The sequence below is a fragment of the Triticum aestivum genome, chromosome 1A (genome assembly GCF_018294505.1).
Source record: "Triticum aestivum cultivar Chinese Spring chromosome 1A, IWGSC CS RefSeq v2.1, whole genome shotgun sequence".
Taxonomy (NCBI): domain Eukaryota; kingdom Viridiplantae; phylum Streptophyta; class Magnoliopsida; order Poales; family Poaceae; genus Triticum; species Triticum aestivum.
Window position 1 is genome coordinate 80,652,510 of NC_057794.1, and position 72,089 is coordinate 80,724,598.

At 45.4% G+C, this 72,089-nt stretch overlaps 2 protein-coding genes and 1 long non-coding RNA gene across 5 annotated transcripts; all 3 read left to right on the forward strand.

Moving 5' to 3' along the window:
• Nucleotides 1-16,007: 16,007 nt before the first annotated feature.
• LOC123191144 (proline-rich protein 12) lies at nucleotides 16,008-24,053 on the forward strand. Of its 2 annotated transcripts, XM_044603937.1 has the most exons (3): nucleotides 16,009-16,854; nucleotides 21,419-22,056; nucleotides 22,171-24,053. In XM_044603937.1, the coding sequence occupies exons 1-3, from the start codon at nucleotides 16,134-16,136 to the stop codon at nucleotides 23,797-23,799; spliced, it is 2,988 nt and encodes a 995-aa protein (XP_044459872.1). In that variant the 5' UTR covers nucleotides 16,009-16,133; the 3' UTR covers nucleotides 23,800-24,053. The 2 variants fall into 2 exon arrangements, with proteins under 2 accessions (XP_044459864.1, XP_044459872.1); XM_044603929.1 differs by having other exon boundaries at nucleotides 16,008-16,854; nucleotides 21,419-24,053.
• Nucleotides 24,054-26,797: 2,744 nt separating this feature from the next.
• Nucleotides 26,798-30,997, forward strand: LOC123098546 (uncharacterized). Of its 2 annotated transcripts, XR_006447874.1 has the most exons (4): nucleotides 26,798-27,860; nucleotides 27,929-28,172; nucleotides 30,301-30,515; nucleotides 30,766-30,997. It is a non-coding gene; the product is annotated as an uncharacterized lncRNA (long non-coding RNA). The 2 variants fall into 2 exon arrangements; XR_006447851.1 differs by having other exon boundaries at nucleotides 26,805-27,860; nucleotides 30,301-30,997.
• A 6-nt stretch (nucleotides 30,998-31,003) lies between these two features.
• LOC123136889 (uncharacterized) lies at nucleotides 31,004-31,746 on the forward strand (the record flags this gene model as incomplete). Its single annotated transcript, XM_044556679.1, has 1 exon — nucleotides 31,004-31,746. A coding segment is annotated over one exon (597 nt), but the record flags the coding sequence as incomplete, so codon positions are not given.
• Nucleotides 31,747-72,089: the final 40,343 nt, after the last annotated feature.

Consider the following 72,089-nt stretch of genomic DNA (forward strand, 5'->3'; position numbering starts at 1 on the left):
ATTACCCTAGATACTTGGTAGATGAGAAGGCTGGCAAGGTCGATAGAAGTATATTGGATATACATTGTGTTGATGTGTACTTTACTAGTACTCCTAGTAGCACCAGGGTATTAGATACCAGTTCGGTTGCTAAGTGTTAGTAACTCGAAATAAAAGCTACGGAATAAACGGAGACTAGCTAAAGGTGAGCTGACGATATGTGTTGGAAGTGTAATGATGATATGATCAAGCATCGCACGCTCCCTCTACCATCGAGATTGGTGTTTGCGTTGAGCATAGACATGATTGGATTATGTCTATCGCAATACGGTTATTCATTTAAGGAGAATAACGGTTACTCTGTTTATTTGAATAATACATTCAATGGTCTTACAACTGAAATGAATGGTTTATTGAATCTCGATCGTAGTGATACACATGTTCATGCCAAAAGATAGTAATGATAGTACCACCTACTTGTGGCACTGCCACATAAGTCATATCGGTGTAAAACGCATGAAGAAGCTCCATGTTGATGGATCTTTGGGCTCACTCGTTTTGAAAAGTTTGAGGCATGCGAACCATGTCTATTGGTGTATATGCATGAAGAGACTCCATGCAAATGGACCGTTTGGTCTCACTTGATTTTGAATCACTTGAGACATGCAAATCATACCACATGGGCAAGATGACTGGAAGCCTCGTTTTCAGTAGAATGGAACTAGAAAGCAACTTGTTGGAAGTAATACATTTTGATGTGTGCAGTCAAATGAGTGCCGAGGCATGTAGTGGATATCGTTATGTTCTTACTTCACAGATGATTTGAGTAGATGTTGAGTATATTTACTCGATGAATCATGAGTCTGAATTATTGAAAGGTTCAAGTAATTTCAGGGTGAAGTTGAAAGATCGTCGTGACAAGAGGATAAAATATCTATGATATGATCATAGAGATGAATATCTGAATTACGAGTTTGGCATAGAATTAAGACATTGTGGAAATTGTTTCACAACTAATACAGCCTGGAACACCATAGTGTGATGGTGTGTCCGAACATCATAACTGCACCCTATTGGATATGATGCATACCATGATGTCTCTTATCGAATTACCACGATAGTTTATGGGTTAGGCATTAGAGACAACCACATTCACTTTAAATAGGGCACCATGTAATTCCGATGAGATGACACCGTATGAACTATGGTTTAGAGAAACCTAAGCTGTCATTTCTTAAAAAGTTTGGGGCTGCGACGCTTATGCGAAAAGTTTCAAGCTGATAAGCTCGAACCCAAAGCGGATAAATGCATCTTCATAGGACACCCAAAACAGTGGGGTATACCTCCTGTCTCAGAACTGAAAGCAATAAGGGATTGTTTCTAGAATCAGGTCCTTTCTCGAGGAAAAGTTTCTCTCGAAAGAATTGAGTGGGAGGATGGTGGAGACTTGATGAGGTTATTGAACCGCCTCTTCAACTAGTGTGTGACAGGGCACAAGGAGTTGTTCCTGTGACACCTACACCAATTGAAGTGGAAGCTTATGATAGTGATCATGAAACTTCAGATCAAGTCACTACCAAACCTCGTAGGATGACAAGGATGCGTACTACTTCAGAGTGGTACGTAATCCTGTCTTGGAAGTCATGTTGCTAGACAACAATGAACCTACGAGCTATGGAGAAGCGATGGTGGGCCTGGATTCCGATAAATGGCTCGAGGCCATAAAATCCGAGAGAGGATCCATGTATGAAAACAAAGTGTAGACTTTGGCAGAACGACTCGATGGTCGTAATGCTATTGAGTACAGATGGATTTTAAAAGGAAGACAGACAATGATGGTAAGTGTCACCATTGAGAAAGCTCGACTTGTTGTTAAGATGTTTTCCGACAAGTTCAAGGAGTTGACTACGATGAGACTTTCTCACTCGTAGCGATGCTAAGAGTCTGTTGGAATTATATTAGCGATTACTGCATTATTTATGAAATCTTGCAGATAGGATGTCAAAACATTGTTTCCTCGACGATTTTCTTGAGGAAAGGTTGTATGTGATACAACCGGAAGGTTTTGTCAATCCTGAAAGATGCTAATAAGTATGCAAAGCTCCAGCAATCCTTCTAAGGACTGGAGTAAGCATCTCGGAGTTGGAATGTATGCTTTGATGATGATCAAAGATTTTGGGTTTATACAAAGTTTATGAGAAACTTGTATTTCCAAAGAAGTGAGTGGGAGCACTATAGAATTTCTGATGAGTATATGTTATGGATCAGAAATGATGTAGAATTTCTGGAAAGCATATAGGGTTATTTGGAAAGTGTTTTTCAATGGAAAGCCTGGATTAAGCTACTTGAACATTGAGCATCAAGATCTATGAGGATAGATCAAAACGCTTAATAGTACTTTCAAATGAGCACATACCTTGACATGATCTTGAAGGTGTTCAAGATGAATCAGTCAAAGAAGGAGTTCTTGCCTGAGTTGTAAGGTATGAAGTTAAGACTTAAAGCTCGACCACGGCAGAATAGAGAGAAAGGACGAAGGTCATCCCCTATGCTTAAGACATAGGCTCTACAGTATGCTATGCTGTGTACCGCACCTGAAATATGCCTTGCCATGAGTCAATCAAGGGGTACAAGAGTGATCTAAGAATGGATCACAGGACAGCGGTCAAAGTTATCCTTAGTAACTAGTGGACTAAGGAATTTTCTCGATTATGGAGGTGATAAAAGAGTTCGTCGTAAAGGGTCACGCCAATGCAAACTTTGACACTAATCCAGATTATTCTGAGTAGTAAACTGGATTCATATAGTAGAACAGTTATTTGGAATAGCTCCAAATAGAGCGTGGTAGCTGCATCTAGGAGATGACATAGAGATTTGTAAAGCACACACGGATCTGAAAGGTTCAGACCCGTTGACTATAACCTCTTTCACAAGCATAACATGATCAAACCCAGAACTCATCGAGTGTTAATCACATGGTAAATGTGAACTAGATTATTGACTCTAGTAAACTCTTTGGGTGTTAGTCACATAGGTATGTGACCTTGAGTGTTAATCACATATCGATGTGAACTGGATTATTGACTCTAGTGCAAGTGGGAGACTGTTGGAAATATGCCCTAGAGGCAATAATAAATTAGTTATTATTATATTTCCTTGTTCATGATAATCGTTTATTATCCATGCTAGAATTGTATTGATAGGAAACTCAGATACATGTGTGGATACATAGACAACACCATGTCCCTAGTAAGCCTCTAGTTGACTAGCTCGTTGATCAATAGATGGTTACGGTTTCCTGACCATGGACATTGGATGTCGTTGATAACGGGATCACATCATTAGGAGAATGATGTGATGGACAAGACCCAATCCTAAGCCTAGCACAAGGATCGTGTAGTTCGTTCGCTAAAGCTTTTCTAATGTCAAGTATCATTTCCTTAGACCATGAGATTGTGCAACTCCCGGATACCGTAGGAGTGCTTTGGGTGTGCCAAACGTCACAACGTAACTAGGTGGCTATAAAGGTACACTACAGGTATCTCCGAAAGTGTCTGTTGGGTTGGCATGAATCGAGACTGGGATTTGTCACTTCGTGTAAACGGAGAGGTATCTCTGGGCCCACTCGGTAGGACATCATCATAATGTGCACAATGTGACCAAGGAGTTGATCACAGGGATGATGTGTTACGGAACGAGTAAAGAGACTTGCCGGTAACGAGATTGAACAAGGTATCGGGATACCGGCGATCGAATCTCGGGCAAGTATCGTACCGATAGACAAAGGGAATTGTATACGGGATTGATTAAGTCCTTGACATTGTGGTTCATCCGATGAGATCATCGTGGAACATGTGGGAGCCAACATGGGTATCCAGATCCCGCTGTTGGTTATTGACCGGAGAGTCATCTCGGTCATGTCTGCATGTCTTCCGAACCCGTAGGGTCTACACACTTAAGGTTCGGTGACGCTAGGGTTATAGAGATATTAGTATGCGGTAACCCGAAAGTTGTTCGGAGTCCCGGATGAGATCCCGGACGTCACGAGGAGTTCCGGAATGGTCCGGAGGTAAAGAATTATATATAGGAAGTGTTGTTTCGGCCATCGGGACAAGTTTCGGGGTCACCGGTATTGTACCGGGACCACCGGAAGGGTCCCGGGGGTCCACCGGGTGGGGCCACCTGCCCCGGGGGGCCACATGGGCTGTAGGGGGTGCGCCTTGGCCTACATGGGCCAAGGGCACCAGCCCCTAGAGGCCCATGCGCCAAAGGGACAAGAGGAGGGGAGAGTCCTAAAGGGGGAAGGCACCTCCGAGGTGCCTTGGGGAGGATGGACTCCTCCCCCCCCTTGGCCGCACCCTTCCTTGGAGGAAGGGGCAAGGCTGTGCCCTCCCCCTCTCCCTTGGCCCTATATATAGTGGGGGGAAGGGAGGGCAACCTAACCTAAGCCCTGGCACCTCCCTCTCCCTCCCACGACACATCTTCCTCCTCCCGCAGCGCTTGGCGAAGCCCTGTTGGAATCCCGCTACTTCCACCACCACGCCGTCGTGTTGTTGGATCTCCATCAACCTCTCCTTCCCCCTTGCTGGATCAAGAAGGAGGAGACATCGCTGCTCCGTACGTGTGTTGAACGCGGAGGTGCCGTCCGTTCGGCGCTAGGATCATCGGTGATTTGGATCACGACGAGTACGACTCCATCAACCCCATTCTCTTGAATGCTTCCGCGCGCGATCTACAAGGGTATGTAGATCCACTCCTCCCTCATTGCTAGATGACTCCATAGATAGATCTTGGTGACACGTAGGAAAATTTTGAATTTATGCTACGTTCCCCAACAAAGCAAACACTGGCAAAGGACGAGGTGACGATGCGCGTGTGAAATGGTTCCAAAGTCGATGTGATTGCGGTCGGCACGCTACCTCTACACCTACCTTCGGGATCAGTATTAGACCTAAATAATTGTTATTTGGTGCCAGCGTTGAGCATGAACATTATATCTGGATCTTGTTTGATGCGAGATGGTTATTCATTTAAATCAGAGAATAATGGTTGTTCTATTTATATGAGTAATATCTTTTATGGTCATGCACCCTTGAAGAGTGGTCTATTTTTGATGAATCTCGATAGTAGTGATACACATATTCATAATGTTGAAGCCAAAAGATGCAGAGTTGATAATGATAGTGCAACTTATTTGTGGCACTGTCGTTTAGGTCATATTGGTGTAAAGCACATGAAGAAACTCCATACTGATGGACTTTTGGAACCACTTGATTATGAATCACTTGGTACTTGCGAACCGTGCCTCATGGGCAAGATGACTAAAACGCCGTTCTCCGGAACTATGGAGAGAGCAACAGATTTATTGGAAATCATACATACAGATGTATGTGGTCCGATGAATGTTGAGGCTCGTGGCGGATATCGTTATTTTCTCACCTTCACAGATGATTTAAGAAGATATGGGTATATCTACTTGATGAAGCATAAGTCTGAAAGATTTGAAAAGTTCAAAGAATTTCAGAGTGAAGTTGAAAATCATCGTAACAAGAAAATAAAGTTTCTACGATCTGATCATGGAGGAGAATATTTGAGTTACGAGTTTGGTCTACATTTGAAACAATGCGGAATAGTTTCGCAACTCACGCCACCCGGAACACCACAACATAATGGTGTGTCCGAACGTTGTAATCATACTTTACTAGATATGGTACGATCTATGATGTCTCTTACAGATTTACCGCTATCATTTTGGGGTTATGCTTTAGAGACGGCCGCATTCACATTAAATAGGGCACCATCGAAATCCGTTGAGATGACGCCTTATGAACTGTGGTTTGGCAAGAAACCAAAGTTGTCGTTTCTGAAAGTTTGGGGCTGCGATACTTATGTGAAAAAGCTTCAACCTGATAAGCTCGAACCCAAATCGGAGAAATGTGTCTTCATAGGATACCCAAAGGAGATTGTTGGGTACACCTTCTATCACAGATCCGAAGGCAAGACATTCGTTGCTAAGAATGGATCCTTTCTAGAGAAGGAGTTTCTCTCAAAAGAAGTGAGTGGGAGGAAAGTGGAACTTGATGAGGTAACTATACCTGCTCCTCTATTGGAAAGTAGTTCATCACAGAAACCGGTTTCTGTGACACCTACACCAATTAGTAAGGAAGTTAAATGATGATGATCATGGAACTTCAGATCAAGTTACTACTGAACCTCGTAGATCAACCAGAGTAAGATGCGCACCAGAGTGGTACAGTAATCCTGTTCTGGAAGTCATGCTACTAGATCATGATGAACCTATGAACTATGAAGAAGCGATGGTGAGCCCAGATTCCGCAAAATGGCTTGAGGCCATGAAATCTGAGATGGGATCCATGTATGAGAACAAAGTATGGACTTTGGTTGACTTGCCCGATGATCGGCAAGCAATTGAGAATAAATGGATCTTCAAGAAGAAGACTGGCATTGACGGTAATGTTATTGTCTATAAAGCTTGACTTGTTGCAAAAGGTTTTCGACAAGTTCAAGGGATTGACTACGATGAGACCTTCTCACCCGTAGCGATGCTTAAGTCTGTCCGAATCATGTTAGCAATTGCCGCATTTTATGATTATGAAATTTGGCAAATGGATGTCAAAACTGCATTCCTGAATGGATTTCTGGAAGAAGAGTTGTATATGATGCAACCAAAAGGTTTTGTCGATCCAAAGGGAGCTGACAAAGTGTGCAAGCTCCAGCGATCCATTTATGGACTAGTGCAAGCCTCTCAGAGTTGGAATAAACGCTTTGATAGTGTGATCAAAGCATTTGGTTTTATACAGACTTATGGAGAAGCCTGTATTTGCAAGAAAGTGAGTGGGAGCTCTGTAGCATTTCTGATATTATATGTGGATGACATATTGCTAATTGGAAATGATATAGAATTTCTGGATAGCATAAAGGGATACTTGAATAAGAGTTTTTCAATGAAAGACCTCGGTGAAGCTGCTTACATATTGGGCATCAAGATTTATAGAGATAGATCAAAACACTTAATTGGACTTTCACAAAGCACATACCTTGACAAAGTTTTGAAGAAGTTCAAAATGGATCAAGCAAAGAAAGGGTTCTTGCCTGTGTTACAAGGTGTGAAGTTGAGTAAGACTCAATGTCCGACCACTGCAGAAGATAGAGAGAAAATGAAAGATGTTCCCTATGCTTCAGCCATAGGCTCTATCATGTATGCAATGCTGTGTACCAGACCTGATGTGTGCCTTGCTATAAGTCTAGCAGGGAGGTACCAAAGTAATCCAGGAGTGGATCACTGGACAACGGTCAAGAACATCCTGAAATACCTGAAAATGACTAAGGATATGTTTCTCATTTATGGAGGTGACAAAGAGCTCATCGTAAATGGTTGCATTGATGCAAGCTTTGACACTGATCCGGACGATTCTAAATCGCAAACCGGATACGTGTTTACATTGAACGGTGGAGCTATCAGTTGGTGCAGTTCTAAACAAAGCGTTGTGGCGGGATCTACATGTGAAGCGGAGTACATGGCTGCTTCGGAAGCAGCAAATGAAGGATTCTGGATGAAGGAGTTCATATCCGATCTAGGTGTCATACCTAGTGCATCGGGTTCAATGAAAATCTTTTGTGACAATACTGGTGCAATTGCCTTGGCGAAGGAATCCAGATTTCACAAGAGAACCAAACACATCAAGAGACGCTTCAATTCCATCCGGGATTTAGTTCAGGTGGGAGACATAAAAATTTGCAAGATACATACAGATCTGAATGTTGCAGACCCGTTGACTAAGCCCTTTCCACGAGCAAAACATGATCAGCACCAAGGCTCCATGGGTGTTAGAATCATTACTGCGTAATCTAGATTATTGACTCTAGTGCAAGTGGGAGACTGAAGGAAATATGCCCTAGAGGCAATAATAAAGTTATTATTTATTTCCTTATATCATGATAAATGTTTATTATTCATGCTAGAATTGTATTAAACGGAATCATAATACATGTATGAATACATAGACAAACAGATTGTCACTAGTATGCCTCTACTTGACTAGCCCGTTGATCAAAAATGGTTATGTTTCCTGACCATAGACATGAGTTGTCATTAAGGACAGTAAAACTGAGCCACTTCTCTGCCCTCTCATGACCTCAACGATTTTGACCGTCAGATCTTATGTATGGAGCATTTTCGGTCGTTCGATCTGCATTAGGGTAAAAATCGAACCCGCTGTCCTATGGGCAGCTATTCTGGTGGAAATTTCGGAGGCCTGTGGTGAATTGGGCCTTGTCTTCCACGTAAAGCCCATTTAGCCAGAACGCTTGGAAAAAATCTGTAATTCTTCCTCTCCCGGCGTATCTAATCTGCCCGTTCCTCTGCGCCTGCGCCTGTGCCCGCCCCCGGCGCCGCCATGCGTGGAGCTGAATCCAAGCATCGCCCGTGTTGCTAGGTCTAGGCGAAAACCCTAGCAGCGGCGCTCGCGCCTGACTGCGCCCTTTAAACTCTGTAAGAACACTTGTGGGACAGAGGATGACACCTTCGCCGAGGTCGCCACGATGAATCCCACGGGCGCAAGCTGCTGCTGCTCGTCGACGATATGGTTATCCGTTCACCCCACTTGGCCTTCTTCTACTCGCTCCAGGCCCGCGTGCTCGATCTGGAATCCCTCCTCGCCGACGACCCCAAGCTCTCGGCCCACCGCTATAGCAGTACCTCTACGACGGCCTCGTCCTCTTCGCCCCACGTAATTAGTCGACTCCTCCCTCCGTTTTAGATCTCACTCCTCACGTCAAATCAGTTGCACGTTCATTTGATTGTTCCTGCTCTGATTTGTGGCTATGTGGAATTGTAGTGGTTTTGTGGCAGATTCAGTTGATAGATCGGAACTCTGGGTGAAGAGTTGGTCGTTCGTGTGATACGATCTGTGGCGTTGGAGTAGTCTATTATTGGAATTATGTGATATAGTTTGGCATATACAACTTTCAGGACTTTGGATGTAGAATTATGGATGTACCGAACAATGTTCATTTGACGTTTATGTACAGTTGTTTAGCTTAAGTAGAAAATGGGACTGTGGGTACCAATTGTTGTCAATTGCTTATTTTGACGTTTTTTCATGGGATAATCGAGTACTTCTGATTCAGCATTATTGGTTCTTAATGGTAGTATTTGCTCTTGACAGGTTTTGGTGGATCAGTGGACGTAGTAGGTATGTTTTCTTTCTTGGATTCATAATTTTGTTTACTTGACTGAATCTATCAAGTGAAGTGATGAATATGCTCTTTTCTGAACAGTACGCTATTCGATGGTGCATTGCCTGACACTATGGAACCTGCTGTTACCCAAAATACTGAATAGAACTCTGAATTGCCATTTCCTGATACACATGTTGAGGTTTATTTATCTTGCACATTTCCCCTGTCAAAAGGCTAGCACCTTCTGCTCTTGCAAGAATCAGTGTGGCAGAATCAATGTTATAGGGCTCCAGGTAAGTACTCTAGATGCTTTATTCCCTTTTTATTTTGTCTATACATAATTAGGATTTAGGAACCGACTGATGGACCAATTGTGATTGTGAAAAATGTCATTTTAATTTGGAAGATACGGTGCTCATTATTAGTGTGAGAAGATATGTTAACTTAGTACAGTTACACTGAGAAAAATATCAAATTTAAAAAGAGAAGAAGGCAATTATAGATATATCATATATGCACTGAAAAATGGAATGATTCATACCATCCAACAGTCAATACTAGGCTTTGTATTATCATTTACCAATGATGTTAGTACTTGGATGTACTTTTTTTTTCCTGTAGGTCTTCCCATCCTAATAAGGACCAGTCTGTAATAAGGTGCCAATAAACAAAGTAATTTTTATTTTCCATAATATATTTCCATTTTAATCCTCAGATTTTTATTTTGTTGTAAACTCAGGATTATTTATGATGGTAGCCTGCAGTGTAATGTTTCCATCAGTGCTACACTTTAGACCTTCTAAATCGTACTATCTTAAGTCTGGAGTTTCTTTTTCAAGGTTTAGTAGCTGCATTGTAAATCTGAAGTTTCTTTTTTAAGGTTTAGTAGCTGCATCATGCTTATGCACTCATAAGCTCACTCACTTGCAGCTCTCCAATTCTTTCATTTTTGAAAGCATCAGGTACAGAAGGAAAAAATATATTATGTATTCGATGAGTGGGGAGAAGCAGGACTACTATATCTCTAAAGCGTTTTTTCTTACAATTTGCGTTCTGGGGATGATCTGAATTAAGAGATTAGAATGCAAATCCTCAACGCCTTTGTGCGGTGAAGCCGCCAAGAGGGTCCATAAAACCATAATCTTCGGGAGTTCTAGAAGTACCTCAAAATTGATATTGTTAGTGCAATAAAAACACAAGTATACCAGTATCGTCGTCCTTGCATCTCCGATCTACTATATTTAGGAGGCCTTCACCTGATGGCACCACCTAGATGTACGTGTTTGTTAATTCTTTTATGATATTATGACTGCATGATTCTCATATATCCAGGATTTCATTTGCCCGTTGAAGCAATGAAATGTATATGGAATACGGCTGATATGCAAAAGTTGCTTACAAGTTCTAGATCAGCCTTTTAACTATATATAAGTTAATCATGCTCTCTAATAAGATAGGTCAAATATATAAGCTTCTTTTTATCATTACTGTAATACATCATTGTTTACTAAACACGTTTCTTGAGTTAACTCAAATCGAATAATCTTGCAGGAGCAGGACCTCTTATTTTGAATTGCCTCGATGTTTTGTGTCCGCACTGCCTTATAAGGCATTATGGATGGACTATGATCTGGAGGCCTCCTATGATATCTTGAGTTCGATTGAATGCCACCTTTTGAAGTTATAACAATATTGATGTACTAAACATTTCTCAGTTTTTCCCGGTATGACCCAGGAATCAGAACCATTAGCCTATTCTATTTTATGTTGCAAATAGAACAATTAGCTTATGTTGCAAATATTTTATCTTCGATGCTTCATGCTTCAAAGTATTTATACAAATTTCTCCCATTTTATTGAACATATGGAAGGGCACAACAACAAGATCTTTCTTGTGGGTCTTGCATAAAAGTAGACAACGCCAACTAATTATGTGATTCCATGCTTACACACATCTTATTATTCGTAGTTGCTTGGGATCTATAATACTTTATGCAAGGGTTGATGTATGGCCAGTGAACTAGAACGGAGCCTGGACCAAGTTGTATCACTCAGTTTCACCAGGTGCACATATTGCTACTCTTTTATATGGCATGTCATGTTAGGGTGTTACCACTTAGTGTTGCTATGTCAGATATTGCTTCATTTTTTATTGCTAATGTTGTTTGTCCGGTTTTGTATCTTGTACGCTCGAGTGGTGCAATACTTTTCAACTATTTGCAACTTCTATATTTTAATAAAATGAATTATAACCATCTTTTGACACTTCATTTATGCTTATCAATTCTGAAAAATCCAATTATTCTATTGTAAAATAGACGGGCGCGGCAACACGCGCCATCAACGATCTAGTTTGATTAACGGGGTCACATCATTAGGAGAATGATGTGATTGAGACCCATTCCGTTAGCTTAGCACCCAATCGTTTAGTATGTTGCTATTGCTCTCTTCATGACTTATACATGTTATGACTATGAGATTATGCAACTCCCGTTTACCGGAGGAACACTTTGTGTGCTACCAAACATCACAACATAACTGGGTGGTTATAAAGGTGCTCTACAGGTGTCTCCGAAGGTACTTGTTGGGTTGGCGTATTTCGAGATTAGGATTTGTCCCTCCGATTGTCGGAGAGGTATCTCTGGGCCCTCTTGGTAATGCACATCACTTAAGCCTTGCAAGCATTGCAACTAATGAGTTAGTTGCAGGATGATGTATTACGGAACGAGTAAAGAGACTTGCCGGTAATGAGATTGAACTAGGTATTGAGATACCGACGATCAAATCTCGGGCAAGTAACATACCGATGACAAAGGGAACAACGTATGTTGTTGTGCGGTTTGACTGATAAAGATCTTCGTAGAATATGTGGGAGCCAATATGAGCATCCAGGTTCCGTTATTGGTTATTGACCGGAGACATGTCTCGGTCATGTCTACATAGTTCTCGAACCCGTAGGGTCCGCACGCTTAACGTTACGATGACAGTTATATTATGAGTTTATATGTTTTGATGTACCTAAGATTGTTCAGAGTCCCGGATGTGATCAAGGACATGACGAGGAGTCTTGAAATGGTCGAGACATGAAGATTGATATATTGGAAGCCTATGTTTGGATATCGGAAGTGTTCCGGGTGAAATCAGGATTTTACCGGAGTACCGGGAGGTTACCGGAACCCCCCAGGGGCTTAATGGGCCTACATGGGCCTTAGTGGAAATAGACGGAAGCAAGGGGAGTATGGGGCGCGCCTCCCAAGGCCCAAACCGAATTGGTTTAGGGCAAGGGGGCCGGCCCCCTCTTTCCTTCTTCCCCTCTCTCTTTCCTTCTCCCGAATCCTATTCCAACTAGGAAAGGGGGGAGTCCTACTCCCGTTGGGAGTAGGACTCCCCCTGGCGCGCCCTCTCCCTGGCCGGCCGCACCCCCTTTCTCCTTTATATATGGGGGCAAGGGGGCACCCCATAGACACAACGATTGATCAAGTTGATCTTTTAGCCGTGTGCGGTGCCCCCTCCACCATAGTCCACCTCGATAATACTGTAGCGGTGCTTAGGAGAAGCCCTGCGTCGGTAGAACATCAACATCGTCATCACGCCGTCGTACTGATGAAACTCTCCCTCAACACTCGGCTGGATTGGAGTCCGAGGGACGTCATCGGGCTGAACGTGTGCTGAACTCGGAGGTGCCGTACGTTCTGTACTTGATCGGTCGGATCGTGAAGACGTACGACTACATCAAACGCGCTGTGCAAACGCTTCCACTTTCGGTCTACGAGGGTACGTGGACAACACTCTCCCCTCTTGTTGCTATGCATCACCATGATCTTGCGTGCGCGTAGGAATTTTTTTGAAATTACTACGTTCCCCAACACATTCTACAATTAATATATACTGACCAATATCCAAGCTCAAAATATATAAGTGAAGCACACGAAGCATTCTATAAAACCATACTCAAAAGATTTAAGTGAAGTGCACAGAGCATTCTATAAGGTCATACTCAAAAGATATAAGTGAAGCACATGAATCATTCTATAAATCGATGAAGGGATATCTTATACTAGCATGGTTCTTAAAGAAAAATAAAAACACAAAGGACACAAATCATGTGAACAAAACAAAAACCGAGGTATACCGATAATTGTTGAAGAAGAAAGATGGGATGCCAACCGGGGCATCCCCAAGCTTAGATGCTTGAGTATCCTTGGAATATTTACTTGGGGTGCCTTGGGCATCCCCAAGCTTGAGCTCTTGCCTCTCCCGATTCTTCTCACATCGGTAACTCCTCGTTCTTCGAACACTTCATCCACAAAAACTTTTAGCGAGTGTGGAATAATGATAGATCGATGTGCGAAATTGTCCTAGGCAATTATTAACAAGACCGATAGTCATCATTGCAATTTCATATGAGGGAGAGGCATAAGCTAACATACTTTCTCTTCTTGGATCATATGCACTTATGATTGGAACTCTAGCAAGCATCCAAAACTACTAAAGATCATTAAGGTAAAACCCAACCATAGCATTAAAGCATCAAGTCCCCTTTATCCCATATGCAACAACCCCATTACTCGGGTTTATGCTTCTGTCACTCAAGCAACCAACTATAAGCGAATCATGAACGTATTGCAACACCCTACAACGGGAACCCCTCATGCTTGCGCGACACGAAGGGCACAATAGGACAACACCAAAATAAAGCATACAACTCATACCAATCTAGATCATCAATCCACCCAAAGACAAAGGATATCTACTCAAAACATTATAGGATGGCAACACATCATTGGATCATAATATGTGGCATAAAGCACCATGTTCAAGTAGGGATTACAGCGGGGTGCGGGAGAGTGGACGACGTAAAAGAGATGAGGATGGTGATGATGATGGTGATGTTGATGAAGACGATCACCGCGGCGATGATTCCCCTCCCGATGGCACTCCGACGCCACCGAGAGAGAGGAGGAGAGGTTCTCCCCCTTGCACTTCCTCCTCCACGGCCTCCCCCTGGATGGGGAGAGGTTCTCCCTCTGGATCTTGGCCTTCATGGCGATGATGGCCCCTCTGGGATCCTCCTCCATAGCCTCTGGTGATGATGGCCCCTTCCGGCAGGGTGCTAGAGAGGGCCTAGATTGATTTCTTGTGGCTACAAAGGCTTGCAGCGGCAACTTCCGATCTAGGTTATTTTCTGGAGGTTTGGGCATTTATAGGAGAGGTTGGCATCGAGAACAAGTCAGGGGCCCCACGGGAAGTCCACGAGGCACAGGGGCGCGCCCTCCACCCTCATGGGGCCCACGGGCCTCCCCTCCAGTAACTTTTCGTTCCAATATTTTTTATATTTTCCAGAAAAAATCTCTGTTGATTTTCATCGCATTCCGAGAACTTTTATTTCTGCACAAAAATAACACCATAGTAGTTCTGCTGAAAACAGCGTCATTCCGGGTTAGTTCTAATCAAATCGTACCAAAATCATATAAAATTATTGTAAACATGGCATGAATACTTCATAAATTATAGATACGTTGGAGACGTATCAATGCCCTATTGGATGTGGACGCAACTTGACTGGTCCGAAAAAAGTTGATTTTGAGGTTTTGAAATTGTTCTTAATCCCAACAACTCTCATTCTTTGAAGATTGAGGGTTAAACACCAGTCCTCTTATACATATCATAACATCTATTAGGAATAAGATGGTCATATTAGTCCCTTCAATGAAGTTTTCACAGACAATCATAACACACTATGGGGCCATGGATGCACTTAATACAACATCATGGTAATTATATACCAAACCTACATGGTATATACATGTTAATAAATTAATCACCAGTGCTAACTAGTATGGTAACTACATCATCAATATGATGATAATTAAATGGGGGCAATACCACTTGTATGATGACTGATATTCAACATACCACTTACAATACATCACTACCGTGGTGGACTAAGCAATCTAGTAGCTAATGCATCCCCACTAGTGATAACTAGTGCTAACCAATTTGGTAGATACATCACCATTGTAGTGGTAACTCTTTCTAGACATCTTTAAACATACATCACTATTACGACAACAAGAGGTTAATCGGTTTAGTAACTAAGATCGCCATTATGATGGGACTTGTTTTTATCACTATAGTGAATTATTTTCTACCTACTACATGGTCTTGTTAGGAAACAAAAAAGGACCGCTTACAACTGTGATAACAGACTTCTAAACAATAGTTTGAGTATTGATAACATATGGACAGGTTGCCTTTCCTTTTGTGTTTGAAGTTGCTTTAGGTCTTCATGCCTCACATAATTTGGTAATGCCTGATGCCAACTCTATCTAATCATCGGGTGTGCACATATTTTGGTTGTTGTTTTATATGCTCGACCAATGAATTGTATTTACATATTTTCTTTTTTTTTTGATTGACGAGTGTTAGCTTTCAATTTCATAAAAAAAGATAGTTTAAAGGCCCAACATCCCAACAATGCAGATTCATGATGGCCCAGTGGTTACATACGCATAGTGTGGTTCATTTAACCGTTTAACATATTTGTTATAACCAAGCCACACACGTCAAAAAATTTCAAGTCATTTCGAATTCCAGTGGGTGTGGTTTTATCCCGCGTGCGGCATGTTTTGCCCCCTTTGAATTTCAGTGGGCGCGGTTTCATCCCGCGTGCGGCGTGTTTTGCCCCCCTTCGACTAGTATAAATTGCTCGTCTCGCCACGCCTCGCCTCGCCTCGCCTCGGCGAAAATATCATTTCCTTTTCGTTTCTTTCTCCCTCCTTCTGCACCTAATTACCATGATGCCCCTTGGACGGTGTCCCAGTCCCACCCGGCCCGAGATCCCCCAATTTCCCCAACCCCCGAAACCCAAACAGCGCAATCCCAAACCCAAACCTAAGCCCAGACCGAGAGACCCCGCACCCAAATCTAGGGTTTCGCTCCCCCGCCGCAGGATGGCTGCCCCCGCCGCCGCCGGCTCCGGCGCCGTCGTGCCCGCTGGTGACGGCGAGGGTTGGACCCCCAGTTTCGGCGACATGGTCTGGGGCAAGGTGAAGTCGCATCCGTGGTGGCCGGGCCACGTCTACAGCCTCACCCTCTCCGACGATCCGGAGGTGCATCGCGGCCACCGCCATGGCCTCGTCCTCGTCGCCTTCTTCGGCGACGGCAGCTACGGCTGGTTCGAGCCGCACGAGCTCGTCCGCTTCGAGGACCACTTCGTCGAGAAGACCTCGCAGGGGGGCAGCCGCACCTTCCCCGCCGCCGTCGCCGAGTCCCTCGACGAGATCTCGCGCCGCAGCGCGCTCGCGCTCCTCTGCCCCTGCCGTGGACCCGACACCTTCCGCTTCCACAACGAGGATCGCATGTTCCTCCTGGTGAACGTGCCCGGGTTCGACAGCAACGCCGAGTACCTCCCCGAGCAGGTGACGGCCGCAAGGGAGCGGTTCGTTCCGCAGAAGATGTATGACTTCCTGCAGAACGCTGCCGTGCAGCAGCGGGACGCGGCGGAGACGGCCGCACGTACCTTGCCTGGGATCGAGATGGCAGCGATGCTCATGGCGTACCGCCGGTCTAGGTACGAGAGGTACGACCTCACCTACGCCGAATCATTTGGTGTGGATTCGAAGAAGGCCCTTGAAGGCGAGGTCAAGGCTGAGAATGAACGGTCTCAACGAGGTATCGACACTCACATGCCCAATCCTAGTAGTACTACTATTCATTGTTCTGTTATTGTTTTTGCTATGTACTTGAACTTGATGGGCAGATTACCTGATACTAATCGTTTTGATGTGAATAGTGAACTGGATAATGGTTCTTCAAATATTTATTATTTCTCTTTTGTTGAACTGTGTGTTGCATGAATGCGAAAAATGTTTTTATCTGTATAGCCAACACTTTTTACACAAATCATGTGCATAATTGTGCAAAGATAAATGGTAAAATCTGCATTTGACACAAAATGAAATCCAATTCAAGTAAAAGCTATACACATACGAATATCGTTTGGTCAATGAGGACTTGTTGCACACACAAGAATATGTGTATCATGCGGCCATAGCTTATCCACTTATCTATCTTTCCCATCCAGTTATGCCGAATACAAATATTAAAAGATACAATGGAAGTTTACCTCTCCACGATGCATATAGATTTTTAAAGCAGCAGCTTCTGTGTGCTATGATGGATTTTGGATGGATTCTGAAATGTTTCTCTTGCATCCATATATTTCCTTGATTCGGGTACTTGCTACTCATCTAGTTTCTTCCAAGGCCATGCCTTAAATCTGGTACATTTAGGAATTGTATCTCTTTCCTCTTCCTGTGAGTGTGCATTAGTTTAACACCGAATTGCATTTCAGTTACGTTCGCGTTCTTGACCCCTTCATAACCTCGCATATTAAGGTAGAATCGCTTAGTTTCAGCAACTTGACCTTTTGTTTTTGTTGTTGGTGAAGAGTATTAGCGCAATGTTTGATAAATGAACTGAATAAGTATAGAAACAGTGATTCTGAAAGAGGTATGTTTATGTGCCTGATAAAAACATATTGGTGATTGGTGGAGATGGACTTGGGGTACTTATATACATATTCTGGATGCACTATTTCGTTTTCATCATTGAGCAGGCATCAAGGTAAGGCGGTTGAGTTCACCTGCACATCATGAAGGAAGGCATCAAGTTAACACCGTACACTGTGCCTATTACTTTACATTCATAAATAAGCATGTATATATATCTACAAGGTAGCAGTTAAAGGATGTTTACTGTCAGTTTAGACAAGCATGGTCAAGTCATTATAGTAATTTTAGTAGGAATTCTCTATTAATCGCTTAGTGGAATTAATCTGGTTGCACATGACAATTATAACCTGAAAGTTATCTTGATTATCTAAAAACAGTTTACATTTGAATTATTCTTCATAGTTCTTAAGTTGAGGTCCTGCATAGAGAACCAAAATGAAGTTAACATCTGCCGACATATGCATTTTTTCCAAGATGGCGAGAAACGAATGGTGAAAGCTGTATAGAGTTATCTAAAACTTTGGCCAGACCAGCAACAACTCTGAGTACGCTATCTAACCCATTTGCCCTCTCCTTGCCTTGATCTCCCACCATTGGACTAAACTTTTAGACAAATTCAAAACCAAATTGAGTTAGGCGTTGTACCAGAGGGCATTCTATCCCAAATTCTTACCGGAGCCCGTTCCACTAGTTTTGTTTCACATTCGGAGGTTCAGAGGACATTCTATCCCAAATTCTGACCGGAGTCTGTACCACTAGTTTCGCCTCACATTCGGAGCAGTTCAGAGGACATTCTATCCCAAATTCTTACCGGAGCATGTTGCACTAGTTTTGCCTCACATTCGGAGCAGTCCGGGCTTGCAGTTTTCGTGGCCTGCTTCAATCAGAAGAAGCCAGCGAAGCAGTCCCAGCCTGTCCTTTCAGCTGACGCAGGCATGCTACAGTTACGATGAGAAGCTTTTGAAGAAGCACGCATGGCTATCTTCTCCTGAACTTTATGGGCCGATATGAACTGTAGAAGCCATGCCAGCAAGAGGATTTTGATGGTCTGTTCCAAGCGCAGAGTAGAGCCTGCCGTTCTTCCCTCTGCTAAAAGCTCAGAAATGGCTTTCCCATGCCTTCCCCTCCAGAGTTGAGAGCGAATCCATATGCCATGCCCACTAGCCACAGAAGATCCTTGGGAGTCTCTCAAGTGGTTTGCCTCTGCACACGGACGGGTCACATTCCTACCCAAGGAAATTCAGATAGCGTTACTCACACCAGCTGTGCTTTTTGGGGACTTGGCATGCGGTGAACGGAGAATCCCCTTTTGCACCTCATATCCAACTTCCGTGGCAACTTATCCTGCCGATGGAGTTTCAGTATAACTCATGGGGAATCAAGAATCTGGCCGTGGGTCTGAACCTGTTAAGAACGCAGCGTCTGATTTACACAGGATTCGTCTCTGGGTTTTTAGGAGGAATTCACGATCGACAGGGAGCCTTTCCTCCCGACCAATAGCACATGGTTATTCCCCATCCCCCACCCACCCCCCACACCCCCACGGAGCCCGATTCTGGACTCTAGAGCCCTGTATCATATTTTCTACTAAAACCTTTCAATATTTTAGAATTTTATGAGTATAAAATTTCAACATTCTTTTAGAACTATCTGAAAATAAGAACCTAGTGGTGATGCAAGTCATCTGAGCAAAAGAGAGGAAATCAAATCGCCAAAGGAAATTGTAAACTAACACGTACCTCCCGTCCTGCAATCGCACGTGCACCTCATCTTTCCAGAGGCGTAGCCGGTGGGAGAACAAAAAGTATTCAGTTCAGAGAAAAGTAAATATAATGCCCTAGGCCGTTTTTAGCCCCAAAAAAGTACTACCAAGTCCCCTTTCAAGGTCCTTGCAGCAGTATAATTCTTTTTTTCCGAATGATCTGCCTTTCCTACTAGATGAAAGGAGAGTTGTGAGAATAAAACACACCAGTTTAATGTTGGCTTTGATAAAAAAAATCATTAGGGTGAAATCCGACGGCATCCTTTGTTTTGATGTTTTGCATTCTCTGGTAAGCTTAGGAATTTAGTTTGTCATGGTTAGGGTTAGGGTTACGATTCGATGGAGAGGAAAAGGTGTGCTTTGATTATGCGTGGCAATACTCGGTCGCGTCTTTGGCCAAGTGAGTAGAGCAGAGGGAGTTAATCGCATCCACGACCTAATGAGTTGATCGAGGGTGGTCGATGGCCGGCTACGGTGGCGATGACTCCTCTACGAGGAAAGCAAACATGCAATTTAGATGATTTTGCATACAGTGACATGTAGCGGAGGGGGGGAGGGGTCTCATCGATGTCGAAGGGGAGGTGAGGAGAGTTTAGAATATATCAGTTTGAATATTCGCTTTGATCAAAATCATCAGTGCGAACTCTAGTGGCTGTGGCATCCTTGTTTGCGAGTTGCCTTCTTTGCTGAGCTTACGACTTTTGGTTTATCCCAGTTAGGGTTAGGCCTCACCAGAGAAAAAAAAGCCACCCTTCAGCAATGCTTAGTTGCGTCTTTGGTTGAGTAGATAGAGCAAGAGGGAGGAGTTGGTCGAGGGCGGTTGGTTACGGTGGCGATGGTACCTCTTATCGAGAAGCAGACACACAATCTGGACAACCTTGCGGACAATGATATGTAGGGGTGGGTGAATGTCTTGTCAAAGCCATAGAAACACACAGGTGGAGACGATGCGATGCTAAGAATGATTCTTTGCTAACTCGGTTTGAATTGACTAGTAAATTGGTCGATAAATCTTTGCTAACTGGTATCTGCTTGGTTTGAATTGACTAGTTAATTGGTTGATAAATCGGTTAATCGACAAATTGGTGATCCATCGAGCATGGATTAATCGATCAGTTAATTGATTTGTTTGTTAATATTTTGTACACCGCTAAGAGGGGAGGACTGAAGGAAGCACGATCGGGGATGTCATCAACACGGCGATGAGTAGGGTTGGTTAGGGTTTGGGAGCAGAGTTGAATTTTTGTGTGATTATGGGGGAGTATTGATTGTTTGATTCAATGGCAACAAATAGCATCCTTTGCATCATATTTGGGCCTTTGCGCTTTTTAAATTACAAAACATGAGGAGTAGTAGCATCTTTTGCATCGTAGAGGGAGCGGCTCACTCGCCCATCATCGCTACCACCAACGAAGATTGTGGCATGCGGAGCGAGCGCTCGCTTTGCTCCCACCACCAAGTTCCTTGTCAGTCACCGCGGCCCCACATGTACTATATTCTTTCTGCAAAATCGAGATTTGAGCGGCGACGTGTCTAGCATTGTGACCGACTGGACCGGATTTCTTTTACCTCTCGGTCAGTTTGTCACGCATGCGCATGCTAATCAGTCAGAATTATTTACATTTTGCAGGGTCAGACCGTGGCCAATTATATAAATCAAAAACTAGTACTCTCCGTATAAGAGCGTTTTTGACAGTCATATATTGTTAAACTCTAATTTTAATTTTTATTTGAATGGATTTCTTCGAAATACATGCGAATTCGTCCTTTGGATCTGGTTTCCTAGTGCTACTTCTTTTTTGTCGATACTTTTGTTTTGTTCTTGTGTTACATCTATTATTAGGAATGCGAATATAAATACGTGACCCTTTCGCATTGACTTGTTCCTGTTGCGTTTTTTCCGCATGGATGTGGTGTCGCGCTGTGTGCTAACGTGTGCCGCTGGTGACATGCCTTGCAGCTCGCCCGCTCAAGGGTCGGCAGAAGGTGCCGGAGAAGGAGAACGCCCCGGCCAGGGGCCGGAGGGGCGCCGCCGGCGCGGCCGCGAGGCTCATGGAGAAGATCATGCCCGGCGCGCCCGCCATCAAGCCCAAGGCCAGCAAGAAGGACCAGTACCTGCTCAAGCGCCGGGAAGACGCGCGCGTGCCGGCGCTGCCGCCAGCCGCGCTCCCGGACGCGGCTCCCGCCCCGGACGACGGTGGCCCGCCGCCTGGCTTCCCCCCGGCTGAGCCGCAGACGCCGCCGCTGCCCAGCAGCACCGGAGGCGCCGATGAGGAGGAGTTTATGCTGCAGAGACGCGCGCTCCCTCCCGCTGACCAGGCGAGCGACGGCGGGGCTACCGCGGACGCCGCAGCCGCCGCCACTGCGCCGAACAAGGTGGCCAAGCCCAAGAAGGCCCGCAAGCGCGAGAGGGAGGAGCCTGCCGAAGACGTGGCCACCGCCGACGGCGAGCCCAAGAAGAAGAAGAAAAAGAAGAAGCTCGCTGAACTCAACGGCGGCGTGCCCTCTGCCGCCCCCTCCGGCGACGGCGGCGGCGCTACAAAGCCCGCAGCTTTCTCGCCCCCCAAGGTCGACCTTGACGGATTAGATCTGACACAGGTAATATCCGACCTTCAAAACCTTCCGCTGCTTCCCTTCTACGGCGCCGGCAGACGCATCTCTGACGCCTCTCACTCCTTCATCCTGGCGTTCCGCTCGAAACACTACAAAAAGAGCTATGAGAACGATCCGCCGGAAGAGACAAAGAAGGGCTTGGATAATAAGCCCAATGTCGTTGCTGCCGCCGCCGCCGTCGTCTCTGACGGCCAGCCCCCCAAACCGTTGAAGAAGAAGCCGGTCATGAGGCCCAGCGACCCCACCAGTGCTGGCGTCAAGCGCCCGCCGTCTGACCGCCAGGAGGAGATTGCCTCCAAGAAGAAAATCAAGCTGGACAAGATTAAGACTCTGGCCGCCGACAAGAAGGCCGGGCTGGAGCAGAAAGTCGTCACCGCCACCGCAGCTGCGGGAGGCGGGACGACGGCGGCGGCTCAGCTGCGGCGGGCTGGCATGAAGGAGAAGGCTCTGGCGGCAGCCAAGAAGAAGGTGCCAGCGGCGGCGCCTGTGAAGAGGACGCCGTCGCCGACGGCGCTGATGATGAAGTTCCCGCTGAAGAGCACGCTGCCGTCGGTGGCCTCCCTCAAGGCGAGGTTCGCGCGCTTCGGGCCGCTCGACATCGACGGCATCCGCGTGTACTGGAAGTCCTACATGTGCCGGGTCATCTACAAGTTCCAGTCCGACGCGGAGGCCGCGCTCAAGTATGCCAAGGCCAACGCCATGTTCGGCCAGGTGGCCCCCAACTACTACCTGCGCGGCGTCGAGGGAGGGTCGGCCGGCGCCGACCCAGGGCCTGAGGCGGCCCCTCCGCAGCGCTCTGACCTGCGGCTCATGGAGACCACGCCGTTCAGGCCTGGGAGCTCCGGCAATGGCGCTCCGCTGACGCTGTCCAAGGCGGTGCCGGCGCGCATGTCGGTTGGGCTGCCCAAGTCAATCCTGAAGAAGAGCAACGACGAGGGCGGGTTGGCTGCGGCCAGCGCGCTCCGGGACTCCCCTCGGGTGAAATTCGTGCTGGACGGCGGGGACAGCATGCTCGAGCCACCTCCATTGCCAGCGAGCTTCGACGGAAACAATGGCCCGGACACTGCTGCACCAGTGAGCAAGATCGCGAGGTCGCTCGGCTTCGCACAGCCGCCTCTGCAGCCGCCGGCACGCCCTGCGCAGCCCAACATGCAGCCACTCATGCGCCCACAGCACCAGCAACTGCAGCCGCCACGCGCACCCGATTCACAGCCACTCCCACCACCGCCGCCGCTGCCATACCAGCCTCGCATCAACGAGCCATCGTCGTACCAGCAGCCCCGCATCAGCGAGCCATCGCCGTACCAGTCTCGCGTCAACGAGCCACAGATGTACCAGCCTCGTCGCACGGACGCGCCGCCAATTTTCAACATGCAGCCGCCGTACCAGCCTCGCCAGAGTGACGCGCCGCCACCGTTCAACATGCAGCCGCAGTACCAGCCTCGCCACAGCGACGGACCGCTCGCGCTCCCTGGACAGCCGCCGCTGCCGCCATACCCTCCCCGTGCCGGTTTCCCCGGACAGCAGTACTCTTCCCGCTCCGACGACATGCCGCCGGCTCGCTTCGACAACAACGCCGGCGGCAACACCATGCCGGTGTGGAAGAGGGGGCAGAAGGAGTTCGACGAGGAGCTGATGAGGGTGATGCTGGGGATCGCCAAGCTGGTGGAGCCATTGATGGACAAGAACGGCAACTTCCCCTACCACCTCTTCAGCCGGTCAGCGTGAGGCGGCAGCAGCTCCAGGGCAGAGCTCGCTGCGTTGTATCTGACTGCTGGGTCCCCGTGGCGCTGGCAGCACAGCAAGTGCGGTAGTAGTGCTAGTGACTTTGCCTCTCGAGAGAAGGACAACCAAGATGATGCCTCCCCTGTCATGTAGTGTATAATTACCTCTTGTTTTCTCCTTTGTCAGAGCGTGTATGAACTCTCTCGATTCTAGTCGTCATCAGACTGTCAATTAAGTTGTGGTTTAAGGACATCAAATTGCTGTTGTATGGTTTTTAAGTCGAAATTAGGGTTCTGTTTAGTGTCCCAAATGCTCGAACCTAGGCCAGCGCGAAAAATGTACTACTCCCTTCGATCCAAATTTGAGAAAACTACTCCCTTCAATCCAAATTACTTTTTTTAAAATAAATATATCTAGCATTAAAATACGTCTAGATACATTCGTTTGGGCAACAAATAATATGGATCAAAGAAAGTAGTAGTAGCGATTCCAACATTAGAAGTTCTCCATACGTACTCCGTTTTGTTATTTGTATATGTTATAGATGATGGATGTTCTTAAGAGCAACTAGCATCATAGAAATATGCAGTGCTCCACACTTGGGTGATCGAATGCCCCAAAAGTCAATTTCAAATGTTTCAGAAAGATCTGAAAAAATGTGAATGTTCACAAGACATGTGTCAAATAGCCTATACAAAATTTCAGATCCAACCTCAAAATACACATCGAGAAACAAAAAAGAAGGCAAATTCAACATGAATAGTGCCATTGGAAGACAAGCAAAAATGGCGCTATTCACTTCTAGATTTATATTTTTTTTTGTTTTTCAACGTGCATTTGGAATTTGGATCTAGAAAAGACCAACCGGGGGTAAAGTTTCAACTTCTTACCTAGCCCTCCTCTATTTTAATGGTGATGTGCTCCGTACCAGTTCCGCAGGCACCAAAACCTACTGGAATATCCAGCCCCCCCCCCCCCCCCCCCCCCTAACATTTCCTGCCTCGCCCACTTGGTTTCAGCCATGCACATTCTTTTCTGCCGCCTCGTGGCCACACGTCTAAAACAGACAATGATAGGTCTATTCATTCTTCCGCGGTGCTTGAGATCAAATATGTAATGGTTTCACGTCAAACTTGTATTACACATGTTAGCCGTGCTCAGAACATAATTAGTCACCCATTAGCAAATCTTGCTCATGTGCACGGTAGAACAGTTGTTTGGTTTAGATATGGTCTTTCCAAAACAGTCCAATTCTGTAGTGCCGAATGTAAGCCCGACAAATAATGAGTATTACAAAAGTTTGCTCGCAAAAAGGAAAAAGCTTTCAAAAAAGGATCCTTTATAATTTCTTCTTCTTTAGGGCATGGACACTCTCATATGTAACGAGAGTGTTATTTGTGATTAAGCGGACCCGAAACGAACGCAATTTGTTCTTCTCCGATCACCTCATCAAACGAATCTCTGAACCTGTAGAGATCAGGACATAGTGCAATAGGGCGATGTTCACAAGTCAATTGTGGGTTACGAACCTTTGGGATTAGAGTAATAACTCTGTCATTTAGTCCCAACGGAAACTCACCCTTTCTCTCCTAATACTTTCACATGCAGTTCTCCTACATGTTTCCAAAAGAGAATGTATGTTAGTCTTATTACACATACAACTAGTGCACCAGAAATTGGAAAAGGATAAACGTACGAGCGTCTGGACTGGACCAAAGGCCTTGAGGTTTCATGGTGGGTTAACGACGTAGGGGCTAGGTGCTCAAAGTCCATGAGAGAGACATGCAGGAGACGACTATCCACCATCCACATCACCCCTTTAAAAAACATCCACACCATCCACTATCTAGTATGCATAATTTTTAGTTTGTAGTGTGAAAGATGAAGAACTAGCGTGATGATCTGAAGTCGGAAACATTTGTTGGATAGAGCTTCAAAGGCACCCAAGATAACTTTGACCACAACGCCGACACGGAAGTCTTTTGAGGTTGAAGATCAAAATGTGAACAATCGTGCATGTTCTTGCAACATAACTAAATTGTTAGAGATATTGTCGCTACAAAGAATAATTTATAGTTTCATTATCTTTATTATGAACTTTTATGTCTTATAAATCGTTGCACTGTTTTTTTGGGACTATGCGTACCCATGTCGGAAAATCCTGGCTCCGCTGCGAATTCCAGGATCTCAATGAGGGGACACACATCAACCATGAAACATGACCATAACACTTGGCATATGGAAAAAATGAGTGTCCCCAAGAACTTCATGAACAAACACTAGATCCTTATGAACTACAGCCAGCCATATGCCTCAACAATGTTCCAATGAGAAAAGTGCAGCTCCTCTATTTGAGAAAATTGTCAATGTGACAAGCAAAGCAGTGCTGGGAAAGATGTACCGATTTAATCAAGTAATAAGGGAGTATCTGGCAATAGAGTGGAAGGAACCATGATGGAGATATCACATGCCACATAGAGGATTATCTGCAACATATTTACATTAAGTTCATGATGTTTTAGTCTTCTTCTTCTTCTTGCACTTCATCAGAAAAACTGATCAACTCAGGTTGAGATAGATGATCACACATGCTATGTGGTAACTTCGTTATTTTTTTAACATAGTACAAATGCTCATACACTCATCTTTATGAGCATCTTCAAGAGATTGAGCCAAAACATCATTTAAGATTGACGGAGTCGCCACAAACGTCTTCATAGTCGAGGGTAACGTCCCATCCCACTAAAGCATATCGCCCGAAGACATTAAATAAATTCAGGAAAATGCGACCATCAATGCCAAATCTAGGATTCGAAGACTGATATGAGTTGGTTCCACCACATCAAAATCGTCCGATGTGTTTAAATTTACATCAAATTTGTTTACTTTCGTTAAATTTTATTTGGAATGTAACCGAACATTTGCAGCTAGTTTTGAATGACAGACTTCCACATCATTGACGGATACGGCGTCCGGTTTGGGAGTTAGCGTTGGAGATGCCCTTACCATCTAAGCTATTCACGACTGATGTTTTAAGATGAACTAACTTTGTCGACTGTCGACCACCAATTTTTTTAACACTGTATAGACGCATACGCTCATACATACATACATACTATATAGACTCACCTATATGAACACAGCATACACTATTTTTATGAACACCTCTAAAAGACTGAGCCGACACATCATCTTGAGATTGATGAGGTCATCATAGACGCCTTAGTAGTCAACAGGAACATCTCCTCCCACTGCACATCGCCGAAGACATGAAATAAATCCAGAGAAATGCTTGCTATAGCTGGCCAATTGGCCCTTTTTTTGCGCCGGCCCGTGAGCACGCCGGCACGGCCCGCCTTGGGCCAGGCATGACACGGGCTAAATGGGCCGGGCCCGGCACGCGACACGCCCTGGGCCGTGCCTGGGCCTAGAGGCTGGGCACGCAAGCCGGCACGACACGGCCCGGTTACGTTTTTTTTACTTTTTTATATATCTATATATGGCCCAACATGTAAAAATAGGCTAAAAAACACTCAGTGCGTCAAATAACAGGCTGAAAATATACGGCCCACCATGCTAAACGGGCCAACGTGCCGGCCCGTTTACTAACTGAGCCGTGCCTGGGCCTGGAGCGCAGCATGTGGGCCGGCACGGCACCGCCCGTATAGTAATTGTGCCCTGGCGGGCCGGCCCGTTTGGCCAGGTATGCATGTCGAGAAAACTGGGACCACTATTTAAACAGACATGTATGTATCTGACCGTCGATCGACCATCTTCTTCTCGAAAAAAAGAAAAAGAAAAAACTCTTGGATCGACCAAACCCTAGAGAAAGAGGGGCTCCTCTTCCATGGCCGGCGGCGATTCTTCTCCCGTGGCGGCTGCGGCTGCGGCGAGGAAGTGAGAGTGGGACCAAGAAGAGTATCGGTGCGAGCCGGCGGAGTATTCCGTGGATCCGCGATACAGCGAGTACGACCCCAAGCAGGGTGTCACACCCCATCCTGGATCGGGATCGGAGATTAGGGAATTTCGTAGCAGGGGTTGCGAGAGACAAGAGTATATGCGAGGTATATGCTTGTGTTAGCTGTAAAGTTTGACAGAGTTGTTCATAGGAGAATAATGCCCGCTATTACAGAGTGGGGTGCTGGCTTATATAGCTCAGCCGGAACAGCGAAAAGAAACAGGAACGGCAAAGGGAAAAGCTACAACACGGAAGTCACTGTTACAGGCGAGCGAAGCGAGCCATTAGATTGCCCCCCCAAGGTGCATCCTAACCGCACATTAACTGAATATGGCTCTGCAGTGATCCGAAACTGACACAGGGCTGTTTCATATGCGTCCGCTACTTCTTCGACGGCAAACTCGACCTGGACAGGAGTGTACGTTCCAATCCAATCCAATCCCCCTTATTGATCCTTATTGTCTTCGTTATGCATGTCTAGTTCATGATTTTTTTTTGGTATTTCAGTTCAAAGTTCAAATACCAGTCAGTAACTTAGTATCACTTCATTCCCCAAAATCAATCCGAAGGTTGCCTCCACTTCCTACTAGATTTATTCGGAAGCAAAGGCTGCCGCTTCCAAATTCATTCGTCAATTAGGCTCTGTTTGGACGCTCACTACTTTTAATTACTATACACCCTCCGTTGCGAATTATAAGATGTTCTAACCTCTTTCTGAATTGGATGTATATAGATGCGTTTTAGTGTGTTTGTTCACACATTTTAGTCTGTGTGTAGTCCATATTAAAATATCAAAATCATTTACTAGTTCGGGAAAGAGGTGATAGTATATTACTATGGAAAAGATGGGAGCACAGCCTGCCTGGTTTGGTTTTCAATGGATCTGTTCCAACCAATTTACACCTACATACATACTCTTCCTTTTACTCTCTTTGGTTGATTGAGATGAGCTTTCCTCTCGTTTGGCAGCACCTGCTGGTCCCATGCGGCATACTGGTAAAATCTTCAGAGAGGGGTTCCCGCTCGCAAACTCGGTCAATGTTGTCTCCATCAAATAGTTTCCTCCGACTATGGCTATCCACTCAGTGTTTATCGTACCATCATAGCCAGGGACAGTTTAGATAAAAAATGTGTCTATGTATTCCAGCGCGACAAGGACGATTGCCAGCTCATCAGCTCAAAGGTTTTACTGCCATTTGCCTCGTAGCTACAGACACATACAACATATCAATTTGTATTTTCTTGTACTGGTACTTCCTCATATCAGTCCTCTGATTTACAAAATAAAAAAAAACTTTGGCAAATTGACATGTACTCCCTCCGTTCGGAAATACTTGACGTGATTTTAGTTCAAAGGTTGTAGATCATAAATACCTAACCTAGCTACTGTACATTGATACCAGCATTGAGGTGCCGACACCGAAGAGGATCTTTATTCTTTGGCTCTTTGTTGTTTGATAAGCCTAGCTGGCTTGTTGATTACCTGAAACCCTGACAACAACCAATATCATCCATGTCTAATAGTACGTGTGCAGTCTCATCAGATCCTAACATATCACATTCTATCCTCTATTCTTGAACGACATCCTACCCAGTTTTTAAGGATTTAAATTTCAATTTTGGACATGGAAAGAAACTGATGCTATCATCACTCAAGTGAATCATCATCCTTTCACCTTCACCTTGAGAGAACCCTCTTCTTCATGGTTTTGTCCTTAAAATTCCAACCTAAAATTCCAACCTAAGGAGAAAGATGCATGATTTTTGTTGTCGCGGAGGGAATACAGGATGCATACCTGTTGCCGGTAAGGCACGGTTTAGCCAACTGACCATGGTTTGTACTAGAAGAGTGATGAAAGCCAAGGTTCAACACAGCACGCACAAAAGATTTGGTGTAAAAGTGTAATAAACTTCTCCCAAAGTTTGAGGATGATACAATCAGGGACCTGACAACAGCAGCGTACAAAAAACTCCCATGGATTACAGTAGCTCAGAATTCAACTCCTCGGGAATATAACATGCTGGACTTCATCACACGGTCATACACAGAGCAATGGTGCTGTATTACAGATTTAAGGCAGACAGACATGTAATCATGCAACGCTGTTGGCAGCAATACGCTAGTAGCTGACGATTCAATAGATGAATTGAATCTTGGTAGAATGGTAAAGCGGCAAAGGCCCAGGGATGGGGCTGACGCTAGACGGGCAATGCCGCAAAACAATGCTTCTTCTTCTATGTGTATGGTTCTGGCATTGGTTGCACAGATCAGGTGATACACCAGTATGATGCATTCTTCTTCTTCTACAGCTTGTCTTAAGATGAGTCTGTTGTCGGCCGAGATCTGCTTCCTGATAAATCTGCAGCCGCGACGTCGATCTAGTGTTGTATGAGTTGCATTGGCTGCACTTATGGCCAATTACGTGGAAGTCCACTTCTGAGACTTTGTTTTCAGTGGTTCTGTTCCATCCAGTTGACACCTACATACATACTCTTCTCTTTACTCTCTTTGATTGATTGAGATGAGTTTTCCTCTTGTTTGACAGCGCCTGCTGGTCCCATGCGACATGCTGGTAAAACCTTCAAAGAGGGGTTCCGGCTCAAAAACTCGGTCAATGTTGTCTCCATCAAGATTGTTTCCTCCGACTATGGCTACCCACTCAATGTCTACGGTACCATCATAGCCAGGGACAGTCTGGATTGAAAATGTGTCTATATATTCCGGCGCGAGTAGGATGATTGCCAGCTCATCGGCTCAAAGGTTTTACTGCCATTTGCCTCATAGCTACAGACACATACAACATATAAATGTGTATTTCTTGTACTGGTATTTCCTCATATTAGTCCTCTGATTTACAAAATAAAATAATTGGTGATTTCCTGACGGAAAAATTTCTGAATGTTGTATGTCAGTAATTCTGATTTAGGTTTTGTATGTTATACTTGAATAACGGCTCTGGTTTTGTATCTGTTCCATATGATGTTTGATTTTAATGATACTTGTCTTGTAGGGTATAGTGTTAGGAGCCAGGGGTTTATCACTTGCGTGGCTCAGTTTATGGTTCTACGGCAATCTGCACAATAAGAAAAGGAGCACAAAAAATACATCAGCACAGATGTAGCATAATTTTTCTGAGTGTAATTACCTTGTTTCATCATTCAAAACATAGCTAAAAATGAACCCCAAAGCAAGGGTAATTCAATCAATCCCAGAAACAAGCATCTTGAATTTATCTATTCAAATTGATCTTGCAGGATGATTCATTGATTTTGACTGGCCCCAAGAGAGGATTCATGGTATGCGATGATATATTCTTCGAAATCAATCTGAAGGTGAAGGATGTGCATGGGAGGACTGTTGATGATGATAGACTCAGTAAAGGCCTGATGGAGGTGGATGCTATCCGCAGGCTGGAATATAGTCCCAGATATGTGGTTGAAACGGAAACACTTGTCAGCATGCACAGCATATTGGATTTAAACTATACATTCGTAAGGAGGTCGGTGGAGGCCACTATTGAGATCAGGATCCTTGAGGGACCTGATGAATTCCATGGGAAGATTGTTGCTTCCACTACCAGTATTCCATGCGACATTGTGCTACATGATAGCAAAGTGAGTGGTGCCCTAACTGCAGGTGACAATGGAGTCATACAAACGGCGCGGCACGTAGTAGGAGTCTCTGTGGATGAGATTCTGGTGTTGACTGTTGCTGCTGCTGTCGGTGATGATGAGTTATCTGTCGTCACTATTGAGTTTACTCCAAGTCGCAATGGTTACGATGATGGGAGTATCACCTGCGGGGACTACAAGATGCTTCTGAAGGTCACTTGGGCGATTATGTAACTCTTAGTAATTTAGTCGTGGCAGTCTGCCAGATTCTCTAGATCCTTTTTATGTAACGCAGCTTTAAATTCTTTGGATTCCTCCTCTTTGTATCCAACTTGGCTGCGCATTATTGTGCCAAGGAAGTGGTTCTGAATAGTATCTGATTCAAACCTATAGCAGAATTTACCCCTTTTAAAATTTATTAAATAGGTTTTTTCAGAATTTTCGGAACTTTCGAAAGCGTTTTTTGGTGGCACTAGCACACCCAATATGCCCCCCTGGAGCATCACTAACAAGCGCCCATCAATAGAACTGATGCACTGGATGAACCCAATTCCCAGTGATTGCAAAGCCTGATTAAGCATTTTTCATGCACTCCACATCAATTACAAGCAAATTCTGGTTGGGCAAATATTTGACAATGAATTTACCATATGTTTTCATCTATAGAGTTTGGATATCTCAGGAAAAATGTACAGTTCAACAAAATGCTTGGTTTGCTCAATGGACAAAGCAATATGCACTTCAGAGCAACAAGATTTGCTATCTTCAGGAGGTGTTTCAGGCTTTCAGCCAATAACATAACACAGATGGATCTCTTCAACATCTAGCATTGGGTCTCTAGTCTTTTATCCATCTCCGTTTCCTAGGATGCCCTTGCCTCGCCATATAAACCCGACCATAAACCTCGCCATATAAACCACGTCATTCTGGATGAGGTTTGCCGCTGTCGCGTCTGCCTCGTCGGCTATCCTTGTATGACAATCCCGGATCCAGTGACCCTGGTTGCTACAGTAGCGGCACTTGTTCCGGTCGCCACTGTCGCCGGTACCTCGCCTAGGCCCGCCCTGCTGGGATTGGCCTGGCTTGCCGTCGCGGTTGCCACCGCTGCTCTGGGCACGACCTTTGCCTCTGCCGTGAGCTCTGTTTCTCGTGGGGACGCCTCCCCCACTGCCAGAAGAGCCGTCGCGGCTGCACTGTTGAAAGCGCGCGTCCCACTGCTCCCTAGTGAGTAGCAGTTGGCCGTCAGTGCGTTCGTTGGCTTTCTCGCTGCGCTCCTCGACGACCTTGAGCCGGCCTACAAGCTCCTCGATTGTCATGGTGGAGAGGTCCACCAGGCTCTCGATGGACCAGGCCGGTCGCTTGTACTGCCCCGGGATGAGGCGGAGGAACTTGAGAAGCATCCTCTTGTCGTCGATGGGATCTCCGAGTGTTGCGAGCTCGTTGACAAGGCCCTGTGACCGCATGGCGAAGTCGTCCATTTGTTCACCGGCCTTGAACCGGATGTCCTCGTACTGGAGGCAGAAGGACCGAGCCTTCGGCTCCCGTACGTGCTCTATGCCAATGTGCATAGCCTTGTGAAGGAAATATGCCGTAGAGGCAATAATAAAGTTGTTATTTATATTTCCTTATATCATGATAAATGTTTATTATTCATGCTAGAATTGTATTAACCAGAAACTTAGTACATGTGTGAATACATAGACAAACAAAGTGTCACTAGTATGCCTCTACTTGACTAGCTCGTTGAATCAAAGATGGTTAAGTTTCCTAACCATAGACATGAGTTGTCATTTGATTAACGAGACCACATCATTAGAGAATGACGTGATTGACTTGACCCATTCCGTTAGCTTAGCATTTGATCGTTTAGTATATTGCTATTGCTTTCTTCATGACTTATACATGTTCCTATGACTATGAGATTATGCAACTCCCGAATATCGGAGGAACACTTTGTGTGCTACCAAACGTCATAACGTAACTGGGTGATTATAAATGTGCTCTACAGGTGTCTCCGATGGTACTTTTTGAGTTGGCATAGATCAACATTAGGATTTGTCACTCCGATTGTCGAAGAGGTATCTCTGGGCCCTCTCGGTAATGCACATCACTATAAGCCTTGCAAGCAATGCAACTAATGAGTTAGTTGTGGGATGATGTATTACAGAACGAGTAAAGAGACTTGCCGGTAACGAGATTGAACTAGGTATTGAGATACCGACGATCGAATCTCGGGAAAGTAACATACCGATGACAAAGGGAACAACGTATGTTGTTATGTGGTTTTACCGATAAAGATCTTCGTAGAATATGTAGGAACCAATATGAGCATCCAGGTTCCGCTATTGGTTATTGACCGGAGATGAGCCTCGGTCATGTCTACATAGTTCTCGAACCCGTAGGGTCCGCACGCTTAACGTTTGGTGATGATCGGTATTATGAGTTTATGTGTTTTGATGTACCGAAGGTAGTTTGGAGTCCCGGATGTGATCACGGACATGACGAGGAGTCTCGAAATGGTCAAGACATAAAGATTGATATATTGGACGGCTATATTCGGACACCGGAAAGGTTTGGGGTGATCTCGGAGAAAACCAGAGTGCTGGAGGGGTTACCGGAACCCCCCGGGGGCTAATGGGCCTTGTTGGGCCCTAGTGGAGAGAGGGGCGGGCCGGCCAGGGCAGGCCACGCCCCCTCCCCTTGAGTCCGAATAGGACAAGAAAGGGGGGCGGCGCCCCCTCCCTTGCCTTTCCCCTCTCCCACTCCTTCCTTCCCCCTCCCAGTGGGACTAGGAAAAGGGAGTCCTACTCCCACTAGGAGGAGGACTCCTCCTCTTGGCGCACCCTCCTAGGGCCGGCTGCCTCCCCCCTTGCTCCTTTATATACGGGTGCAGGGGGGCATGTAACACCCCTGATGTAACTTACCATATTTGTAACTCCAACTCTTGCCTTTTTCGGCTTTAAGTTATGAGATTCCCTTCGTGGTTGGGTTTTGTCTTCGTTTTGCATTTTGTTCATATCATGCATTTCATATAATGTCATAATGTGCATCTTATTTTGCATAAGTGTTCGTCTGATGCATCCGAGCATTTTCCCCGTTGTCCGTTTTGCAATCCGACACTCCTACGTGCATCGGCGAACCCTTCTTGTCTCTTTTCGTGAGCGGGTGTTAAACGTTCTTGGAATGGACCGAGATTTGCCAAGTAGCCTTGGTACACCACCGGTAGACCGTCTGTCAAATTTCATGCCATTTTGAGTCCGTTTGATACTCCAACGGTTAACCGAGGAACCGCAAAGGCCTCGTGTGTGTTGCAGCCCAACACCTCTCCAAAATGGCCCAATAACCCATCCAAACCTCTCCCATGTCCTCCGCCGCCGTATCACGATCGTGTGGGCGAAAACTAGACCTCATTTGGACACTCCTACCTCCTCCTGGCTATAAATATGTGCAACCCCTTCAAAATTCGGGTCCAAACCCTAGATCCAACCCCTCCGCGCCGCCGGACACGTCCGCCGACGCCCTCCTCCAATAGTCAGTCGCCACGTGTCCTCCCCCGCGCCCACATCATCGCTGCCGCCCGGGGCCCAGATCCGGCCCGCCCCGGGCCGAACCGGGCCTCGCCGCCCGTGAGCCCCGCCGCCGTACGCCACCGCTCCGGGCCGCTTCCTCCGCCACTTGGGAGCTCGCCGGAGTTCCTCGGCCCCGACGTCCGCCGCCGTAGCCCACCCGCCGGACCTCGCCGCCCTTCGGCTCCGACCTCGCCGCCGTCTCGCGGACCTCCGCCGCCGCCCTAGCGCGCCGCCTCATCCACCGCCCGTCGCCGCGTAAAGCCCCGCCGCCCGCGACGCCGGCCATCGCGCGCGCCGCGTCCCCTCTGACCGGCACTGTCGCCGGCTCATCTGCCGCGTCGCTCACCGCCCCGGGTAGCACCGTCTCGTCGCCGACCGTGCCCTCTCCGGCCATCTTCTCCACCGGCTCCGGCGACATCTCTCCGACGAACCTCATTTTCCGTGCGAACCCTAGATCTATTTGATTGGGAGGTGATGATTCCACTAAGTCTTTTCCCCTGATGTATTTTTATGCCTCTATTCATTGCACCATAACTTCATGACCGTAGCTCCTTTCATGCGCTTGAGATACCAAAATGTTCATTGGGAGATGCTCTTCATTTTATTCCATTGTGACATGCTTGTTTGAGTCCATATTGATGCCCAAATCATTGATGCAAGAGTGCTATAAAATGTTTGCTCCTGTTACTTATCAGTTTAGGGTGTTTTGTCATTTTTGTCACATTTGATGTGTGCTTCATATGGGCATGAGCTCTACATGTGTTTTGAGATATGCCACGCCATATTTACAGGGGTGCTTGCCATGTATTTTTGTGATCAATATGGTGACTAGCACAAGCATGCAAAGTAGCCTTCGTGATATTGCTGATTTCAGGGACTTAGGATTTTGCTAAGTCTTGTGCCTGCTGTTATTTTTATGCCATGTAAACATGATGCTACAGTGAGATACATGCTTGTTTTGAAATACTTCAGTAAGGAGATTTTGAACATATGGTTATGCTCTATCCATCCGTGCCCCTGTTTGCAATTATGGAGTGCCCTAGCATGTCTTAATCTTGCTCTACTTTTGCTATAAAATGTTCCTGGCAGATTGTTTACATGTTAATCAATTTTGTCATGGTTGTTGCTATTGATCCATGCATGCTATGAACTTGCTCTTTCCATGGTTAGCTTCATGAACATGTCTTCTTGCTGATTCTATGCTTATCTTGTCATGCAATGCCTTGTGGTGAGTGATTTGAGCTAGCAAAGATGCCTTCATAATTCTATTTATGCCATGCTCTGTTTTCTGCTAAGTCTGAAACTGTTAATAAAACTTGCTATGTTTACATGAGTGCCATTATATCTTCTATGCCTTTGTGGCTCATGATCAGTAAGAGACTTTTGTTCTATGCATTTAGTAGATTCATTACATGCCTTGTATTTCTATGATATGTTCCTGTAGCATGTTGTTTGCTTTCTCTAAACATGGCTTCCTGATGTTATTCCTAGCATGGTAGTATTTTCACTAAAGTCTGAGAAGCTGATATCTTTTGCACTTTTGCCATGCTTGTTTGAACCTGCTCTTGTGTGATTTAGCCATAGCTCAGTGTTCATGTTTTGTCAAGCATCTTGAGTACATCACTGCCATATGCTTTGTTGTTATGTTGGAGTTCAGTAGCTTAGTTTCTTGTTGCATCCTAGATGGCATCATGTTGTTAATCGCAGAATTGTGCCATTATTGTTTTGCTTGCCATTTGCAAACCGTGCATCCGATTCCGGCGATCTTTATATCGATTTCGACCGAAATCATCTCATATTTCCAGAGGCACACTTGGTTTGCCAAGTTGATGCCTTGATCAATCTTTTCCTTCCGAAGCACGCATATGCATTGCATATCACACCCCGCATGTCATGCCATGTTTTGCATCATGTTGTTTGTGCATTGCACCGTGATTGATTGTTGGTCCTTTGCTTGTGTTCTTGCTTTGGGTAGAGCCGGGAGACGAGTACGTGATCGAGGAACCTATTGAGTATGCTAACGAGGATCAAGCTTTCGTCAACTCTGAGAACTTTGCAGGCAAGATGACCATACCCTCGAAATCACTTCTATCTTTGCTTGCTAGATGCTCGCTCTATTGCTATGCCTATGCCATGATACCTACCACTTGCTATATCATGCCTCCCATATTTCCATGTCAAGCCTCTAACCCACCTTTCCTAGCAAACCGTTGTTTGGCTATGTTACCGCTTTGCTCAGCCCCTCTTATAGCGTTGCTAGTTGCAGGTGAAGATGAAGTTTGTTCCTTGTTGGAACATGGATATTGTTGGAATATCATTATTATATCTTGTTTACTTTAATGCATCTATATACTTGGTAAAGGGTGGAAGGCTCGGCCTTATGCTTGGTGTTTTGTTCCACTCTTGCCGCCCTAGTTTCCGTCATACCGGTGTTATGTTCCTTGATTTTGCGTTCCTTACGCGGTTGGGTGTTATGGGAATCCCTTGACAGTTCGCCTTGAATAAAACTCCTCCAGCAAGGCCCAACCTTGGTTTTACCATTTGCCACCTAAGACTTTTCCCTTGGGTTCCGCGGACTCAAGGGTCATATTTATTTTAAACCCCCGGGCCAGTGCTCCTTTGAGTGTTGGTCCAAACTGGGCAATGTCCGGCGCCCCTTGGGCAACCAGGGTCTATGCCAACCCGACGTCTTGCCCATCCGGTGTGCCCTGAGAACGAGATACGTGCGACTCCTATCGAGATTTGTTGGCACATCGGGTGGCTTTGCTGGTCTTGTTTTACCATTGTCGAAATGTCTTGTAACCGGGATTCGGAGACTGATCGGGTCTTCCCGAGAGAAGGAATATCCTTCATTGACCGTGAGAGCTTGTGATGGGCTAAGTTGGGACACCCCTATAGGGTTTGAACTTTCGAAAGCCGTGCCCGCGATTATGGGCGGATGGGAATTTTTTAATATCCGGTTGTAGAAAACTTGACACTTAACTTAATTAAAATGAATCAACCGCATGTGTAGCCGTGATGGTCTCTTTTCGACGGAATCCGGAAAGAGAACACAGTCTCATGTTATGCTTGAATGTAAGTAGCTTCAGGATCACTTCTTGATCTCTATTAGCTTCTCGACCGTGCTTTGCTTCTCTTCTCGCTCTCTTTTGCATAAGTTAGCCACCATATATGCTTAGTGCTTTGTTGCAGCTCCACCTCACTACCCTTTCCTACCCTTAAGCTTAAATAGTCTTGATCTCGCGGGTGTGAGATTGCTGAGTCCCCGTGACTCACAGATACTTCCAAAACAGATGCAGGTGTCGATGATGCCAGTGCAGGGGATGCTACCGAACTCAAGTGGGAGTTCGACGAGGATTCAGACCGTTACTATGTTTCTTTTCCGGATGATCAGTAGAGGAGCCCAGTTGGGACGATCGGGGATCTAGCATTTGGGATTGTCTTTCTTTATTTTGGTTCCGTAGTGGGACCTTGATTGTATTCTGGATGATGTATGACTATTTTTGTATTGTGTGAAGTGGCGATTGTAAGCCGACTCTTTATCCCTTTCTTATTCAGTACATGGGATGTGTAAAGATTACCCCTCTTGCGACATGCCTACCATGTGGCTATGCCTCTAAGTCGTGCCCCGACACGTGGGAGATATAGCCGCATTGTGGGTGTTACAGGGCATCCCATGACACACAAGTTGATCTTTGATCTTTTAGCCGTGTGCGGTGCCCCCTCCACCATAATCCACCTCGGTCATATCATAGCGGTGCTTAGGCGAAGCCCTGCGTTGGTAGCTTCATCAACACCGTCATCATGCTGTCGTGCTGACGGAACTCTCCCTTGAAAGGTTGGAAAAAGCAGTAGGCGTAAGCAAGGCGGTTGGCCTTCGCCTAGTGCCTAGGCGGTGCCTAAGCGCCCCAGGCGCAGCCTAGGCGCTAATATAGTTTTTACTCATAGTTTCTTTGTGATTATTATATGGGTGTTGATATTAGTTTAGGGCATATAAATAAGTTAATTACCATCTACTGCCATTGGAATATAATCCGTTTGGCATATCGGTGCAGTATGTGGAATGATTTCTTGCTTGGGTAGGTAATTCCTTGCTTGCCCTGCCTAGACCTCCATTTATGCCCTAGGCGAGGCGTTTGGCCATTGCCTAGCGCCTAGGCATGCCTAAGCACCTTCTAGGCACTGCCTTTTCCAACAGAGCTTGAAGCTCTACTGGATTGTGAGTTCGTGGGACGTCACCGAGCTGAACGTGTGCAGATCGCGGAGGTGCCATACGTTCGGTACTAGGATCGGTCGATCGTGAAGACGTACAACTACATCAACCGTGTTGTCATAACGCTTCCGCTTACGGTCTACGAGGGTACGTGGACGACACTCTCCCCTCTCATTGCTATGCATCACCATGATCTTGCATGCGCGTAGGAATTTTTTTTAAATTACTGCGTTCCCCAACACCTTGATGGTGTCCTACGCTTCCTTGGTCGGCTTCTTGGTGCCAAGGGTGGTCACCATCTCCGGTGGGACGGCGCGCGGGATTGCCTCCATCGAAAGTCGACCCTTTTTGTACTCGATATCGCCGGTTTTCACGGCTTTCCACATATGCCACGCCTTCATGATGACCTTCACCAGGAGCGACCAACTGGAATAGTTGGTCCGCCCAAGGAGACAAAATGAGGAGCTGGGCATGCCCACGTCGCGCACGGAGTGCGACATGCCCAACTCACCTCCAAGTCTAGCCTGCAACATGAGCGCGTCGGCCGCCGCGCGTGCCTCCTCAATCGAGCTCTGCTTGGTGGTCTTGGAGCCATCGTTGTCAATGTGGCATATGCTTTGGCATGGCAACCTGGGGCTTTGATACCAAATTGTTAGCCCAACACAATCTTTCTGCCGCCTGAGTGAGCTCGTGGAAGAACCTCGGTATCCGAGTAATGTAATGTGAGGAGCGATGTGTATGAGATATTTGGTCTAGGAGTCTTTCTCCATTTTTGCTACTCACCACTAAGAGCGCTCCATTGCTATTTATACAAAGTACATGGGAATAGAAAAACTACATATCTACCCTAGACAAGACCACTCCATAATATCAACATGGAGTAGTTGGAATAGTGATTGAAGACCACTATTCCTTACATGCTACATGTGTGATGATTGTGACACAGGCGCATGGTATGGCCCACCTATGTATAGTCAACACATTGAGTCGAACTGGGGCTACCCCACGTGTGCGCTGCACAAGGGGCCTGGTGCGGGCTTCCTTCCCGGGATACTCCTTCCCGAGGATGACCTTGTCGGGAGACCCTTTGCGGGATCCCCCTACCCTTGCAGGAGACTGGGTTGAATCATATATACAGAAGGGCCGTGAATTTTGTCACAATGCAACAACTTGGTGTATGCTTGGCATCCTACATTGCCAAATTGATAATAGCAATTATCATTACATTTCTAGTCATAAGTGACCAGTACAACCCTACAAGCTGTTGTAGCAAACCAGAATCAACTATGTATGACAAACAAGATGGTTGAAGCCTTCTGTTTCTCGATTCACCATGGCGATGTCAGCCTCCAGCCGTGCGAGCACGCGTCCGTCGTCGAGCAGCTCCGGAGTGAAGAGATTCTTCCAGCCGTCGCACCATGCAACGACCTCCCCTGATGATGGCATCTGCTAGGTCCCAGATGATCTACTAGATATGAGAGTGTAGAATTATTGGGGAAAAGTATGAATCGGATCAAATCTGAGTATAATTTGGGAGCAAGTAAGGATATATGTATTGTCTATGAGCCATGACGGAGATAGGAATGAATCCAGATGCATAATGGTCTTCCCAGCCACATCCCAGTTGTTATATATGCGAGGGGTTTAACCCAACAGTGAAAAGTAAAAACAAGATGAGCTACAGTAAAACGATAAAGTAGATCTAGTGGTGACTACTAGTTGAAGACGCATGAGTCAATGTGAACCGTTGGATCACCTGAAGTGGTATTGTAGGTCAAGCTACAGTTAACTGAACCTTTTGACTTAACTGAAGATATACCTTCAGTAACTTGACATTGCCCTCGACATGTCCTCATGGTGATTCACTTGCTGCTTTCCAAGTCATTTAGTTGTCTTGAAGAATCCAGGAAAAGTATACTTAATTAAATCGGCATCTTCCCATGTAGCTTCTTCAGGTGAGAGATTTTCCCATTGATTGTGCCAATGTACCACTCGTAAGTTATTGCGAGATACTTGGCTAACTTGGAGAACTCCAACTGGCCCTGTCTTAATTGAACCACCCTACCAGCTGACACTGTCATCCACCCCAACCAGTCCGCCTTCATTCAAGGGTGGTTTATCCTGGATGGGGTGTTAGTTTTCCACGAAGTCCGGTCCAAGCACCATCGAGCGGTCTTCCTGGAACTTGACTTCCATAAAACTTATGATACGGTTCACTGGCCCTTCCTTCGGGAAGTCTTGCTCTGCAAGGGCTTCGATGACCGGTGGGTGACCCGAGTTATGCAACTCGTCTCCTGCGGTCAGACCACAGTGAACATCAATGGTGAGATCGGGTCGTACTTCCCCACTCTTTGCGGGGTCCGCCAGGGCGACCTGTTCTCCCTGTTTCTGTTCAACATGGTGGTTGACGCCCTAGCTGTTATCCTAGATAAGGCCAAATCTGCCAGCCATATCCCTGGCGTAGTCCCTCACCTGGTAGGAGGGGGAGGGGTCTCCCACCTACAATATGCTGATGACACCATGCTACCTCTTGAGTATGCATTGGTTTTCCCTTGAAGAGGAAAGGGTGATGCAGAAAAGTAGCATAAGTATTTCCCTCAGTTTTTGAGAACCAAGGTATCAATCCAGTAGGAGACTACACACAAGTCGCCTAGTACCTGCACAAACAATCAAGAACCTTGCAACCAACGTGATAAAGGGGTTGTCAATCCCTTCACGGTCACTTATGAAAGTGAGATTTGATAAAGATAATAAGATAAATATTTTTGGTATTTTTGTTGTATAGATTGAAAAGTAAAGATTGCAAAATAAAATAAATAGTAATCTAGAATTATAGATCAGAAACTTATATGATATAAAATAGACCCGGGGGCCATAGGTTTCACTAGTGGCTTATCTCATGATAGCAAGTATTACGCTGGGTGAACAAATTACTGCCGAGCAATTGATAGAAAAGCGCATAGTTATGAGAATATCTAGGCATGATTATGAAATATATGCATCACGTCCGTGTTAAGTAGACCGAAACTATTCTGCATCTAGAGTATTAAGTTCATAAGAATAGAGTAATGCTTTAGGCAAGATGACATGATGTAGAGGGATAAACTCAAGCAATATGATATAAACCCCATCTTTTTATGCTCGATGGCAACAATACAATACGTGCCCTGCTGCCCCTACTGTCACTGGGAAAGGACACTGCAAGATTGAACCCAAAGCTAAGCACTTCTCTCATTGCAAGAAAGATCAATCTAGTAGGCCGAACTAAAACGATAATACGAAGAGACTTGCAAAGATATCAAATCATGCATATAAGAGTTCAGAGAAGAACCAAATATTGTTCATAGATAAACTTGATCATAAATCCACAATTCATCGGATCTCGGCAAACACACCGCAAAAGAATATTACATCGAATAGATCTCCAAGAACATCGAGGAGAACTTTGTATTGAAGATCAAAGAGAGAGAAGAAGCCATCTAGCTAATAACTATGGACCCGAAGGTCTGTGGTAAACTACTCACACATCATCGGAGAGGCTATGGTGTTGATGTAGAAGCCTTCCGTGATTGATTCCCCCTCCGGCAGATCGCTGAAAAAGGCCCCCAGATGGGATCTCACGGGTACAGAAGGTTGCGGCGGTGGAAAAGTGGTTTCGTGGCTCTCCTGGATGTTTTTAGGGTATAAGAGTATATATAGGCGAAAGAAGTACGTCGGTGGAGCTACGAGGGGCCCACGAGGGTGGGGGCGCGCCTACCCCCTGGGCGCGCCCTCCTACCTCATGGCCGCCTCATTGTGTCTCTGACTTCCACTCCAAGTCTCTTGGATTGCGTTTGTTCCAAGAAAGATCCTCGCGAATGATTCATTCCGTTTGGATTCCGTTTGATATTCCTTTTCCGCGAAACACTGAAATAGGCAAAAAACAGAAACTAACACTGGGCCTACGGTTAATAGGTTAGTCCCAAAAATAATATAAAAGTGCATATTAAAGCCCATTAAACATCCAAAACAGATAATATAATAGCATGGAATAATAAAAAAATATAGATACGTTGGAGACGTATCACACCATCATAATGGTGGAGGGCTCCGTGTCCAACATTGACAACTTGAAGTTCCTCCTCCTATGCTTCCAACTGATGTCAGGCCTCACCATCAACTTCGACAAGAGCGAATGATCCTTGGCTACTCCCCCGACGAGGCCCAAGCTATGGCCGACTGACTGAACTATCGGCTGGGTTCTTTCCCCACGACCTATTTGGGGATCCCCATTAGTGACTCGCGACTCACTATGGCTGACCTACGGCCGACGGTGACTCGGATGCAACACCGGGTAGAGCCCTGGAAGGGGCGGTGGCTCTCGAAGGCGGCCCGGGTGATCCTCATTAACTCCTCGCTTGCCAGCCTACTCTAGTTTCTCATGAGCTTCTACAGCCTTCATGAGATGCTTCATCAGGAGATCGCCAAATACCAATCTAGGTTTTTCTGGGCAGGTGAGGGTGATAAGCAGAAATACCATATGGTGAGCTGGCCCGACATTTGCAAACCCAATGACCAGGGTGGTCTTGGGATCTTGTCTTCCTGGCGCATGAACATTGCTCTCCTGACCCGTTGGCTATGGCGTATCGCCAATGGGGAGGGAGGACTCTAGCTTACCATAATCTGCAATAAGTACCTTCGGGGCTAACCCCTAGCGTTTTGTCAGCGATCTGGTGGCTCCCAGTTCTGGCAAGCCGTGATCCAGCTACTACCCATGCTACGCATTGACATGTCCATCTCGGTTGGTTCCGGGTCCTCGACCCTATTCTGGTTTGATCGGTGGGTAGGGGACTTCCCCCTGGCCGCTCGATTTTCGGAACTATTTGCCATTGTAGTTGACCCTCGGGTCTCTATCGAGACAACCCTTATTGACTTAGGGCGTCTCGGTTTCGGCGCCCCTTTGCCCCCTGGAGGTGGCCGCTTGGGACTCCCTCCTCCAGGACATCGCCCTTCTGCCGATGGATGTCGAGGGCACCCTTGACTCCATCTCTTGGCGCTTGTGTTGGAAATATGCCTTAGAGGCAATAATAAAGTGGTTATTATTATATTTCCTTGTTCACGATAATTGTCTATTGATCATGCTATAATTGTATTGACCGGAAACCATAATACATGTGTGAATACATAGATCGTAATATGTCCCTAGTAAGCCTGTAGTTGACTAGCTCGTTGATCAATAGATGGTCATGGTTTCCTGACCATGGACATTGGATGTCGTTGATAACGGGATCACATCATTAGGAGAATGATGTGATGGACAAGACCCAATCCTAAGCATAGCACAAGACCGTGTAGTTCGTTTGCTAAAAGCTTTTCTAATGTCAAGTATCATTTCCTTAGACCATGAGATTGTGCAACTCCCGGATACCGTAGGAATGCTTTGGGTGAACCAAATGTCACAACGTAACTGTGTGACTATAAAGGTGCACTACAGGTATCTCCGAAAGTGTCTGTTGGGTTGGCACGAATCGAGACTGGGATTTGTCACTCCGTATGACGGAGAGGTATCTCTGGGACCACTCGGTAATGCATCATCATAACGAGCTCAATGTGGCTAAGGAGTTAGCCACGGGATCATGTGTTACGGAATGAGTAAAGTGACTTGCCGGTAACGAGATTGAACAAGGTATAGAGATACCGACGATCGAATCTCGGGCAAGTAACATACCGATGGACAAAGGGAATTGTATACGGGATTAATTGAATCCTCGACATCGTGGTTCATCCGATGAGATCATCGTGGAACATATGGGAGCCAACATGGGTATCCAGATCCTATTGTTGGTTATTGGCCGGAAAGATGTCTCGGTCATGTCTGCATGGTTCCCGAACCCATAGGGTCTACACACTTAAGGTTCAGTGATGCTAGAGTTGTTATGGGAAATTTTATGCGGTTACCGAAGGTTGTTCGGAGTCCCGGATGAGATCCCGGACGTCACAAGGAATTCTGGAATGGTACGGAGGTGAAGAATTATATATGGGAAGTCCAGTTTTAGTCGCTGGAATAATTTTGGGGGTTATCGGTATTGTACCAGGACCACCGAAAGGTGTCTGAGGTCCACCGGGTGGGGCCACGTGCCCCGGTGGGCCAAGTGGGTGAACAAGGGTGGGAACCAGCCCCCTAGTGGGCTGGTGGGCCCCCAAGGGCCCAAGGTGCCTAGGGTTGAAAACCCTAGGGGGTGGGGGCGCCTCCCACCTAACTTGGGGGACAAGTTCCCCCCTTGCCCCCCCTCTAGATGCATCTAGGGGGGCGGCCCCCTCTCCCTTCACCTTATAAATAGAAGGGGGGAGGGCAGATGCACCCCTTCCCTGGCGCAGCCCTCCCCCTCCCCAACACCTCCTCCTCCTCCATAGTGCTTGGCGAAGCTTTGCCGGAGAACTGCAAGCTCCACCACCACGCCGTCGTGCTGCCGGAGATCTCCCTCAACTTCTCCTCTCCCCTTATGATTTGCATGTGATGTTTGTCATGTTTACATCTTATTTGCTTAGAACGACGCGGAGGCGTCCCTAGGCTGTACGTGTGTTGAACGCGGAGGCGCCGTCCATTCGGCACTAGATCGGATCTTCCGCGATTTGAATCGCCGCGAGTATGACTCCATCGTCCGCGTTCCTTGTAACGCTTCCGCTTAGCAATCTTCAAGGGTATGAAGATTCACTCCCTCTCTCTCTCGTTGCTAGCATCTCCTAGATTGATCTTGGTGACACGTAGGAAAATTTTGAATTATTTCTACGTTCCCCAATAGTGGCATCATGAGCTAGGTCTATGCGTAGATTCTATGCACGAGTAGAACACAAAGTAGTTGTGGGCGATGATTTGTTCAATTTTCTTACCTTTACTAGTCTTATCTTGATTCGGCGGCATTGTGGGATGAAGTGGCCCGGACCGACCTTACATGTACACTTACGTGAGACTGGTTCCATCGATTGACATGCACTTGATGCATAAGGTGGCTAGCGGGTGTCTGTCACTCCCACTTTAGTCGGATCAGATTCGATGAAGAGGGTCCTTATGAAGGGTAAATAGCAATTGGCATATCACCGTTGTGGCTTTTGCGTAGATAAGAAACGTTCTTGCTAGAAACCCACAACAGCCACATAAAACATGCAACAACAATTAGAGGACGTCTAACTTGTTTTTGCAGGGTATGCTATGTGATGTGATATGGCCAAAAGGATGTGATGAATGATATATGTGATGTATGAGATTGATCATGTTCTTGTAATAGGAATCACTACTTGCATGTCGATGAGTATGACAACTGGCAGAAGCCATAGGAGTTGTCTTAATTTATTGTATGACCTATGTGTCAATGAAAATGCCATGTAATTACTTTACTTTATTGCTAACCATTAGCCATAGTAGTAGAAGTATTAGTTGGCGAGACAACTTCATGAAGACATGATGATGGAGATCATGATGATGGAGATCATGCTGTCATGCCGGTGACGATGGTGATCATGCCGTGCCTCGAAGATGGAGATCAAAGGCGCAAGATGATATTAGCCATATCATGTCACTTTATGATTTGCATGTGATGTTTGTCATGTTTACATCTTATTTGCTTAGAACGACGGTAGCATAAATAAGATGATCCCTCACTAAAATTTCAAGAAAAGTGTTCCCCCTAACTATGCACCATTGCGAAGGTTCATTGTTTCGAAGCACCAGGTGATGATCGGGTGTGATAGATTCTAACGTTCGCATACAACAGGTGTAAGCCAGATTTACACATGCAAAACACTTAGGCTGACTTGACGAGCCTAGCATGTACAGACATGGCCTCGGAACATGAGAGACCAAAAGGTCGAACATGAGTCGTATAGTAGATACGATCAACATGAAGATGTTCACCATTGATGACTAGTCCATGTCACGTGATGATCGGACACAACCTAGTCATTTCGGATCATGTATCACTGACTAGAGGGATGTCTGTCTGAGTGAGAGTTTATTAAATAATTTGATTAGATGAACTTAATTATCATGAACTTAGTCTAAAATGTCTTTACAATATGTCCTGTAGATCAAATGGCCCACGCTAATGTTGCCCTCAACTTCAACGCGTTCCTAGAGAAAACCAAGCTGAAAGACGATGGTAGCAACTATACGGATTGGGTCCGTAACTTGAGGATCATCCTCATAGCTGCCAAGAAAGCATATGTCCTTGAAGCACCGCTAGGTGACGCACCCATTTTCCCAGCAACTCAAAATGTTACGAACGCCTGGTAGTCGCGTAGTGCTGATTACTCCCTGGTTCAGTGCGGCATGCTTTACAGCTTAGAACCGGGACTCCAAAAGCTTTTTGAGCAACACAGAGCATATGAGATGTTCCAAGAGCTGAAAATTTCCAAGATCATGCCTAGGTCGAGAGATATGAAGTCTCCGACAAGTTCTACAGTTGTAAGATGGAGGAAAATAGTTCTGTCAGCGAGCATATACTCAAAATGTGTGGATTGCACAACTGCTTGTCTCAACTAGGAGTTAATCTTCCAGATGACTCGGTCATTGACAAGATCCTCCAGTCGCTTCCACCTAGCTACAAGAGCTTTGTGATGAACTACAATATGCAAGGGATGAAGAAGTCCATTCCTGAGATATATGCAATGCTGAAATTAGCGAAGGTGGAAATCAAAAAGGAACATCAAGTGTTGATGGTGAATAAAACCACTAGTTTCAAGAAAGGCACGGGTAAGAAGAACTTCAAGAAGGACGACAAGGGAGTTGCCGCGCCCGGTAAATCAGTTGCCGGGAAGAAGCCAAAGAATGGACCCAAGCCCGAGACTCAGTACTTTTATTGCAAGGGAAATGGTCACTGGAAGCAGAACTGCCCCAAGTACTTAGCGGATAAGAAGGCCGGCAACACCAAAGGTATATGTGATATACATGTTATTGATGTGTACCCTACCATTGCTCGTAATAGCTCCTGGGTATTTGATACTGGTGCGGTTGCTCATATTTCAAACAGGAGCTACGGAATAAGCGGAGACTGGCAAAGGACGAGGCGACGATGCGCGTCGGGAATGGTTCCAAGGTCGATGTGATCTCCGTCGGCACGCTACCTCTACATCTACCTACGGGATTAGTTTTAAACCTCAATAATTGTTATTTAGTGCCAGCTTTGAGGATGAACATTGTATCTGGATCTCGTTTAATGTGAGATGGCTACTCATTTAAATCCGATAATAGTGGTTGTTCTATTTATATGAGAGATATGTTTTATGGTCATGCCCCGCTGGTCAATGGTTTATTTTTATTAAATCTCGAACATGATGTTACACATATTCGTAGTGTGAATGCCAAAAGATGTAAGGTTGATAATGATAGTCCCACGTACTTGTGGCACTGCCGCCTTGGTCACATTGGTGTCAAACACATGAAGAAACTCCATGCAGATGGACTTTTGGAGTCCCTTGATTATGAATCATTTGACACGTGCGAACCATGCCTCATGGGAAAAATGACCAAGACTCCGTTCTCCGGAACAATGGAGCGAGCAACCAACTTATTGGAAATCATACATACCGATGTGTGCGGTCCAATGAGCGTTGAGGCTCGCGGTGGCTATCGTTATGTTCTCACCCTCACTAATGACTTAAGTAGATATGGGTATGTCTACTTAATGAAACACAAGTCCGAGACCTTTTAAAATTTCAAGGAATTTCAGAGTGAGGTAGAGAATCAACATGACAGGAAAATAAAGTTCTTATGATTAGATCGTGGAGGAGAATACTTGAGTCACGAGTTTGGCACGCACCTAAGGAAATGTGGAATTGTTTCACAACTCATGCCGCCTGGAACACCTCAGCGAAATGGTGTGTTCGAACTTCGTAATCGCACTCTATTGGATATGGTGCGATCTATGATGTCTCTTGCCGATCTACTGCTATCATTTTGGAGTTATGCTTTAGAGACTACCGCATTCACTTTAAATAGGGCTCCGTCGAAATCCGTTGAGATGACACTGTATGAATTATGGTTTGGGAAGAAACCTAAGCTATTGTTTCTGAAAGTTTGGGGATGCAATGCTTATGTCAAGAAACTTCAACCTGAAAGCTCGAACCCAAGTCAGAAAAATGTGTCTTCATAGGATACCCTAAGGAAACTATTGAGTATACCTTCTACCTCAGATCTGAAGGCAAGATCTTTGTTGCCAAGAATGGATCCTTTCTAGAGAAAGAGTTTCTCTCGAAAGAAGTGGGAGGAAAGTAGAACTTGATGAGGTACCGCCTCTTGAATCGGAGAGTAGCGCAGCTCAGGAAGATGTTTCTGTGGTGCCTGCACCGACTAGAGAAGGAGTTAATGATGATGATCATGAAACTTCGGATCAAGTTTCTACTGAACTTTGTAGGTTCACAGGGACACGTTCCGCACCAAAGTGGTACGGCAACCCTGTCCTGGAAATCATGTTGCTAGACAATGATGAACCTTCGAACTATGAAGAAGCGATGGCGGGCCCGGATTCCAACAAATAGCTTGAAGCCATGAATTCCAAGATAGGATCCATGTATGAAAACAAAGTATGGACTTTGACAGACTTGCCTGATGATTGGCAAGCCATAGAGAATAAATGGATCTTTAAGAAGAAGACTAACGCGGAAGATAATGTGACCATCTGGGTTATCGACAAGTTCAAGGGGTTGACTACGATGAGACCTTCTCACCCGTAGCGAAGCTGAAGTCCGTCCGAATCATGTTAGCAATTGCCACATTCTATGATTATGAGATATGGCAAATGGACGTCAAAACGGCATTCCTTAAGGAAGAATTGTATATGATATAGCCGGAAGGTTTTGTCGATCCTAAGAATGCTGACAAGGTATGCAAGCTCTAGCGCTCCATTTATGGGCTGGTGCAAGTGTCTCAGAGTTGGAACATTCGCTTTGATGAAATGATCAAAGCGTTTGGGTTTATGCAGACTTATGGAGAAGCCTGTGTTTACAAGAAAGTGAGTGGGAGTTCTGTAGCATTTCTCATATTATATGTGGATGACATACTATTGATGGGAAATGATGTAGAACTTTTGGAAAGCATAAAGGCCTACTTGAATAAGTGTTTTTCAATGAAGGACCTTGGAGAAGCTGCTTACATATTAGGCATCAAGATCTATAGAGATAGATCGAGACGCCTCATTGGTCTTTCACAAAGCACATAACTTGACAACATATTGAAGAAGTTCAATATGGATCGGTCCAAGAAGGGGTTCTTGCCTGTATTGCAAGGTGTGAGATTGAGCACAACTCAATGCCCGACCTCGGCAGAAGATAGAGAAAAGATGAGTGTCATCCCCTATGCCTTAGCCATAGGGTCTATTATGTATCCATGCTGTGTACTAGACCTGATGTGAACCTTGCTGTAAGTTTGGTAGGGAGGTACCAAAGTAATCCCGGTATGGAACACTGGACATCGGTCAAGAATATCCTAAAGTACCTGAAAAGGACTAAGGATATGTTTCTCATTTATGGAGGTGACAAAGAGCTCGTTGTGAAGGGTTACGTCGATGCTAGCTTTGACACAGATCTGGATGACTCCAAGTCACAAACCTGATACGTGTACATTTTGAATGGTGGGGCAGTCAGCTGGTGCAGTTGCAAGCAAAGCGTCGTGGAGGGATCTACATGTGAAGCGGAGTACATAGCTGCCTCGGAGGCAACACAGGAAGCAGTCTGGATGAAAGAGTTCATCACCGACCTAGGAGTCATTCCCAATGCGTCGGGCCCAATGACTCTCTTCTCTGACAACACTGGAGCTATTTCCCTTGCCAAGGAGCCCAGGTTTCACCAGAAGACTAGGCATATCAAGCGTCACTTCAACTTCATTCGTGAATATATTCAAGATGGAGACATAGATATTTGTAAAGTGCATACATATCTGAATGTCGCAGATCTGTTGGCTAAACCTCTTCCATGAGCAAAACATGATCAACACCAGAAGTCTATGGGTGTTCGATTCATCACAATGTAACTAGATTATTGACTCTAGTGCAAGTGGGAAACTGTTGGAAATATGCCCTAGAGGCAATAATAAAGTGGTTATTATTATATTTCCTTGTTCGTGCTATAATTGTATTGACCAGAAATCATAATACATGTGTGAATACATAAATCGTAATATGTCCCTAGTAAGCCTCTAGTTGACTAGCTCACTAGTCAATAGCTGGTCATGGTTTCCTGACCATGGACATTGGATGTCATTGATAACGAGATCACATCATTAGGAGAATGATGTGATGGACAAGACCCAATCCTAAGCATAGCACAAGATCATGTAGTTCATTTGCTAAAAGCTTTTCTCATGTCAAGTATCATTTCCTTAGACCATGAGATTGCGCAACTCCCGGATACCGTAGGAATGCTTTGGGTGTACCACTCACAATGTAACTGGGTGACTATAAAGGTGCACTATAGTTATCTCTGAAAGTGTCTATTGAGTTGCACAAATCGAGACTGAGATTTGTCACTCCGTATGACGGAGAGGTATCTCTAGGCCCACTCGGTAATGCATCATCATAACGAGCTCAATGTGGCTAAGGAGTTAGACACGGGAGCATGCGTTACGGAACGAGTAAAGAGACTTGCCGGTAACGAGATTGAACAAGGTATAGAGATACCGACGATCGAATCTCGGGCAAGTAACATACCGATGGACAAAGGGAAATGTATACTGGATTAATTGAATCCTCGACATCGTGGTTCATCCGATGAGATCATCATGGAACATGTGGGAGCCAACATGGGTACCCAGATCCCGCTGTTGGTTATTATTCGGAGAGATGTCTCGGTCATGTCTGCATGGTTCCCGAACCCATAGGGTCTACACACTTAAGGTTCCTCTATTGCAGGATGCTGCTAACGCGACACTACAATCATAGACCCTTCGAGAAACTATGTGGGATGCCATAATCGCAGACGGTGTTGTATGAAAATCGTCAAAAAATGTGAAAAACGTTTGCGATGGAGGATGCATCAAACACGGTTCATATTTTAGTTGCGTGTGCGATCCAGGGCATACGGTTCAGTCCAATGAACTATTTGCGATGAGGCAGAACAAAAGAAATGGGCAGCCTGATGAAGGCGTGTGCGATATAGAGCATACGGTTCACTCAGATGAACTGTTTGTGATTAGGCAACACAAAAGAAACGGGCAGCCAGATGAAGGTGTGTGTGATATACAACATACGGTTCACTCAGATGAACTATTTCTGATTAGGCAACACAAAAGAAACGGTCAGCCAGATCAAGGCATGTGTGATTGAGGGCATACGCTTCAGAAGGATTAACTATTTGTGATTAGGCAACAGAACAGAAACGGGTAAGCCAGATCAAAGTGTCTGCGATTGATGGCATACACTTCACATGGATGAACTGTTTGCGATTAGCCACAACAAACTGAAACAGTTAGATAGATCAATGTGTGTGCGCTAGACGGGCACACCCATTCTAATTAAAAGATGTGTGTTGACATTGCCAATTGCGGTGTACCCTATGGTGCAAATGCCACATATGCGGCCGAGAAGGCGTATGTGCCCACTTTATGCCTTCCAGGAATAGTGCCGCACTTATAACCGTCAGTAAATTTTGAGCATGCGTCCCGTCACATTCCAAATTGCAAACCTTTCACACCGATCAAAACCTAAATGGTTTCCCACTTAGGAGTGTATTACTACGCGGTTATAAATACTACTACTTCAAGATGACTACACATTCCTCCTCAACTCCTCATCCACAAAAAGTCAAAAACAAACAAGTCATTCATCATCGTTCCCTTGCACCCGCCATGGCCAGCGTGAGTTCTGGGTCAAGAGATTGCGACCAGGGAGAGGCGAGCCTGGAAGCGGAGGCACGAGAGATGTCCTGCCTCGCCGTGATAGCAGGCAACATGTCCCACCGCACGGCCGTAGCAGCAGAGAGGTCCCGCCGCACCGCCGAAGCAGCACAGAGGACCCGCCGCGCTGTCCATGCAGTAGACTGGTCCGGCCGCGCCGCGGAAGAAGAAGAGATGTCTCACCGTGCCGCGAATGCAGCAGAGATGTCCTCCCTTGCCACGGCGGCCTGGGAAAATGCCTCACGGGCAGGTGAGGACTCTTACAGGCGCATGCGTGCCCTCGTCCATAGGCATATGGATCAGATCTCCAGGTGGGCGAGGTTGCAGGATGACCTACAAGCCTTGTTTGAACAGTCTACCGACGTCATCCGACAACTAAATGAGAGCAATGCGAAGCTCCGGGCCGAGCGCGACCTGCTGAGGGCGAAGATTGTCGGAAGTGCGAGCAGCAGGAGTAGACCACTGCCTTGTTGAAGAGGATCAGCGTCATCGTCGAGAAACTTATGGACTAGAATAACAAGCTGCACATCGAGCGCAGAAGGCGGGTGGAGGAATCAGTGGATGCTCTCAAGCAGCATCTTGAGAACAAGAAAGAGCTCGTCGCCGCTCGCCGCGAAGACTAGTTCCCGCGGCCTGCAGCAACGCATCAAGAAAGTAGAGATCAGCGAGCCAGATCGTTGTCTTCCTTCTTCTTTTTCCCTCGTGTATTTCATGTGTTGTCGCATGTGGCTTTTTTAAATTATGTTTCTAAATATGTAAGACAATTATTATCCACTGTCATCGTCCTTATATTCATCATGCTTGCTATAAGTCGCAGTCGATGCTATATATGTATGTCAGATCTTACATCAAGATCCATGCAAAACTTTCTTTTCAGATTTTCATTTTTCCCTCTTAAATCTCAGTCCAGTGAGACATAGCCACACAGTAGAACAGGTGCTCGGGCGCCATTAATGGAGACGTTGGGAGGGAGGTGCGCGGCGGGTAGCGGTCAAAGGGCTCTCCTCCCGATGAGCATGCGCAGGGGTCTGATCGCTCGCCTCCCGTACTCAAATAGCTACCCCGCACGACACCTCCTAGCCAATAAAAAAAGGGGACGCGTGGCCGCACGTAATTGGTAAGTCGAACACCCACAATTTCAATAATACTTGTGTTTCCGATTTGTAACGTGACAACACTTGTTCCGAAATGACTTTGTTGATTGTTAATGTGTGGGCCTTCACAAATCGGACAGAAAAATTACCACAACATGTTGGTGCCATGTCATGAGATCATGCCAAGTTTCATGATTTTCAGGCGTGTTTTGGAATTACAGGAATTTAAAAACCAAGTTTCTCAATCTTTCCGGCCGAGCCACGAAGCCCAGATGTTTGAATTTCACTCCCATCTCTTGCATGGGACCTAGAAATTCAACCAAGGACACACATGTGATTTTTCAAACAACTTTGGTGCACTCGAGCATGTGCTTGTAGTTCAAATTTGAATTATGCGCATTAAATGCCCAGAAACTCAATTAATGTATAAAAAAGGCGAAACGAGCCCGAAATAATTCCAAAATTTAGCACGCTACTTCTATTTGGTCTAATCTGGCTGTGTAAAAAAATAAGGCGGGTGAAGGCAGTGTACTTATGTCGTTTCGCACACGGAGGTGACACGTTCCCTCTCGGAACCACGAGCCTTCTTGAGGGAAGCTCCGGTTTGCAAGAAGCTTACACCAAAGCATGTACCAATCCGGCCACAAAAATTACCGCCACATGTTGGTGCCATGTCATGACACCATGCCAAGTTTCATGATTTTCAGGCGTGTTTTGGAATTATAGGAATTAAAAAACCACGTTTCTCAATCTTTCCGGCCAAGCCACGACACACAGATGTTTGAATTTCACTCCAATCTCTTGCATGGGACGTAGAAATTGACCCAAGGACACACATGTGATTTTTCAAACAAGTTTTATGCACTGGAGCCTGTGCTTGTAGTTCAAATTTGAATTATGCACATTAAATTCCCAGAAACTCAATTAATGTATAAAAAAGGCGAAACGAGCCCGGAATAATTCCAAAATTTAGCACGGTACTTCTATTTGGTCTAATCTGGATGTGCAAAAAAATTAAGACAGGAGAAGGCAGTGTACGTATGTCATTTTGCACACGGAGGTGACACGTTCCCTCTCGGAACCACGAGCCTTCTTAAGGGAAGCTCTGGTTTGCAAGAAGCTTAGACCAAATCTTGTCCCAATTCGGCCAAAAAAATCACCCCAGCATGTTGGTGTCATGTCATGAGACCGTGCCAAGTTTCATGATTTTCAAGCATGTTTTGGAATTATAGGAATTAAAAAACCAAGTTTCTCAATCTTTCCGGCCGAGCGACGACGCCCAGATGGTTGAATTTCACTCCAATCTCTTGCATGGGACCTAGAAATTCACCCAAGGACACACATGTGATTTTTCAAACAACTTTGGTGCACTGGAACCTGTGCTTGTAGTTCAAATTTGAATTATGCACATTAAATGCCCAGAAACTCAATTAATGTACAAAAAAGGCGAAACGAGCCCGGAATAATTCCAAAATTTAGCACGGTACTTCTATTTGGTCTAATTTGGATGTGCAAAAAAATTAAGGCGGGAGAAGCCAGTGTACGTATGTTGTTTTGCACACGGAGGTGACATGATCCCTCTCGGAACCACGAGCCTTCTTAAGGGAAGCTCCGGTTTGCAAGAAGCTTACACCAAAGCTTGTCCCAATTTGGCCAAAAAAATTACCGCAGCATGTCGGTGCCATGTCATGAGACCATGCCAAGTTTCATGATTTTCAAGCATGTTTTGGAATTACAGGAATTAAAAAACCAAGTTTCTCAATCTTTCCGGCCGAGCCACGACGCCCAGATGTTTGAATTTCATCCCAATCTCTTGCATGGGACCTAGAAATTCACCCAAGGACACACATGTGATTTTTCAAACAACTTTGGTGCACTGGAGCCTGTGCTTGTAGTTCAAATTTGAATTATGCACATTAAATGCCCCAAAACTCAATTAATGTACAAAATAGGCGAAACGAGCCCGAAATAATTCCAAAATTTAGCACAGTACTTCTATTTGGTCTAATCTGGATGTGCAAAAAAATTAAGGCGGGAGAAGGCATTGTACGTATGTCGTTTCGCACACGGAGGTGACACGTTCCCTCTCGAAACCACGAGCCTTCTTGAGGGAAGCTCCGGTTTGCAAGAAGCTTACACCAAAGCTTGTCCCAATTCGGCCAAAAAAATTACCGCATCATGTTGGTGCCATGTCATGAGACCATGCCAAGTTTCATGATTTTCAGGCGTGTTTTGGAATTACAGGAATTAAAAAACCAAGTTTCTCAATCTTTCCGGCCGAGCCACGACGCTCAGATGTTTGAATTTCACTCCCATCTCTTGCATGGGACCTAGAAATTCACCCAAGGACACACATGCGATTTTTCAAACAACTATGGTGCACTGGAGCACGTGCTTGTAGTTCAAATTTAAATTATGCACATTAAATGCCCAGAAACTCAATTAATGTATAAAAAAGGACAAATGAACACGGAATAATTTCAAAATTTAGCATGATACTTCTATTTGGTCTAATATGCATGTGTAAAAAAATTAAGGCGGGAGAAGGCAGTGTACGTATGTCGTTTTGCACACGGAGGTGACACGTTCCCTCTCGGTACCCGGAGCCTTCTTGAGGGAAGCTCCAGTTTGCAAGAATCTTACACCAAAGCTTGTCCCAATTCGGCCAAAAAATTTACTGCAACATGTTGTTCCATGTCATGACACCATGCCAAGTTTCATGATTTTCAGCCGTGTTTTGGATTTACAGGAATTAGAAAACCAAGTTTCTCAATCATTCCGGCTGAACCACGACACCCAAATGTTTGAATTTTATCCCCATTTCTTGCATGGGACCTATAAATTCACCCAAAGACACACATGTGATTTTTTAGCAAACTTTGGTGCATTGGAGCATGTGCTTGTAGTTCAAATTTGAATTATGCTCATTAAATGCCCAAAAACTCAATTAATGCATAAAAATGCCAAACGAACCCGGAACAATTCCAAATTTAAACACGACACTCATATACTAGTTGCATGTTCACTGTACGTAAATGTTCTAACAATTCAAACACCATCCTTTCCCTCCGTAACACCATTTTGTCTTTCAAAACATAATGGAAAAATCAAGTATACCACAAACAATTTACTAGAAAGAATAGTGTGGGATGCGGTATAAAATATCTTGGCGCACCGTCTGTCTAGCTTATGTAGGAAGCTTCGTCGTCTACAGTCCACCGCCCCCACTTGAACCACACTTGCGGGCCAGTTTCTCGCGGCACCGAGCGATTTTTTTGCCACCACGGAAATATCTATCTCCCCACCCCCTCCCTCCTACCAAAAGGCACATTTCCACTGTTTCTCCTTGCTTTCCAAGTTCAAACATTCACTGCTGCTTACTGGCAGCTCAGCCTCCTCACCGGTGACCCTTCATCTTGCAGCGCCGCCTCCTCGCCGGCTACCCTTCTTCTTACAGTGCCGCCTCCTCGCCGACGACTCTTCTTCTTGCAGCGCCGCCTTCTCGCTGGCTACACTTCTTCTTGCAACGCTGCCTCCTCGTCGGCAACCCTTCTCCTTGCAGCGTCGCCACCTCGCCGGTGACCCTTCTTCTTGCCACGCGGCCTCCTCGCCGCCGAGCCTTCTTCTTGCTTCACGACCTCGTCGATATGGTCAGGTAATCCACACCCACCCATACCATCCTCCTCCTTTCTCGTCCCACATGCCCCGACTGACGGAGCGACACCTTCCACTGAAATCACCGCCCCCTCCTCCAATTAAGCACTGCTCACAACCATTTTACATGTAGTATAACATGGAGCCGAGTAGCATGCGGCCGCATGCGCGAACGAGGTCGCTATGGCTGACATGTGTGTCGACCGCCAGATCTTGGAGGAGCACCTTGTCTTCAAGGCCACCGTCGACACTGCCGCGCGGTTGTCTACTTTAAAATACAGTTCGTGATGTTTTCTCGAGGCCACCGCCAGTGCCTTCTAGTGATTTGTCCTCTGTAATGTGAATATGCAATCTGATGTTCAGTTAACAGTTTGGTCCTCTGAAATGTAATGTTCAGTTAACACTTTGGTCCAACAATTGCTAAATTTCGTAGTACTGTTCTCAAGCATTCTTTGTTTTGTTAACTGTCTTATCTTCTAGTACATGTTTCTATTGTGCAATGTCATGCTCAGTTAACTATTTTGGTTCATTTGGTCTGCTGTCCATTTAACTGTTTGGTTCAGTTCTGCAATTTGATTTTCATTTGCTGTGGGTACAATTTTGTATTGTTATGCATGTGTCACCAATCAAATTTGGCTGTACTCAATACATATTCTACTGATAGTATGGCAACTCTTAGTTAACCTGATCAAGATCTTCCTTATGTGTGTTGCAGGGAAACAATGGGAGACACTGTGGTTTACCATCGAGGTTTGTTCAAGTAGGGTCCTTTGGCTAATAGCACATTATTGTGCAGTTGTAGGAATCATTCTAATATTTAGGTTTCTTACAGTTTGGTCTTGCACATGTAGGTCCTGCTGTTAGAGGCTTAGACCCACTGTTCGACCCATTTTGCATATGGGGAAATGAGATGTCCATGAATATCAGTCAAGTCAAGAAACTCAGAAAGATTGTTAGGATGAAGAAACTTGCGATGAATAACAACAAGATCTTTGTTTGCACAATGAAGAAGACATCAGTCAACTATAGGATGGTACCAACTCTTTACCTTGTTTTTACCCCTTGCGCCATTTCAAAATTTACAACAGCGATTTATGCATAACTTTGTTTTCAGTACTTTTCAAAGCAGTTCACCGATGATTACCTCTCAAACCACCTACATGGTCAAGAGGCGAGGAAGGTATTCATTCAACACCCACGGTACAATATTGAAGTCTTGCTGAAGAGGACGAAGGTTGGGCGGGCAATTATCCATAGCCACTGGCCTAAAGTTGCAAGCACATTCAACATCACTGAAGGCTCAATATTTGCCTTCCGCTTCTACAGTTTCCGAGATGAGATTCATCTGTCTATTTACCATGTATGATGCTACTTTCCAAAGGTTTTTGATGCTACATGTGAAACTTGCTGCTTTTGTGTAATGGCGTAACTAAGTGCCGAAGCTATATGATGTAATTCGATTATGAAATCCTGGTTGCTTTTATACGGATATGAAATATCTGGCGTGTTTTATAAGAAATATCAGTTTGATTAGTACATGGATTATCAATAATAGGCTAATTACCCTGCTTATTGGGGTTTTCTATTGCAAACGGTCACTCAGACAACACCGTGCACTACAAAAAATACACTTCCGTGATGATACGTGTTTGTCATAGTAGGTCACGTTTTCTGTCATGCATGTACATCCATGACAAATTTATGATAGAATCAAGATAGTCATACCTGTGCTGTCGTAGAAGTGTTCCATGACATTACCAAAATTATCATCACGGAAGTGTCCACTTCCATGACGATAAATCGCGAGTCACAAAAGTGCTTTCATCAAGGGTGACCAACATGTGGCATCCACTGTAACGGAACGCCGTTAAGCTATCGGGTCCGGTTTTGGATCCGATAACCCGTTAACAGCCCCGTCCAATGGGGATTTTCCACGTGTAAAATCATCATTGGCTGGAGGAAACACATGTCGGCTCACCGTTGGGACAGATGTCATCCACTCATTGGACCCAAAGCGCCTATGATACGTCGACACGTTGCATGGCCCAACAGAGGCCCATTCTTGTGAAAAGGCCGGCCCATTTGACTTGGTCAAAAGGTGGTGGGCCGACTGGCGGCAAGATTATTAACGGCCTGTTCGCATATAGCCCATTTACAACCCGCTAACCCAGGGCCCGTTTATGGCCTATCCGAATTAGGCCCAGTAGCGTCATCTGGGCTGTCCAATATAATTCCAACCCGTTTTAACTTCTGGTCCATGTATGGCCCATGACATCTTTTGGCCCATATGAGGCCCTTAGTAACCCTCGGCCCATTAATGGCCCGTGGTAAAACTGGCCCGTAATAAACAGTGTATTACTTTATACCCATTACCGGTCCATTATTCCGTTGGGCCGTTTCTAGCCCATGTTATCTTTCGGCCTTCTCAGGGCCCATTTATTCTTGGGCTCATTTCCAACATTCGTTTACTTTCGGCCCGTTACTGTCATTTTCTGCTTGTGGGCCAAATACAACCCATGGTTACAGTCGGCCCGTTTGTGGCCCGTTAATACGTTGGGCCGTTTTCATAGCGTCATCAAATATGGCCTATGAACGATGGCCCGTTATGGTCCGCCCATGAATGGACAATAGCCCATTTATGGCCATAATGTGGTCTGTTATTGGCCCATGTTTGGCCAACCGATCATACGTCCCGTAGAAGGCCCATTGATGATACGCCCGTAGAAGGCCCATTGTGTCTATGCTCCGTAGAAGGCCCATTGTTTCTATGGCCCTTAGAAGGCCCATTGTTTCTACGGCCCGTAGGAGGCCCATGTTAACTACAGTAAATATGTAGCCCATTGTTAACGTGGCCTAGTTTTAAAAAATAGGTTATTGCAGCCACTAGCAAACCACAGAAAAAGAACTGCACTGGCTACAAGAAAACAAATAAACAAGACAACGGAAATAAATAAGCAAGCAACTTATGCTAGGCTATCATGGCTATTACACATATTACATCCACTGGGCATCAAAGTTCGCCACAAGTGCAAATATAGGGAACAAAGCAGCATATAAACGCCACATCAAAAAAAGTCCAGAACTGAAACCACTTCAGAAGAGCTCAAGAAACAATATCCTGGGTACCCATAATGTTGGCAAGATGCTTAGCAAGCTTATTAACTTTCTCTTGTTTGGCGCTTAAATCCTCCAGCACTTGCTGTTGCACCAGAAAGTATGCATCTGAATTCTGCAGGGACTTCCTCAGTCCTTCAGCTTCCTGTCACATAACATCTGATCGATGTCTTTCAACTTGAAGTTGAGACTCAAGAAGCCAAACTGATTCAGGCAGCAAGTTCGAAGAGCTGGTGCCAGCAGTAGTAGCAAGTAATTCAAACACTACATCAAGATAGGACTTTGGGGTTGTCTCAGTGTCTTCAATATAGTTTTTATCAACTTTCTTGGAGAACAACAGGGATGTCTCACTATCTTGAACCTGATCTGCATTACTTCCTTTACCATTGCATAACGGGGGTACTCTTCTCCAATATTTTATCCGCGTTCTAAAGGAGAAACAAACAAACACATCACAGGTTTATAATGTAGTATATGAAACTCATTTTGGTAAACCAGTTCAGTAGTAAGGTGGACAGGATAACAACATGAAACAAACATGTATCTATGTAGTATGGTCACTGTATGGTCTATATCATTCTAGTTTATGTTCCCAAATCAAGATAGATACAGTTCGAATCATATCTATTTAAGACAAAGCAGCATAGACAGAATATAAGTGTGGGAAACTACACAACAATAACAACACTTGTAATGTGCATGGCATGAGAACATAACTGCTTATTCGATTGAAACTAAAATCAACATAGAGCAAGTTATAATAGCAAACCCGTTAAAGAAACAGGTTTAAAACATACCTGTTGCGCCATTGGAGTTTCAATTGCATCCTTCAAATTTTAGATTAGTTGGTATGAGTAAATACAATGCTGCAAGAGCAAAGTAGTATGAACCATAGCTATGGAACCTGACCTAAGAACAATTCTTCTTCTGCTTTAAGCGTTGACTTGGGGTTCGGAGTGGTGGTCCTCGTGCTTTGGGCACTGCAGTTTCCTTACTAACTGCTCGTGTTTGGGTGCTTTGTGGTGGAGATGGTGCTGTGCCAAGGGGAACTGGGTTACTATCTGCTGGGGTTGGGGTTCGAAGGGGTGTATCTGGTTCTCTGTCCAACTGGGTAGGGGTACAATCTGCGTGAGTCTGGGTTATTTGTGGTGGGGCTGGTTCTTGGGCAAGTACAACCATGGTTCTATCTCCATCGACAGACAACACGATCTTTTCTGAAGACCGTGTTTTTACTCCCACAGATACTGCCATCACCCGCTCCAATTGAAATGGCTGATAAACAAGAAAAGTAATTGAATGTACATACATTGTAAGATAGACAGGTGCAATGGATACTAGGGAAGAAAACAGGGCATGAAATAATTCACATTTATGTTGTCTAACCAAACAGAATAGCAGGACATAATTTCAAATATATGATGGCTAATTAAACAGGATAGCATGACACAATTTCGCATGTATGATGGCTAACTAAACAGGATAGAATGACATACTTCAAAATATGACGACTATGTAAATAAGATGACATGATATAACTATACGATGTGTCTATTAAAGTGGTTGACATGCCATAAATCACAAACATGCCGTCGATGGAAACATGATGGCATGATATAATTCACGGATAGAATGACATAATTCAAAATATGATGACTATGTGAACAAGATGAGATGATATAACTATATTATGTCTTTAGAAAATGGGTTGGCATGCCATAATTTAGATACATGCTGTCTATGTAAACATCATGGCATGATATAATTCAAATATATGATTTATATACTAAGGAAGTGAGCAGAGGGCAATCACATATATGATGTGTCAACTAAGGAGATGGCATTCAATATCGTGTATATGATGTAAAAACTAAGCATTGCAATACAACATATGCATGATATGAGTAATATAACCCTGCCAAGTTTGAGCATACACCTCAGGGGGATAATAGGACTGGTCATCTGCCTCTGAATCCTCCTCTGAAGAGCTATCTGTAACCAGCAACATATCTGCTTCACAGGTAGCATTGTCTGCTCTGAAGACCTTGTTTTCACTCCAGATTTCTCCATCACCAATTCAAATGGCTGATGCACAGGAAGAGCAGTTGAATATACAAACATTGTCGACAAAAGCAATGAGAAATACAAAAAAAGGACGACATGATATAATTCACATATATGACGCTTGGCTAAACAACATGGCATTGCATAATTCACATATATAATGCCTTGCAACAAGATAGCATTGCATAATTCACATATATAATGTCTTGCAAAAAGATGGCATTGCATAATTCACATATATGGTAATTAGACACTAAACAGGTGGCATTCACAAAATCATGTCTAAACTAAGCAAATGACATAGCAATGCAAGATACCATACGCACGATATGAGCAACATAACCCTGCCAAGTTAGAGCATGCACCTCGGGGGGGGGGATAGGACTGGTCATCTGTCTCTGAATCCTCCTCTGAGGAGCTATCTGTAACCAGCAAGACATGCGCTTCGTCAGATAGCATTGTCTGCTCTGAAGACCTTGTTTCCACTCCAGATTTTTCCATGACCGTGCCGAATGGCTGATGCACAGGAAGAGTAATTGAATGTACTAAAATTGTTGACAAATTTAACACGTAATAAAAAATGATGTCATGATATAATTCACATATAAGATGACTGGCTAACCAGGGTGGCATTGCAAAATTCACATATATGATGCCTGGCTAAACAAGACGGCATTGCATGATTCACATATACGATAAAGAAACTAAACAGATGGCATTGACACAAAGCATGTCTAAACTAAGCAGATGACATCTTTGATGTATAGAGTAAGCAATGCAAGGCACCATATGCATGATATTACCAACATCAGCACGCCAAGTTAGAGCGAAGACCTCACGGGGTAAATAGGAGTGCTCTTCTGCTTCTGAATCCCCCTCAGAACAATTATCTTCCTCTTGATTACGATCTGAAATGGGTGGAAGGGGGGCTGCCTTTGCGCCCACCATGGAGCGACGTCTGCATGAAATTTTATTGCCACGCAAGGCTCGTCTCTTTTGCTCTACATGTTCGGTTCCATTGTGTACAATAACTGACATGCATGGGAATAAAACATAGTGAGATTATGTAAGGAATGCATGCACAAATCCAGAGTGAAGGTAGCAAACTGTGGATAGATAGCAGGCAGATAATAGCTTTAGTTAAAAAATACAGATAATGGCTCCTTTAATGTTTGTTTGCACCCAACATGAAACTCATAGTAGACACCCGAGATTAACTAGATAGTAGACAAATAGTACTGATTGCTGCCCCAATATGTACCCCACAACCATTTATAAACTCAAGTTTCAGCATAAGTTTGGACCTGAGTCGGAGTCTAATAGGTGAACACGATGATAAAGTAGCATGCCATCATATTAAGCGATGCATAACGTAAGCAGACACAGAAGAGCGCAACCTCTCTTGCGGACCCGTGTAGTCCTCAAGGTCATCTGCTCAGCTGATGATGGTAATGCAGTTGTCGTGGCTGCCGGCGGCGGGGAAGAAGATTTGGGGCAGCGAAAGATAGTCTAGAGAGCGGATCCCTGTTGTGGTGAACCCTTCCGTCGTTGGAGGAGCTAAGCTGGGGTGGAACACAACACCGCAGGAGCAGGACAAACCACACAAGGTTTTATTTGACACATATCTGTAACAGAAGTAATTGTGTAAGGGCTTGTTTGAATTTGAGGATTCTAACAATGCAGGGATAGGAAATAGACAGGAATAGGATAGGAATGCACGTGCAAAACAGAGAATTTAAAAAACACAGGATTTCTGCCAATCTGGGTGTTTGGTTCACAAGAATTGGAAGATCACAGGATGCAAAGAAGCATGGTGAGATTAAGTCAAACCACAAGAAGTGTACAACCTCTTTGGCGAAGCCATGTCGATCTCAGCGTGATTGGATTGGTCGGTGAGGATGCTCAGACTGACTTGGCTGTCGGAGGAGGGGAAGAAGATCTTAGGCGCCTGGTGGAGCCTGAGGTACTGCTCGGCTGTGATGGAGGGTTTCGTCGTTGGAGCAGCTTCGGTGAGTTGTACGACGCCGAGGCTGAAGCAGGACAAGAGGGACAACGTTAACCTGAGTGGAATTCTAATAGCATCTCCAATAGATGAAGTAAAATACATAACCACAAACTGCTAGATGTATACATCAGTCGCTCATCTCTGAACTTAACTGCCGAAACTGAATTTAACTGTTGAAACTTAACTTAACTATCGAAACTGAATTTTGCTGTCGAAACTGAATTTTACTATCGAAACTGAACGCACTAGAGGTGAGGCTACAAGTCAGTCAACTGACTTTTTCATCTCTGGTCAGTCGATTTTGCAGCCGTTGGATACGAAATCAAGGGACTGCAGTTCATCTTCAACCTCCACCCCCCTGAGCCGCCAGCCACCACCAGCCAAACAGCCGCCCCCCGCCGCCTCGGCCGGTGGTGCGCCACCCTGCCCGCCCCGAAAACACTCACCACCGCCGGTCCGCCGCCGCCCCGGCCATCCCTGTAGGCCCCCCATGCCGAGCTTTCTCTCCGGCGATCCTCACGCCACTGCCCCACCACCGCCGGCGACCACCGCCCCCACCCTGAACCCTAAGATAGATAGTGGGGTACCTCTCCGGCGAGCCCCCCTGCTGCAGCTGGTTCTTCCTTAACTCCGGTGAGCCCCCCACCCCCTGAAAATCGACTGACCCAAAAGTCGATTCAATCGACTGAAGTGTAGCTAAATCGGAGCAGCATCACAAGCAAGAGCAAGAGCGAGAGCAGTAGCGCAAGCAAGAGCAAGAGCAAGAGCAAGAGCAAGAGCAGACCAGTCAGGGGACCGAGAGCAAGAGCAGAGCAGCAACGCGAGTGAGAGCTAAAGCAGCAGCAGCTCCTACTGATGTGGACCTCACTGCCGAGGGACCGACGCCGTGGAGGAAGTGGCTGGCGACGCCGCCGTGGATGGAGCCACGCCGTGTCAGCTCGGGATCGAGCGCCGACAGCACCGTGAGATCGAATCAAGAAGAAAATGCGGTGATTAGTGTACAACCTCTTTGGTGGCGCTGATTAGGCCGCAACTTCATCCGAGGAAACGGTGATGATGATGCTCTTCTGGTGGTGCAGGTGAGGACGGCGGTGTGGGAATGGAGGTGGCACGAAAGACGAGGGGAACGTCGGGGCAGCTCCTTGGAGGTGGAGGACGGGGTGGCTGAACTAGCGGGACGACCAGATCGACGACGGATCCTCATCCGGTACGGTGGATGAGGGACGTCGAGGTGTTGCTGTGGACGACGTTGTCAGGGAAGAGGCTCCGGCTGGGTGGCGGATGGAGGAGGGTGTGGGGCTTCACGGGTTTTGCCGGCCTCGGTGTATGAATGGGTGCGCGGATGGGATGGGAGTGGGGGAACCATGGCTTAGGGACGCGCTTGTCCGAAATGTGGTGTAAGTTATGAAAGTACCCCCACCGATTTGAGGCGGTTCTTTCGGTTCAGGGGTATCACGGGCATTTCATGTGTCGGGATTTCACAGGAGGTGGGAGTTTTCGCGCGCGTTGTAATTTTGGAATAGCAAGGCGCAGGCTGAGATGGAGGGAGTTGTCGGAGCACAACGAGACAAAGATATATCTTAAATATTTCGGGCTAACAAGGCGCGGGTTGAAATTTCCGGACAAGCCTAACGTGTACTATACCAAATCAATTTGCACTACAAATGTCATTCAAAACTTTGAATTCATGTTATGTTCAATTAAAATATTTCGCTACGTGTATAATGCATGCAACCTAGTACTCAAATGAACGTTTTAGTGCATTCCAAATGTATATACTACCGCTTCAATATGAACTAAATTTGAATTCGTTTCTCTATTTGAATAAGATCTACAATAATGATTGTTGTGAAGTCAAAGCATTTGAATTCATTTCTCTATTTTAATAAGATCTACAATCGTCATTATTGTCAAGTTAAACCATCGTTTGTGTATTATCTTCACAGCACACCACATGATTAGTCTCGAGTTACATATGAACTATGTGTACTATATGAACTCGAACTCGATTTTTTGAATCCACTTTATGTTGATTTCAAATCATAGTACATTTCAAGCTCTAGCTAGATCTTCACAAACTAAACCATGTCTCATATGTATAATGTGTTTATCACATTATGTATGGTGCCCCGCCCCCTACGCCTACAAGTATTTAGATGTGAGTTGCAAACACCACACATTACCACAAATTCAAATAAAATGTGAGAATGTTCGATATATAGTATTGTTTAGATTGTTCGATATTTAGTTGTAAGATGCAAACGCCACACATTATCACAAATTCAAATAAAATGTGAGATTGTTCGATGTATAGTATGGCTTAGATTGTTCGACATTTAGCTGTGAGTTGCAAACGCCATGCATCATCACATTATGGTATAACATGTGCAAAACCACAACACGCGTATCACCGCTATATTCACGCATGCATATGTTTAAAACACTATGATCTCCTATTCAAATATATGAATCCACTTTCAAATCAAATTATGATCTTTGTTAGTCTCTTACACCCACACAACCCTCTAACCTTTGTAGCTACCACTAACTTTCTCTCGTGCATGCACATGCCCTCCTCGCCCTCCCCCTCCCTCAGCATTCTATCCATCACGCACATTCATTTTTTTTTCTTTAGGTCGTTCTCCCACAGTCTCCACAACTCCTTTCCGACACGCACCGATCGATAAACCTCTCCAGCGATGTCTGCCTACAACATACACACACACCTTCAATCTCCTCCTTTATGTGTCCTTGCCTCGTGTCTCTCATACGGTCCCACACACGTGTAAACTCTCGCCCCTCTTTTCATCGATCTCACAACCGCACACTCCTCCCCAATCTAGCTATTAGCTGGGCCTCTCGCACCACCTCCTAGCTCCATTCTCTCTGTTTATCCGTCTCGCCGGGCCTTATTTGCCTCTAACAAATGGACGTACACTGATCGATCTCTCGCTATACATATAGCTAGCTAGGTCCTTATAACTCATTTTTCCCCACGCATCGATCGATCTACCTCATTAGTTATGTCTCTCCCTTCCTGTAACAGCTTGGTTTTTGGCCCTTTTCTTTTTCTTTTAATTTAATTGGTTTTTGCTCTGTTTTTCTTTTTGGAGTGGTTCTGTGGCCTTGTCACCTGGGAAATCATCCTTATTTCCCCTCCCAAGTGGCTCATCATTCCCAAAACCTTGCCAAGATCATGTCACTCCACTGCTTGACCAAACCCTAATTTCTTTTTCTCAGGAATATTCCTTTTCCTATTAAAGGAATAACCCTATCTGCCCTAGATTGTGAAGCAACCTATATTTCCGCCCATCCAAAAATCCCCAAATAATTCTTATAAATTGTTTGGGTCATATCTTCCTCAAACATGGAAAAATATTTCATTGATCATATTTCTCATTATGCTCAATAAATTCATTTCCTATTCTATCCTAAATGGCACATTGTGAAGCAAGTGATATTTATCTCTGCCTATTTGACACCAAACTTTTTGGACATCTTTTCCTGTCCAAATAATTGACTTATGCCAAAATTCAACTTTATTTGTATAGCCAAACTTTCTCAGTGATTTTCAAAGTTCTTGTCTGAGGGAAGCCTTTGTGAAGGAAGTGCGAGCTAGGTAATCCAAATGAGTTGAACTTTCGCACACTACTTCATGTGCTCATAGCATGACACTCCTCCAAATTTCAGCCCCATCAAATCATCCATGTGAGCACAAGATCAATCTTTGCTTCTGGCGGTATTTTCAGGTTGTGAAGCAAGTGCAATTTATATTGCTTCAAAATCCTGATAAATTTCCAGATCATGCTACTACCCCTAATAACGTCTCTCCACCAAATTTGGCACCATTTCACCTAGCCAATATTTCTCTAGAATTATTGCATGATTCTGGTTAGTGAAGATAGTTGTGAAGGAAGTACCTTGTTGGTAAATCAATTTGGTATGAAACTTTTACAAAATCTTCATATGATCAAATCATTAAGCCTTGCCAAATTTCAGCTCAACTTGCCTCTCCATGTGTGTGCATCATCCAAATCCCTAATTCTGGCCATTGTAGTGGTTTCTACAGCAACCCTCATCTAAACTCCTCCTCTTAGTCTGATTTTTGGTGATCAACATCACCTTAGTGTGTGATCATCATTGGCAAACTATTTACTGCATTACCAAGCTGGTGTCCCCTCTGCCCAGCACAGACACTTGGCTGTTGGCATGTTTTGGGGCCATCTGCAAATCTCTTCTTTGCCCCTGGACCCAATTATTTCTTCATTTTGACTGAGGACACGACGGTCTATCTACTGGACATGGTCGCCCCGGCCTGAACGCGCCGTTTGCACTAGTGCCCGTGGTGATCACGCTGGCGTCACAGATAGTGCAAGCTCTGGCTTGGTCCGGCCACTGTGCTCGTCTCCTCCCTTCTCGTCTCAAAATCAAACGTTGTCCAGGAACTCGCCCACGCTTGAAAGTGCGTTATATCGACTAGATGGGGGGTGAATAGGCGATTTTTATGAAAGTCTTCAAAACGTGGGAGTTATGAAGACAATCGATAGAAATAAACCTAATACCCTGCAGCGGAAGGTAGACTACACTAGGCAAGCCATAGTCAAGTATTCAATAGAGTGAAAGCACAATGACTAATAGCAGCAATGTAGTAAGGATCAGGTAGGAAGATATTGTGAAGCCAGTCAGAACATGCGGTCACTCAGTGAAGACAAAAGATAGTGCAAACATACAATGACTTCACAAGGAGTAACAGTAAGTAAAGGGAAGGGAAGATGAAACCAGTGACTCGTTGAAGAAAATGATTTGTTGGACCAGTTCCAGTTGCTGTGACAACTGTACGTCTGGTTAGGGCGGCTAGGTATTCAAACCTTAGGACACACAGTCCCGGACACCCAGTCCTGAACACACAGCTCAGGACACACAGTCCTCACTGTATTCCCCTTGAGCTAAGGTCACACAGACCTCGCCCAATCACTCTGGTAATTCTTCAAGGTAGACTCCCAAACCTTCACAGACTTCGTTCACCGGCAATCCACAATGTCTCTTGGATGCTCAGAACGCGACGCCTAACTGGCTGGAGGATGCACAATCCTCAAGTGTAATAAGTCTTCAGATCACACAGACAAGAAGACTTAAGTGATGCCTAATTCTCTTTGGCTTTGGGTGGTTAGGGCTTTATCCTCGCAAGGAATTCTCTCTCAAAGGCTTCGAGGTGGGTTGCTCTCAAACGACAAAAGCCGTACTCTGAATCTGAGCAGCCAACCGTTTATGGTTGTAGGGGGTGGGCTATTTATAGCCACTTGGCAACCCGACCTGATTTGTCCGAAATGACCCTGGGTCACTAAGGAACTGACACGTGTTCCAACGGTCAGATTTCAAACTCACACGACAACTTTACTTGGGCTGCAAGCAAAGCTGACTTGTCCGACTCTGGACAAGATTCGCTCTCATAGTCTTCACTCGAAGACATAGGTTTTGGTTAGGCATCACTTCAGTCATTCTGACTGGTTCTCTTGGACCCCACTTAACAGTACGGTGGTTCCTATGACTCAACACAAAAGAAAGAGAACTACGAAAGATCTAAGTCTTCGAGTTCCATAGGCTTCATGTGGTGTCTTCTCTTGTCATAGTCTTCAATGTGAATATTTTCATATACCACCTTTGACTTCAATGTCTTCATACATTTTTTAGGGGTCATCTCTGGTAGGAAAACCGAATCAATGAGGGACTTCTACCTGTGTTATCCTGCAATTCTCACAAACACATTAGTCCCTCAACTAGGTTTGTCGTCAATACTCCAAAACCAACAAGGGGTGGCACTAGATGCACTTACAACGCTCGACTGCATCTCGCTGCATAGCTGCTTCATCATCGTTCGCCATCAATGCGCCACTAGAGCCGCGCCCGTGTCGCGTCCAGCCTTTGCCCGCCAAAGCTTGGTCGGGAGCTCGTCCGTGAGCTCTAGAGCCCTCCTCCGCGCCTATATAAGGACCCCCGAGCCCCTCCGCACCTCAACCATCTCTCCCACGCCTCATCTGCCCTCTGGAGTCGCCTCATCTCGCCGTCGTTCGCCATCATCCACCATGTCCGCCTCGGCCTCGGCATGATTCCGGACAACCCGAGCCTCCTCTCCTCCTCCCACCACATCCATCGAGTCCCCCTTGTTCCACTCAGCCGCCCCACCCACTTGCCCCCTCGCTGGAGTGCCTGCTTCACCGGGGAGCACCACCGCCCGCCCGTCCTGGTCCTCCTCCTGGCGCCACCTCTCCCCTCCACACCTCTCCTCCTCGGCGGGCGTGCTCCCTCTGAACAGGACCCCCTCGTTGGCCGTCCCCCTCGCCGCTTCCTCCCCTTCTCCTCCTCTGTCCTGCATGGGAGCACAGGAGCGGGAGGAAGGAGACGAACTCCCGTGCCCCCTCCCCATGCGCCTGGGCCGTGCCTGGAAGTGGCTCCAGCCACGGGTCCATGTGGATATGTGGAGACTGGTTTCTTTCGGGTATGCCTTCCTGTTTCGAAAATGTATTTTCAATCTACTTCGCTTCAGAAGATGCTTTCTGTTTTAGAAAACGTATTTCCCCTTATGCACTTTCAGTTTTTCCTCCCAGGGACCCGTTGGTGATGAAAATATTCACAGATTGGTCCCTGATCTTTAACTCCTCACAACTTTTCAACCGTAACTCCAATCAAGGTGAAACCAGCGCTCACTTCTTCGTATCATCGAGCTCTATCTTTTGGTAACATTTTCACTAGGTGGTATCACAGTGAAAATGACCATTTTGCCCTTGTCTCCAATCAGCCCCTTTGGGAAAGAACTGTCCGACGTTTCATTCCGTGGCTTCACCGCACTTCTTCCCGGAGTCTCCGTCACTCCCAGGCAAGCCACAACCACCATTTGCATGATAGCCATGCAGTAGCATTGGTTTCGAACTTGAATCTTTAATAACTGTATGATTGTTTTGTTACCGCTGTCGTTATTTGGGTTATACTTATGGATCGGCGATTACCATCATGCTATGTTTCTTGCACTCTGTTATCACGTTCTACCTGCTAGTATTACTTTCATATTGGCCATGCTTGGTAGTAATACATGTTGGGTTGGTCATGTTCTTCGGTGCATGACTAGTGTGAGTTACCGAATACCGTTAACATGTT

Bases quoted from the DNA above. Each gene is read 5' to 3' on its own strand.
- LOC123191144 (XM_044603929.1), top strand. From the start codon at position 16,134: ATGGCTGCCCCCGCCGCCGCCGGCTCCGGCGCCGTCGTGCCCGCTGGT. The intron at 16,855-21,418 runs GTATCGACACTC...CATGCCTTGCAG, and splicing joins GAATGAACGGTCTCAACGAG to CTCGCCCGCTCAAGGGTCGG.